Source organism: Delphinus delphis, chromosome 2 (genome assembly GCF_949987515.2).
Source record: "Delphinus delphis chromosome 2, mDelDel1.2, whole genome shotgun sequence".
NCBI lineage: Eukaryota > Metazoa > Chordata > Mammalia > Artiodactyla > Delphinidae > Delphinus > Delphinus delphis.
In genome coordinates this window covers 112,222,386-112,293,614 of record NC_082684.1, presented here as the reverse complement: position 1 = coordinate 112,293,614, position 71,229 = coordinate 112,222,386, and the positions used below count along the sequence as shown (strand labels likewise).

Sequence of the window (71,229 nt, the reverse complement as noted above, 5' to 3'; positions counted from 1 at the left end):
ATGACGTGGTTAGGCACACTGGGAGCCTTCTCCTTACCTGTTCTCGTTGGTGCCATCTGTTGAGTGGCTCGTTAGTTGGGGGTTGTGTACTGTACATGTGGACTACACCCCAGAGCTGCCCCAGAGCTGGACGGTCACCACGCTTTGGGAGTATGGGAGGATAAGGCCAGAGTGTCCCATCCCTCCCTCTCCCTTTGTGGTCCCTGTGTGTGTAGAGGAAAGGGGAGCTGTCTTTATAGGTGCGTGAACTAAGTCCCTAGGGCTTGTTTCCAAGTTCTGCTTCCCCTCAGTAGTAGAGGTCGTCATAAAGAATGGTAAGTTGAAGAGGAAGAATCTGTAGTGCGTGAATTAGAGAACTAACAGCAAGGGGAACACTCATTTACTGCAGGAATTCAAATGCCCCCTCCTCTGTGAAGCATGTCCCCTAGTGTCCTCCCGGGTGAACCTTCCTACAAGCAGAGTTCTTTGCTCCTTTCTTTCTGTTCTCTCTCTCTCTCTTTCAGCAGCAATCTGCTCATTCCTCTACATTAACCCTTACAGCGCTGTACCATATCTCCACCCTCCCTCCTCCACTCCCACCCCTGGGCTATGAGTCCCTCAAGACCATGGACAGAGTGTTCATGTGTCATGACACCCGGTGGGAAGGCCCTGATGTTTCTTAAAGGAATGGATATAGAGATGAATGAATGAGTGAGTGAATGAATGCATGGGCCTCAATTGCTGTGCAGATAGGGAGACAGAGATTCATAGAAGGAATTCTGAACCTGGGTTAAACCCTAGCTTGACCACTTACTAGCCATCTGATAAGCCATGGGCCTTGGCCGCCACATCTGTAAAATGGGGATAAATAATCCTGACCTTACGGCGCTGATGGAGGAGGGAGATTATTTAGTCAAAGGTCCCAAGGCAGTGGCTGACACATGCTAGACACTCAACAAATGGACAATTCTAAGACTACTTGACTCAGGGTGTTGCAGGGATACCAAGCCATTTGGAAAAAGGTGCCTCTTCTGGAGTGCAATGGGGGGGAATTGAGGTGGTGCCAACACTAAACTAGGGGTGCCGACTGGCATTCAAAACCCTCAGCTCTCTGTTCCATTACTATGAACACTCCTGCAGCTCTCTGGTAGAGGGAGGTGGAGAAACCTACCTATTCTGTTCAGGTACGGAAACCGAGGTCTGGGCAGCCCATCTGGTGAGTAGCCAGAGAGAAATGTTTTCAGGAAACAGGGAAGCACCAGAACATTCATTCATTCAACAGGCATTCCTTCATTATTGGGCACCTACTGCCTGTTAGGCCCTCCTACTTGCTGCAAAGACAGCCAAGGAGGTGAGCTGAGCCAGGTGGGAGCTGAGAACTCTCCACACACTAGTCCTTGTCCCTTGAGCCTGGGAGAGTGGCTGGAAAAGAAGGCAGTGAGTTGCCCTGCATTTATCAGCTGCCTTCTGTGGGTGAAGGACTCAAGGTGTCTCATCAGGTTCAATTCCAAGAGCATCTGAGCCAGGAGGTGTCTTTTCTCAGTTTACTGATGAGGAAACAGAGACAGGAGGTGAGGCAGCTGGACCCAGCCCACGCTGCAGACAGAATGCTGTAAAGGAGAGGTTAGACCTGTGTGGTCTGAGGTCCCCAAGTTTCCCAATGCTGCAGAGGGCTGGAGGCCACCTCTCGGCTGTAACCCAGTCTGGTATGAACACCTAATTTTGAGGCATGCTGTTGGAGCAAAGGTCCTAACTAGGATAGCTGGTGACATCTTGCAGAGGCCACAGGGAAGCACCAGGACATTTCCCAACCTGTATCTGTGGTCTTGCTCATCATTCATGCCTTTCTGTCCTCTGTTTCATTGGTTTTACTTCTCGTTTCCAGCCCGGCCTCTGCCAGAAGGTGATTCCACATTTTTCTAGTAGCCCATGGTTTGGCTGCCCCCATCTCATTCCCAGACACCAGGCCAAGCGACCCAGCATGTGCAGGTGGGAATGTGTAGTTCCAGCTTCCCTGCCAAGTTCAAAAGGCAGCAGCTGCATCCACAGGGCCCAAGGCTGTGCAGCCAGTGCCTGTCACTGTCACTGCACTAATGAGAGTTTCCACTGGGGTGACAGCTTGGGGTGTGGAGGGGCTAGCGGCTGCAGCTGGTGTGGGAACAGCACCTGTGGATCACTCACCACAGCTGGATCACTCACCAGCAAGGCTAATGCAGACCCCAGGGCATCAAGGGATACAGGTCAAAGTGAAGCTTAGGGGCTTCCTGAACCCCTTTGGAACCTGAGGACTTGGGTTCAAATCCCAGCTCAACCACTTCCTAGCTTTTTGATCTTGAACAAGTTAACCAGCTTCTTTGCCTCAGTTTTCTCATCTGCGAAGTGGGAATATTAATAGCATCCACATGAAAGGGGTGGCCGTGAGGTTTAAACGACTTAGTCCATGTAAAGCATTTAGTTAGAGCTCAATAAACATTATCTGTTCTTTTCTGGTTCTCTGCCACCCGCTCCGTGCCCCATCACCCTTCTGCCTGCCAGCCCTCACAGATACTATTCAAAATAGTTGTTTCCCATCACTGGTCTTGCCTGACTGTCCTAAGATGCCTCTCCTTCTCCGTGTGCCTCCCCACGTTTCTAGAATTGAATTTGAAATCTGTACTCACAGGGCCACACAGATCATGTTCTCCGGGTTAAGGGATGTACCCATGGAAAACAAGAGGGAGAAAAGGCAGCCACTTCTCTAGGCTTGGCTTCCACAAAAACACCAATGTGATGAGGCTCTGGTGTCTTGCCCAGTGGTCCAAAATGCCCAAGCAGCCCTCCTGCCTGGAGCGTGTGGGACCAGGGGTGATATGCGAAATATTCAACAATTCAGAGGGGCCCTGACCAATCAGAGTGGACTCTGGCCACAGTGCTGGATCACGGGGTACTGGGGGCTGGGGTCTGTAGCTCTTGACCAATTGGCAAGGAAGTAGTTTAACAATCGACATTGCTGCCCAGGTATGTTCTGGGTCTATAGCAGCTCCCCTGGTGGGAAGAGTCGATGAGGGGTCTGTGTGGAGTCTGGGTGGAAGGAAGGCAAGTCCTGTTCTCTCTCCATGAAGCAAGCAATATGGCAGCCAAGCCTTTCCTCCTGCATCAGGCACTCAACAGTCCTGAGTCCTGGACGTGACTGACACAGGAGCAGCAACAATAAAACCTGCTAACCTGAAATCAAGGAAGAAAACCCTTAGAAGCCATAAATGAAAGCATGGCCTCCAACCAGAGGCCTGAGCTGGGCTGCTGTGGAAGAGGTGCCGGGGTTCAGGAACTGGATCTGGGTCAGCACTTTCCAGCTGGGGCTGCACCTCAGCACCAGCTGGGGAGCTTCTGGAGATGCACAGGCCACACCCCAGACCAATCCCATCAGAATCCCGGGGTGTGGGGTCCAGGTACCAGTGTGTTTTAAACTCCCCCAGTGGCTCCAATGTGCAGCTGAGCTGGCCAAGGTCTTTGAAGTGGGGCTGGGGATGAGCCTCCCGTGTAGGGCAAGAGTCATGAAGGTCTCTGAGTAGGTGGAAGGAGACTGGAAAAACTCCTCCCACCAGCTCAGCTAAAGGGGTAAAATGCTGGTCATCTACCTGCAGGGGCCACAGGGGACAAAGTGTCACTGTGAGAATTCAGAGCTCGTCTGTGCCTCCTGAGAGGGCCAGGAAAGTGGTCACACTGTCGTCTGTTGCCAGTGCCCCAAGAAAAGACATTAACCATAACCGTGGAGGGTGGCCACTTCTGCCACCCAGGGCACAAGACACTGCTATGGAAAACAAGTCCCCACTGAACAGTCTAGAAGGGCAGGCAAACAATAAACAGGGGAGCAAATATGTCAGTGTTTCCCAATCCTGGCCGTGCACTAGAAGGAGTTTTTTTTTTTTTTTTTTTTTTTTTTGAACTTATGTCCCTCATTTGTTTCTGGAGATATTGATTAAACTTGTCCCCATTGTGGCCTGGATATGGGGGTCTTTTATGAATTTTCTCAGGGTTGAGAACTACAAAATAAGTGAGATAATTCAGATGGTTTATAAGGACCACCTAGCAGGATAATGTGTATGTAATAGAGAGTGATTGGCTGAGAAAGACTTGCGACAGACTCCCCCGGAGGTGACGTTCAGTTTGAGACTTGAAAGATGAGGTAGGTGTGTCCTGCAAGGAGCTGGAGAAGAAGCTTTCCAGGCAGAGGGGACAGAATGTGCAAAGGCTGGTGTGCAGTGAGCCAGAGGGGAGGGGAGCATTCAAGACTACATAAGCCATGGTAAGATGCTTCGAATTCTCTTCCAAGGGCGAAGGAAAGCCACTGATATGTTTAAGCAGGGCAATTACATGAGCAGAATCCTAAAACTCGTGGCTGCATGCATTTCATTGGCTCCCACTTACCCCCACCCGACTTTTCTCTCTGCCCCATCCTTTATTTGCATTTTCACAATTACTCTGGGAAGAAGGTAGGTAGCTGTCTTCTCCATTTTATAGCTGAGAAGGCACCAGTGTTGAATGACTCATCCGTGTCCCCTGGGTTCTTGAATGGCAGGCTTCTGGATCATCTGGTACCCGTCCCAGAGCTCTTGCCCAGAGATACTCCTGAGCACGAGAAGTCACAGTTGTTGTTACAGCGAGTCCCCGACATATGAAGCTCCAAGCTGCGAACTTTCAAAGATGCAAATGTGCATTCGCATGTCCAATTACGTTAGTTCACATGTCTGGCGTACATTGTCACGTGTGTGCATCCTCTGCAAGTAGTTGTACTTTTGTGTGTTGGGTTGGCCAATATGTTCATTCGTTTTTTTCCATCAGCTGGCTCTAATAGCACTTAGTTGTCTTTAACTTCATTCGAAACGATTTTGTTAGATTGTATGTGACAGCTGTCATATCAGCGTGCATTTAAAAAAAGACTTATCAAACTTGGTGAATTTTTGTGTAGCCATTTTAATATTGAAGATGGAAGGAAAAAAAGCAACATTTTTGGCATACTATTCTTTATTATTTCGAGAAAGGTAAAAACACAACCAAAACACACACACACACAAAAAAAGATTTGTGTAGTGTATGGAGAAGGTGCTGTGACTGATCGAACGGTCGTGTCAAAAGTGGCTTTCGAGGTTTCATGCTGGAGAGTTCTCCTTGCTGGATGATGCTCCACGGTTGGATAGACCAGCTGAAGTTGATAGTTATTGAGACACTAATTGAAAACAATCAATGTTATACCATGTGGGAGATAGCCAACATACTCAAAATATCCAAATCAAGTGTTGAAAAGCATTTGTACCAGCTTGGTTATGTTCATCGCTTTGATGTTTGGGTTCCACATAAATTAAGCGAAAAAAACCTTCTGGACCATATTTCCACATGCGATTCTCTACTTAAATGTAATGAAAACATTCCATTTTTAAAACAAATTGTGACGGGTGATGAAAAGTGGATACTGTACAACAATGTGGAATGGAAGAAATCGTGGGGCAAAGGAAATTAACCACCACCAACCACACCAAAGGCCGGTCTTCATCCAAAGAAGGTGATGTGTATATGGTGGAATTGGAAGGGAGTCCTCTATTATGAGCTCCTTCTGGAAAACCAAACAATTAATTCCAACAAGTACTTCTCCCAATTAGACCAACTGAAAGCAGCACTCGACGAAAAGAGTCCAGAATTAGTCAACAGAAAACACATAATGTTCCATCAGGATAACGCAAGACTGCATGTTTCTTTGATGACCAGACAAAAACTGTTACAGCTTGGCTGGGAAGTTCTGATTCATCCACCATATTCAACAGACATTGCACCTTCGGATTTCCATGTATTTCGGTCTTTACATAATTCTCTTAATGGAAAAAAATTTCAATTCCCTGGAAGACTGTAAAAGGCACCTGGAACCATTCTTTGCTCAAAAAGTTTTGGGAAGATGGAATTATGAAGTTGCCTGAAAAATAGCAGAAAGTAGTGGAATAAAAGGGTGAATAGGTTGTTCAATAAAGTTCTTGGAGAAAATGAAAAATATGTCTTTTATTTTTACTTAAAAACCGAAGGCACTTTTTGGCCAACCCGATACTTTACAGTACTGTATAGAGTACAGTAGTACGGGTACCGTTATTTCAAACTCAGGATGTCTGGAAGCAAGCGTAAAAGCAGTGGTACATAGCCGATTGTGTTCGTTGGGTACCTAGGCTAACTTTGTTGGACTTACAAAGTGGACTTATGAATGTGCTCTCAGAATGGAACTCATTCATACATAGGGGACTTACTATACACTGAGTTACATTCACTGCAACTCTGGCCGTGGGGATGGGAAAGTTCAATCCTGGCTTTCCTTGAGCAAAGCAGCTCACCCCAAAGTGGTCTTCTTTGCAACAGCCAACATCCCATCACAGACACTGTCCTGTAACTCTACCGTGACAGACTTGTTCTAGAAAATGAAGGCACTTTGAAATAAATCAAAGGAGTGTTTTGCGGCGCCAGCCTCACCTTGACTTACCTCAATGTTCCGCCCTGGAGTCTGCAGTCCTTGTTGGCTGGGCCTGCTCTGTAGGGTCCACGTGGGCCACGGGGCCATCTCCCCACTGCCTGGTTGTCAGCCAGGCAGTAATATTCTATTACTTCCCCAAGGACTGACTGCTGACAGCTAGTGCTAGATCAGTTTTAGGGAAACCTCTTTAATACTTGAACATGTTGTCATGGCTGGAGTATTTGGGGTTTTCTTGACACATGTCTTGGAACCCCTTGGGAATCCCATTTCCCACCCCAAGTTCTAGGGGGAGGTGGGATGGTTGAGGAAGTGGCAAGGAAGACGGAGAGAGGCCACAAAGGACCCTCAGTGTCCTTGCTGGGTGGCTCTGTTGGGCTTTGGCTACAGCCAACTGGGGTGATTCTAAACACATGGGATGACCTGGGGTTGGAGAGCTCAATGCACTGTATGTGGAAACTGGTCCCACCACCTGGACCACTAAGGATGGAAATGAAACTCCTACCCTCATCATGAAGCCCAAAGGTGACAAAAACATTGCTTCTAGACAGTAACCATGGAAACCTCTCATTGCTATGGATGGCCCACCACCAGAACAGCTCCTTGTTCTATGGCGTAGAGTGCCCCCCTCTCTCCTCCCCTCCTGCCACTTCACTACATTGCCCCAGGCCAGGGCTCCGGTCCCCAGGAAGAGCTATAACTTGGTTCTCCAAGGTTCACCCTGATTTTGGTGGGTGCCAAGGCAAAGAGCCCTGGAGAGGAGAAAACGAAAGGATGGAGATAAAGATGGGAAAAGATGATGACATCCGGCAGTGCTGGTGAGAGACAGGCAGGCTGGGGCAGACTGTCAGTGTCATTGGGGATGCTATTAAGGGCATTCATGAGGCAGCATGCATGTCTGGAGTCCCATCTGACTGGCATCATTCATTCCTGTTCCTGTTCCATTCATTCTGGAAGGGGAGCCTTAATTAGGCATGAAGAGATTTATCAAAAGCAGCCCCTTGGAGCTGGTAGTCTCTTTGCCATCTGGACGGATGGTTTCTACCTTGTGACAACAGCAGTGGGAATGATTTATGAGGTCCCACAGCTCCACCCCCTGGGCCTGGTAAAACCTGAATGGCTTTTGTTCTCTCCAAAAAAGAGCGAGATTTTGCCTGTGCTGATGGGCTCATGAGCGGGGCTTCACAGTAAGGTTTGCCCGACTCTGTGAAGTTGATGCCCAGACCCGTGGCAGCCAGGACCTTGCCTAGGGTCAGTTTTCAACTGCAAGGATGAACAGAAAAAGCCCTAGAGTGGGGACCAGAAGACCTGGATGCAAATTCTTTTGGTGAGCTATGTGGCTTCATGTGTTTTTTGCCTCAGTCTTATGACTTATACAATGGGGATAATGATTTCTGCATCTTCCTAACTCACATGATTCTTTGGAAGTTCCTGTTACACTATAAGACACAAAATGACTTTCTTAATTATACAACCCTTGATAGGCATTGAGGATTTAATCCAACAAACATTTATTGAGCAATTGCTGTGTGCTATGCACCACCCCTGGTGCTGTGATGGACATGGATGAATACAACACAGTCCCTGCCCTTGGCGAGCTTACAGTCTAAGAACGGTCATAAGACAAGTGCACAATAACTATAATACAAGGCAGAATATGGTAAGTGCCATGAGAAAGGTACAAATAAAGTGCTACGGTGGTTCAGCGGAGGGAGAGATCCCAGTGGTTGGTAGATCGGGAGGGGGCTTCATGAAAGATGTGGTTTCTGCATGGGCCTTGAAAGAACCAGGAGAGAGTGTTTCAGGGGATGAGAACAGCAGGACCAAAGGCACAGAGACAGGAAAACCGGGCACCCCTTCCAGGAATGACGGCTACTCTAGATGGACTGGTACAAGGTGTAAAGGAAGGATGGGGCTGTACTGGATGGTCTGTAATGTCAGGACGAAGACTTGCACATTATTTTAAAAGTTGTGAATGGTTGGAGATAAAAAAAAAAAAAACTCTATGAATGTCTAGGATGGACTGGAGAACATGAAAGTGTGCCCAGAGGAAATCTGGGAGAGGAGACTGCTGCTGAAATTGAGAGACCAGAAGACAAGGATAGTGCAAGAGCAGCAAGGGAATGCATGGAGAAGACATGAAGATGACTTTAGGGTCTCAGAATTGGGTGGTTGAGAGGATCATGGGTCTTCGAACAGTAAAAGGAGAGATTGTAGAGGAAGGGGAGGCAGAGATGATACACTTGGCTTCAGAGATGTTGAGTTTCTGGCGCTGCCGGAGCCGATGGGGTGAATGGCCAACGAGCCGTGTGCAATCGAGCCTGGAGCTCAGGGGAGGCGCTAGGCTGCAGGAAGTGTCGGATGCCTCCGAAGGAAGGCGGGAGGTTGCTGATGAGTGTGCAGGGATGTGACGAAAGGGGGCCGAGGAGAGGACACCAAGGTGGGGAAGATCTCAGTGTGGGGTAAGAAGGAGAGAGGGAAATCATGGTCGGATCTACCTCAGCTACTTTTTAGATGAAGGTAAGGGTGTCAATAAATAAATCATAAATACATAAATAAATAAATACATAAATAAACAACAAAGGGGCATCGGCAAAGGAGAAGAGTCACGAGAACGCGGCTTCCTGGGCACCAAGGGGACAGGGAACGTCCAGGAGGCGTCAGTGTAGGGCCAAGCAGTGCAAAAAGCTTGGTGATGAGAAAGGGCTTTTGACGTGGCAGCTGAGTCTCTGGTCCCAGGAGCATGGGGGCCACGAGGGGGTCGAGAGGAAAGGCGGTGCCAGCACCAGAAAGCCCCCCACCCCCAGGTCTGGTGGTGAAGGGACGAGCCACAGCAGCCAGGACGGGGGGAATGAGTGCCCGTTGGTGGAAAGAGAGGACAGAGGCAGCAGGGTGGCTGAGGACCGGTGAGAGGATGAATGTCGTTTCCCCAGAAGTGGGAGGAAGGAAGTGAAAGGGGAGGGGAGAGATCAAGAGATTTTGAGGAGAGACTGCATTTCAGATGATTCCACCTCTTCACCGAAGGAGGAGGCTGACGGTAGGGGTCATTTGGGGGTTTGAGGCAAATGGAGAAGATCTGAGGGGCTTCAGGGTGGGTGATGATGGGGTGACTGGGGATTGACTGATGGTCAAAAGGAGGTTGGCTGACGGAGCACCTGCTCCCGGAGGCCTGTGGCCACTGTTATTACAAGGCAGCAGATCAGGGTACCGGGTACAAGGTACAGGCCGGGACTCCGTGGGGCTGCCCCAGACTAGCTGGGCTGCATCAGAGGCTACAGTGGAACCTCGGGCAAATTGAGCTCTAAATAGGAGAAAAGGACAGGCTGCCTCCTGATCATGGTGCCCAGATGGAGAGGGCAAGGGGGGAAGGGAAGCCGAGGTCTCTGGAACTCACGCCATCACAGGGCCAAAGTGTTTTGGCAGTACAGGACCTGCGGGTTGGGAATGGTGATGTGCGGATTGCCCTGGGTCCCCAGCCCTCTCTGGAGAGAACCCGGAGGCAGGTTTTAAGAGTTCCTTCCCTTTCCACTCCATCAATTTCAGTTTAAGGACCCAAGACCGAGAAGAGACAGAAAGAAAACCGTGTTTTCCAAAGAGCTCTGGCCCCTTTACTCCCCTGCAGGTGGGCACTGGCAGGTATGTGGAGTGTAGGGCCAACTCCAAGACCTGACATCGAGTTCCTCTCTGCACTCACTACTGGAAACTTCTGGAACCCAAGGCCTTAGCTAACGCACTGAGGCCCCACTGGCAATTTTGCCTGTTCCCCAGGGCACTGCAAGCTTCAACAATGAAATGTCTTCCAAGGTCTCTGAGAGGCTCAAGAAGAAAGGCCCTGGAGAAGTGTCAAATGTGATACTAATTATTTCCACTTCTTGTGAGAAGTCCAAACCACTCTGTCCCCATAGAGTCTGTTAGGGCTGCTGCTTTTTTAAATATTAATTTTCTAATGCAAATCCCAAATCTCAGACTTCAAGCGTCAACAAGAAGAACAAGGGAAGAAACACAGAGACATCGTATCGTGATCTCGGTCTGGAGCTGGAGCGTCTGCATGCAGGGTTAATAGGTTCTGAGCATCCTTCCACTGTCTCCACTGGCTTCCCGTCAGGCATTAATTTAGAGCAAATGTCCTGCTTGAATTGCCATTGATTAATTATGTCATCTCATATGCTTGGGAGCGGATCTTGATCCCTGTTCTTAACCCCCTTCACCTTCAATATAATGTTTTTTGACTTATCTTTCAAATATATTTGAAAACACCGTTATTTATCAGGCAAGGGAATGAATCTATCAAATCAAGCTGGCTAATGCTTGTCTACATGTGACGTGTCATTCCAGCCCCTAAATTATCGGCATCAAGCCCAGGTTTCCCTGGGGAGAGTATGTCCAGTATTTGGATTCTACATTTGCCTTTGGGTTTTGCAAAAAAGTCTTAACTCTGAATCTTAATAGGGGGGAAAAGGATTTTGCCAAATTCTAAAATCACTGCCTCTGTGAAAAGAAGGAGGTGGGGATGGACATTGCAACCTCTCCCCACAGAGCTGAAAACCTCAGGGTTGGAGCTCAGTGCTGGCAAGTGTGACGATCAGGGTAAGAAAGTGACAAGAAAGTGACATTGACACAGCAGTCTGGCTGCAGAGACACCCCCCCACCCCCTCCGTAGTGCAGGATGCAGAAAGCAAACACAGTGGCTGTAGAGAAATGGAGCTCGATGCTTCACATTCTTCCACACTCTGGGGCCTCACACTCTGGGGCTCCCGAGGCACCCGGGAAGGCAATCACCTATATTTTAAAGGGATGACATTTATCTTTGCGGTGCCCTTTCAAGCTTTTGCGGCGGCTTCCCTGGAGGCAGAAGGGAAGAGCACAGTCCTTCCTGTGACATTCTAACAGAGCAGGAAGGAGGCTAACCCTGAGGATGAAAGCCCAGGGTCCCTTCCTCCTTGACAACTCAAGTGGCTTTAAAGAACAACCACCACACTTTGGACACTCTTTTGCCTTATTCGGGGCTGGAGGGCTGACTCTTAGTAGGAAGCTGCGATTTTTCGAAAACACGATTTGGAACACCCTAGCAATTTAGTGTCATCTGCCTGCTCGGTCCCAGGTTCTTGGGGGTTCTTGCAAAGCCAGAATAGGACCTGTCCACTGTCTTCTCGAGCCTTCTCTCCAGAGCTATGGAGGCTGGTCTGGGACAGGTGGGTCAACTGTGGTTCGTCCTGTGGGCAGTTCAACTCTAAGTTCATGGAACCGAGTCCTCAGCTCTGACGTGGCCTCTGCTCCTTTTGGTGACCTTGTGCTCCTTGGCTGGGCTGAATGTTCCAACCTCCCTCTTCCTGGGAACAGCACCATTTTAGACTTGGGTCAAGTTGTCCCCTCTGGTCTTGGCTCACCCAGAATCCACATTTCTCAGAGGCTCGGGGCAGCGGCCAACAAGTGGTTCTCCAAACATCCGTGAGCCCAAAGACCCCTCCAACTTGGGAGGCAGTGTGTCATCCAGTCATGGGACTGACATCTCTTCCCGTCAAGTCCTTCTGCCCCCAAAGATGCTCTGAGTCTCAATCTGATCCAGGTGGGTTCTCCACACCTTCTTCCTGTGGCTTATCTGCCTAATGCTAGATGAACACCACACAGTTATAAATACTCAGGTCAATATATATATGCAGGTATAGATATATATATTCTGGTCACTGTTTTACACTTGAACAAAGAAAACCACTAGCCTGCTTGTTCTAGAGTTTGTGCCACCCCGACTCCCATCTGCCTGTGGTGTAGCTGGCAGGAAATGTGAGCCACTGAGTCCCACGGGGTGCTCACCTTACGTGGCCCCGTCGCACTGGCCGACAGTCAGTTTCAAAGCCCCCTGCTCGTGCAGGTTCTTCAGGGCCTTGAACTCCAAGGGCATGGTATGGGGACCGGCCTGGGAAGTGTAGCCGTACTTGAGGCTGTCGTAATAGTGGTACTTGACGGGGTTCTGGTTCTGATCTAGCGGAAAGGGCCAGAAGCCATAGAGGTAGATCTGGTTGCAGAAACGCGTGGCCAGGGTGTACATCAAGAGGCCCGTGGTGGGTCTTTTGATGTGAACTTTGTTAGTCAGCCAGTATCTGGGGGGGAAAAAAAAAAAGAAAGTGAAACAAAGAAACAAAAAAGAAATCTGAGTTTGCGAATTATCCTTTCCAGGAAGGGGAAGATTTTGTCCTGGGCCACAGCCTGCCGCCTGCTGAGGACATGAGGTTCAGAGATGAAAGGGGCTTGCCCAGGTTCACCTGGGTAGAAAGGGCAGGACCTTGACTTGAGCTCAGGCTGGTTGAAACCTAAAGCAGGGGCTGCAAACTTTTTCTGTAAAGGGCCAGGTGGCAACAATGGCTGGCTTTGCGGCCATACTCCTGGCCTCTGCCACTGTAGCCCGAGAGCGCCACGGACAACACACACGGGTGTGGCTGCACCATAGTTTGCCGACCCTGATAAAGGGCCGCCTCTTGCATGGTGCCCACTGCCTATTGCCACACCTGACTTTGGCAGGGGTTGACCTCCTTACCTCCTAAGCATCATCAGATTTCTTTCCCATCCCTGCCCACAGGCCCCACACCCCGCCCCCTTCTGCCTCTGATGCAGGCTGCCCATCTCTGAGCATACGTGGCTTCCCTGGAGGGCAGAGGGAGCAGCAAACAGTGGCCTTCCCTGTGAGGCTGGGTTCTGCAAAGGATTCTGTCGGAAGTATGAGAGGAAACACGGGGAGGGGGCAGGGCGGGGAGAGCAGAGCTTTAGGCTAAGGGCTTCCTGTGTTGAGTGAGGTGCTGAGCTACCTTTGTACATAGAGGGCCTTGGTTTACCTTAATCGAGAAAGAAGTGAGGAAGAAACCATCTTCATTTCACAGGCTAAGCAACAGAGGTTGAGAGGTGGTTTCAGTGACAGTTCTGTCTACAACTACCGGTGTGCCTTTGAGCAAGTTGCTTCTCCCTGCTGGACCCACTTTTTCACATTTATGCAACGATGGGGCACAGACCAAGGGATTGCCAAGACAGCCTCCAAGTTCCGCCACAATCCAGAAGTGTCTTCAGAACTGGGAAAATAGACACTCTCTTTGCCATCATTTTTGTTTTCCATCATGGTTTTTCTCCTGCTTGGATTTAGAACCCACTGGGATGTGTGGTCCAACCTCTTTATTTCTAGTAAAACCTTCCACTTACCCAATGCTGAATCCTTTTAGATGTAATGCGTATGCCTTGGTGGAAAGCCGTACTTCCCTATCACAAAGTCCTTACTACTGTGTCTCCACCAGACAGTGTCCGTGGTTTTCTGTACTCAAACACACTCTGTGGGCCCCCATCCCACGAGCTCCCATTTGCCACTGTGAGAAACACCCACCCCCCATCGGAAGCACAGGCCAACGACGTTCCCCGTGGCGCCTAGGCACAGTGATGCCCAAGACTATAAAGTCACACGTGTCAGTGAAATTCATGCCAGAAGGTAAAACGACGCTGCACAGAACGCTTACATGTTGCTGAAAGTTACAACTGTTTTACATTATTAACAGTGCTTCTAGCTCAAAGTTTGGGGGCAGCTTCTCTAGAAGCCCAAGTACACCCTTTTGCAAGAGGTTCCTTCTGCAGCTCCAAAATAGGGACCCCCAAACATTTCAGAGACTCAAGCTTAAATCCTTTAGCTTTGGGGGGAGGCATTAGCCTTTGTATCAGACAAGGTTATAGATTCCTAATAACCCATATAATTTCAGTAAATCATATACTATTGGATATAATAAAACTTATTTCAAGGCTCCCTCCCACCCCATCCTGTCTGTCAGGCCAGGGTGGTCTGAATTTCCCCCCTAACATTGATGATGGAGTCTGTGGTCCCCAACGGCCGGAATCAGAGTGAACATGATTCTTCTGGGCTCTGCAGGCGGCCCCCTTTCACAACGGCTGTTGTTTCATAAGCCTGTCAGTTGAAGGCCCCTTTCTTTGTACCCTCTCCTTTTTCATCTTGTCTGAGCCAAGAAACTTCCCTGCAGCTGAATTTTCCAACCTGGAATCAGACAGAGAGGCAGAGGCAGAGGACCGAAGAATGGCTCTAGTAACTGCAAACACAATACAAAAAATAATAGGAAAAGAGTTGGCGGACATACCACAGAACTTCATCATTTCTGTCCTGCATGGTTGAGAAGTTTCATCCCAGCTGATATGTAGGAGGCATGGTGCTGGCTCAGGGGGCTGCTTGAAGCTGAGACTGGGGCTTATTAGATAGGGAGCCCTTCCTTAGACTACCTCAATACTCTATATGCTCAGTGGGGCTGAGCTGAGCTTGGGAGGACCCTGGGGGTTGAGGGCAGGAAGAGTGCACGGAGGAGAATTCAGAAGAGCAGCAGCTGACACCTCGGCTTAACTACATCTAATAATGGGGAGCTCACCCCCTCTTGAGCTACTCCATTGCACTTTCAGCTTTAACTTAATGGTTCTCAACCTAGGCTGCCCCTGCCTGGAGCTTTAAGAGGACCCATCCTGGGTCCCACATCCAGGTGCAGCCTGGACGCTGGGATTTTTAAAACCTCCCCCAGTAATTCAAATGTGCAGCCAAGGCTAAGAAGCCCTGCTCTACCTGGTAGGTGGTTCTGCCAGAAGAACTTGAGAACGAGACTTATTTAGAGAAAAGAGGGGAAAAAAGTAAGCATAAGGGATAGTCATCGAGTTTTAAAGAGAGTTGGGCCTGGAGAACTCATCTAGCTCAGCGGTCTGGCAGGGGATATAGCTGAGCGAGCTGGGAGTTGGGACATGTGTGTAAGGAAAACTGACACTGGCCTCTGTGTTGCCAAGGCAATAGGGAGTGGGGGGGACTGTGGCATCTAAAGGGGTAGCTGGTTTTATTGTTGTCTTGTATGGTCATGTCAAATTTTCTGATTTTTTCAAAGGTATCAGAAATCTGGATTTTAACACAAATTCTCCAAATTTTTAAATGTTGGCAACTACTTAAAAAAATTTTTTTTTAAATCCGGTGAGTCCCTATTGAGTGAGTTAACAGACCATATCTATGGGTAATCCACGGTTCTCCTGGATTGAACTTGTCCTCTTCTTTCAATTTACAGAGGAAAAAGTGAGACTCCAGGGTGACTTGCCTGAGAAGAGGCAAACCTCTCACACAGCTGGTCAGATAGAGCTTGGATAAAATGCAGCCTCCCCACTCCTGGTTCTTGGGCTTTTTTCACTCCATAGTGATTCTGGGGGGTGGGGGCGTTGCCGGGCTTGGGGATGAGCTGGCTGCAGCTGCTGTTGACACTATCCAGGGACACATGAGCCACGGGCTGTGTCCCCTTATGAGAGCATCTCAAAGACCGTTCACTCCCTGAGAAATTCAAGCCCTAACAACGGCCACATGACAGATTAGGGATTTGCGGTTTGTTTATTTTCTGATTGTAAGGGCTTAGCAGGGTAAGGCTTTCAGAAATAAATTTCTTTTCAAGCCATTGATGCTCTGCCCAGAGAGAGGCAGGGAAGAATTGAATCAGTGGGGAAACGTCCAAGCAGCTCATAGGTGGGTCTGAGTTTACCCAGACAAGTGCAGTGCCCTCCCCGTAGATGTGCCTCTCCCCTACATGTCCTCTTGGTGAACTCTCTTTTTTTTTTTTCCCCTCAAACTGAGCACGTGAATCACGTCTTCCTGGAAATGCTCCCTTTGTTCCACTCTCAGCTCAAACTGAATTAGTCATTCCCCCCTTATTATTATGAGTTTTGTTTCCATGGATGCTATCGTGCGTATCAAACCGAGCTGATCCTTCATTACTGTATGGGTTGGACTCCCACTTGAAACTGTACTGTGATCTCCCCAAGGGCAGAGGCCATGCCTTACACTCCTTTGTGGGGTCATCAGAGGCACCTGGCTCAGTGGTGCAGCCAAGGCACTATGGCAGAGACAGCATCACTCAACCAATCCTCCATGGGCTTGCCTATATCTCTCAGCATCCCTTGTAAATGAGCTGGGGTCCCATGACCAGTTCTGGCCCATAGACTACAATAGGAAATGGTCCCTGCTGGACCAACTGTTCCCCAAGAGCTTACTCCTGCCTTGGAGAACCTCAGTGCCTCCTGGAAAGATGATGTCAGCCTAAGATGAAAGAAGCCTAAATCCTAGAATCGCTGGTTGGAAGACAGCTCCAACCAACCTACATCGCACTTTGCGAGGATGAGAAATAAACTTCTGTTGTGCTAAATCACAAGGGTTTCAGGGATCGTTACCGTAACATAAACTAGAATTGATTATCCTGCTTCCATGGCGCTCGGCAACTTCGGACTTAAATGGAATTGAAAAATGGGAAGAAGTAGAAAAGGAGAGGGGGGAAGCTAGCAGTGCATGCAGCTTTGTGACTCTGGCCAGCTAAGACAGGAATAGAAACACCCAGCCTCTCAGATCTGCTGCCCAGAATTGCTCACTGGGAAAGGTGTTAACAGCAAAAGAGGCTCCGGAATGAATTGAGAGCTCAGTGGCAGGGAGGGACCCTCTCATTTCCGATTCTGCCTCTATGGGTAAACAAGAGCTCCTGAGTGAGGTCTGACAGGGACACGGGGACGCCGTTTAATGAGCAGCTTGTTCTAGAAGCTGACAGTTATGCGGGAACAAATCACTCTCCATTTCCTTTATCGCTCTTCAGTCGCCCTGGCCAATTTAGAGACTGTGTGCATGGCCGACTTGTAGATGATTTCTTTCCTTGAGATAACAGCTGGGTGTTAAAACACAAACTAATTAATTTTGCCTTCCTAAACGAGGTTAGCTGGGTGCATCCAGGATGCTGTATTGACAATGCACCTTTAATATCGCAGTCTGGAGGCTTTAATTAGAAGGCAAAGTAATCTCCAAAAAGGCAGTAATTATTTTTCAAATTTGTTACCCCAATTGCCAAGACAATTAAGTGGCATATTTTATGAGCATGGACGGCAATAAATGAAGATTGCCAAAATCATCACCAAAGCACACTTGTCCTTCTCCCTGGATTCCTGTGCTTGGTATGTGGCAAGCATGGTGGCTGCCACGGTTGGAAAAAGTGACCAAAGGGGCTTTCTCTAAGAAGCTGAAAGCACTTTGTGGGTTATAGCTCATATCATCCTTAAGGAACAGGAATGCCTCACAGGTGGTCATCGAGGGATACTTGGTGATGCTTTGCACAGGATCATCAGCAAAGCCAGAAACAGGGCTCTCAGACTCCTGTTCTCTCGTCATCTACATCACCAGCCCGGTCTCTGGTCCAGGGGCCTCAAAGCCCATTGCTGTCTTTCCTTGGGAGCACCTTAGAGCTCTGGTGTCTTGGGGGGCATCTCGGGATGTAGCTTCCCAGCTTTGTGGAACTGGAGATCGGGGGGCTTGTTTCAGAATTTGGGGCTGGTGTGCAGAGCTGGTTAAGCCCTGGGGATGCTTGAGGCTGATTCCTGGTCCCCAGGCCTCCATGCTTACCCAAGCCAGTGCTCTCATTCAAGTAAGCCAGGCTAGCCTCAAGTATTACCATGCCACCAAAAGCTCCCCCATGACTCCTGGGGTCCACAGGATAACATCCAGCAGCCTCAGCCCAACTTGTGAAGCCCTTGAGATTTGGGCCTGAAATCCCTCCCACCACCTGGCATGCACAGCCACACCGCCACCAGGAACTTCTGGTTTCTTCCAGGACACCACCACCTCCTACTGCTACTGGCTGGCAACTCCTTCTCAGCTTCCCTGAAGGAAGCCTTCTAGGACCTGCCTGGATGGTTTTGTGTACTGTATGCTGTTCTTTTCCTATCCTAGCGCTGATCATGCTATGCTGTAATGATTTGTTTACTTGTCTTCCTCCTCCCCTGCAATTTAAACTTCTATGAGCGAGTGGGTTGACTTTTTGCTTCCACGTAACCCCAGATCCGAGCATAGCTCACCCATAGAGTGGGTGCTTCACAGATCTCTGTTTAATGAAGCAGTGAGTAAAGATTAGCAAGTAGGGGTTAATGTCTCCCTTCGGGGGCACTGGCAGGAGAGGTGGAAGGAGCCTGGCCTTACCCTAAACCCTTCTAGGCAGCCACTGGGTTCTCACATGTGAAACGTGGGCTAACAGCATCCTAGACGGTATGTTGCCAAAAGAAAGAAGGAAAAACCATGATGCCGGTTACTTAAGGCGTTCCTCCTGCTACACGTGGGGGTGGCCCCAGGGAGTCTAGAGACCGCAGCTCCCGCACAGGTATCGCTTCTGTCGCTAGAGGCCCTGCAGGGACCCAGCAAGACCATTTCTTGGGGGTTTAAACCTTCTGGCTAGATTCTGGAATCTAAACGGAGGCCACTACAAATAGAAAAAAAAGTTATATTTAACCTCATTCATAATTAAAGGAAAATTCAATTTCATACAACGAGATGCCATTTTTCACCGGATTGGCAGAGATAATAGTTGTTGATAACACATCATGTTGGGGAGATTATGGGAAAACAGGTATTTTCAATAATCATAGGTGGGAGTGTAAATTGGTACATACCTCTGTGGTGGGCAATTTGGCAATCTCCATGAAAACTAACAATGCGTACAGCATATATCCATCTCTCTTTTTTAGCAATGGCACATCTAAAAAGCAAGACTACATATATACATATGTGTGTAGATGCCAGTCCAGGACAATTGCTGTAATACTGATCATACCAGCAGAAGACTGGAAAAGCTTGCGATGCCCACTGATGCCTTCTGCTAACGGAAATTGTGGTCCAGACACGGTGGAGTGTAAGGCAGCTGTGAAGGAGAATGAGGTGTTGCATGTCGATATGGAATAATTTCCGGAATTTGGCAAAGTGCAGTACTTAAAACATGCTCCCTTAGGTGTGAAAGGGGATATTTCTGGAAGGATACACATAGAAAAACCAGTTTAATAGGCTGCTTCTGTGGAGGAGGCTCACTTTTCACTTGAAATCCTTCCATACTATTTGGCTTTTTCTTTTGACTATGTCCATTGCTATTTAAAAAAAAAATCCATTAAAAATGACCAATGCCATCTGTGCTTTAACACCCCAGACCTTCCTCCCTTTCTGTAGGTAACACCACCATGCAATGCACTTCCACACTCCGTGTCCACTGCAGGAGACTGGGCCTCAACTCCTGTGACCAGCCCTGGAGACATGCTCTGTGGACTCTGATAGGCATGTCTGGGAGGGACCCCCTCCAGACTTAGCTGGTCTCTCCCCTGCCTCCCTGCACCCTGCTTCCTCTCTCACCCTGGACCTGCCCTCCGGCCTCAGGTTCTGCTCCCCTCTGACAGGCAGCAAGGCCTACTTTGCCGAGCCGCTGCTCCAGCCCTGGCAGTGGTGCCCGCTGGATCAGTGCCTTCCGAGGGCCTAGGCTCAGCACTCCTGATGCCTAATTAAGCATGAATTCACCGGCCTTCTGTGCCCTAGGCTTCTGGGCTGGGCGGCTGGCTACACAGGCCAGCCAGCGAGCTGCTTTCCTGCCCGAGGGCAGCCCTCTCTGTAGGTCCCAGCCTTCCCCATTGTGGTAACTGAATTAGAGCCATTCACTACCAGCTGCTGACCAGAGCCTCCCACTTCCTGCAGCCAAATTCAATTGCCTGGGTGTCCTTCCCCTCCATTGCTCACGCCCCTTGCCGACAGCCAGCCAGGGCACTGTGCCACCTTGAGGGCCGGCAGAGCCAGAAGCTCTTGGAAGCCAGGTTGGGTCAGGGGCAGTGAGTGTCGAAGGGCAGGCCTTCTGCTCAGTGTCTCTGCCTCACGCTGCCCACTTCCCTGTAATGTCCAGGACCGATAACTGCCACAGATGGCAGGAATCTTGAGAGTACATGGTGGGTAGAGATTCTCCTAGCACAGGTGTGTTGAATCAAAGGCTCTCTGTGCAGGGTGGGGGGGGGGGGCGGGGGGCGGGTACTATCTAGCCCAACTGTTAAAGGCTGAATTGCATCCCCTTGAAACTCATATGTTGAAGTCATAACTTCCAGTACTTCAGAATGTGACCTTTGGAGATAAGGGTCTTTACAGAGACAACCAAGTTAAAATGAGGCTACTAGAGTGAGTTCTAATCCAATATAACTGATGTCCTTAAATCTGGAGACAGACAGGGAGAATGATGAAGATGGCCATCTATGAGCCAAAGAGAGAGGCCTGGAAGAGATTGTTCCCTCAGAGGCCCCAGAAGGATTTCTAGCCTCCAGAACTGTAGGGCAATACATTTCTGTTCTTTAGGCCACCCAGCCTGTGGTACTTTGTTACAGCAGCCCTAGCAAACTAACACCCTAACTGTATAATACATATTTCCCTCTCCACAGCCCAGTAAGGGGCATCCCTTGCTGTCTGGACATCTCCAAGAATGCAGAATTCATCCGTTCCTAAGAGGCAACTATACTCATTTCAGATGATCTTTATTTGTTGGAATGTTCTTCCCAGTGTCCAGAGGAAACCAGACTTACTCTAGATCCTTTCCCGACCCTAGTTCATACCTGGAGACTCACAGCCTAAATCTGCGAGCCCTTTAAGGGCAGGAGCCTTGATTTATTGATTTTTGTGTTCCCCCAGCACAGGCCTGGAACCCTTGAGGTGCCTGTAAGTATTTGCTGAATAAGAAAGATTGCTCTCATACTCCTTGGAGACTTCTCTTCCCAAATCCTTTCAACTTTTGAATTTCTTTGCCACTGTGGCCCCTCTCCAGCCTGGTACCCAAAACGGAATGTGGCTCTCCAACAATCCATCGCTGATCTCCCTGACTCTCAAAGATGTTACCCATCCATCCATTGCTATGGATGTGTAATGCTAAGATCACATTATCCCTTTGAGCAATCACACATCTGCTGATGGTTGGTACTGTTTATCCCTCTTTACCTGTACAACTGTTTGGAACCCAAGTACAGAATCTTGCATTCATTCATATGAAATTTCTTCCTCTTAGATTGGCTCGTTGTTTCAGCCTGTCAAGAGAAATTTGGATTCAACTCTGAGGCCCCCAATATTGGGAATTCCCCAAAAGTCACATCACCTGTGAATTTGCTAAGCAGACAATTGATGCCTTCAAGTAAGTCACTGGTAAAAATGGGGACAGTTGGCAGGACAGGGTGCTGGTGGCCTGTTCTTAAAGATCTCCATGAAGTCAACATTAATCTAATCAATTAATGTCTTTGGGGCATCAATGGTCAACAGACAGTGGTCAGTCTGTGTGTCAAGGATATGGGAAGGCGGGTGGCAGTGGGAAAAGCAGAGACTCTGAAGCCTCTACGTGTGGATTCTAATCCCCCTCTTCCCATCTGAGTGATCTTGGACAATCCTCTTCACATTCCTGAGCCTGTTTCCTTATGAGTAAACTGGGGATGGAAATAGTATCTATCTTATAAGGCTGTTCTGAGGTGTCCTGACCTTCCCGCTTGTGCTGCTTGGTGGGGAAGCTGCCCTGTGCTTGCGATAACGGTGCTGTGCAGGTGGAGTCTTGACACGCTGCTATCCACTGCGGTCTACTAACACCACACCTTCAGTGCAGCAGCTCCCAGCCCTCTGAGCTCATAGCACCCCCAAATCCAGAACTGGGTGGGTGTGAATTTCTGCTGCATCTGGTGCATTGCATTAAAGCGAGACAATGTGGTTAAGTTCATGGTTGTGACTCTTACTGGCTGGGTGACCTCATACAAATCACCCAACTTGTCTGGTCATCAAGTTCCTCATTTGTAAGATGAAGACACTAGGGTGCTCAAAGTCAATTGCCACTTGACAGTCTGATCAACAAGCATAAGGATTCTAGTTTCCTCACACGTGTTATTTTCCACTGTTTTGATAATAGCCATTCTAGTGGGTGTGAAGTTGTAACGCATTGTTGTTTTGTCTTATATTTCCCTAGTGATTAGTGATGTTGAGCACCTTTTCATGTGCTTATTGGCCACTTGTATATCTACTTTGGAGAAATGTCTATTCAAGTCCTTTGGCCATTGTTGAATTGGGTTGTTTGATTTTTGTTGTTGTTGAGTTATAGGAGGTCTCTATATATTCTGGATATTAATCCCTTATTAGATAATATGATTTGCAAATATTTTCTCCTATTCTATGGGTAGCTTTTTAACTCTCTTGATATATTGTCTTTTTGGCACACGAAGAGTTTTAATTTTGATGAAGTCCATTTTAATCTATTTTGTTGTTTGTTGCTGTTGTTGTTACCTGTGTTTTTGGTGTCATACTTAAGAAACCATTGCCAAACCCAAGGTCATAAGGAGATTCCCTATGTTTTTCTATAAGAGTGAATTTCGTCTAAGTGAATTGTACACTTTAAAATGGTTTCAGTGGGCTATACTATCAAAAAACCAAAATAATGAGTGTTGGCCAGGATGTGGGTAAATTGAATAACAAGTGTTGGATGAATGTGGAGAAACTGGAACTCTTGTACACTGTTGGTAGATTGTAAAACGGTGCTGCCACTATGGAAAACAGTATGGAGGCTCCTTAAAAAATTAAAAATAGAGCTACGGTATGATCCAACAATTCCATTTCTGAGTGGATATCCAAAAGAATTGAAAGCAGGGTCTCAAAGAGCTATTCACAGACCCATGTTCATAGCAACACTATTCACAAGAGTCAAGAGGTAAAAGCAACACAGATGTCCATGGATGGATGAATGGATAAACAAATCATGGCATATACATACAATAGTATATTATTCAGCCTTCAAAAGGAAGGAGATTCTGACACATGCTGCGACATGGATGAAACTTGAGGACATTACATTAAGTGAAACAAGCCAGTCACAAATAAGCAAATACTATATTACTTTACTTATATGAGGCACCTAAAGTAGCCAAAATCATAGAAACAGAAGTAGAATGGTGGTTACCAGGGGTTGGATATATGAGGAAGAGGGGACTTGTGTTTAATCAGTACAGAGTTTTGGATTTGCATGAAGAAAAGGTTCTGGAGGTCTGTTTCACAACAATGTGAAAATACTTAACACTACTGAACTGCACAGTTGAAAATGGTTAAAATGGTAAATTTCATGTGGTGTATATTTTACCACAATAAAAAAGTGTTTATCCTGTCCCACCCCATAAATGGGGTGTTTGTTGGACAACAGATTTTTAATAAGGAAATAAGATTATTCTGCAAACTACAACCCATATTGGAACTTGGAGGTAAAGTTCAGGTGAATTTGACTTAGTCCATTGCTCTATAGACTCCTTTATTAAATGGAGCCTAAATACACTTCCCTCCCAGTGATTTCACCCTCTGGTCCTGCTTCTACCTCTTGAGTCTCCAGGACAAGTCTAATCCCTTGGTTGGGGGTTGGTGGCAGCTGCCATGATCACAGTAGTTATGACTGATTGTCTGTCTCCCCTGTGTTGGCACAGGACACACATTCTGTCGTAGGTATTGCTCCCCAGTATAAATAGAGAAAGCAGGGCACAGGAAACAAGCCACCTGGTCAAGGATGTTATACAACCAAGGGAGTAACGGAGCTGGGATGTGAACCCAGGTGTCCCTACCTCCAAAGCTCATGTTCCTGATGCTAGGCCAGATTGCCTCTTAGCCAGATTCCTCCTCAGCCTTCTTCCCTATGACCCCTTGTTGTTTTCTCAGATGCCTTTGTTCTGCATCCCTCACCAGCTCATTCTTCCTCTTGCAGTAAACACCAGGTAAGTTCCCACCTGGTGGGAACAGAGGCAAGCCCTTCCTCTCAATACAGACATTGCCCACCTTCTCAGTGATGCCCTACTGGACCCAAACCCTATAGGGCCCAGTGTCTGCACAGAGGGAGGGGGCCATTGTCAGAAATCCATCCCAAGGCCCCTGAAGCCCTCATTCCTGCTCCCTCCCCTTGCTAAAAGGAGAACCCTTTCCCATCCATCTCTCCTGCAGTATTTCCTCCCGGGAGTTCCTGCAAAGGAAGATGTTGCAATCTCAGGATTAACAGCCCGTTTGTTTAAAGGGCTTATTACTGGTGCTTAATGCTATTTTGACAGGTGAAAGTGAGTCAATTATAGCTGGAAATAGTTCTGGCTGCACAGTTTCTTCCAGGTGGTTGCCCATTCCCTAGCCAAGGGACTTTTTTTCTCTTTACCAAAGGGCACTTCGTCTCTTTCCCTCATATCCTCTGACCTCCAAACCACATAAAGGCTTTCCTCCTTCCAGGAAGGAACAATGTTAAAGGCATGGAGCCTAAATCCATGAGATGCGGGCTGCTGCAGCAGCCCCCCTCCATGAGGGGGTGAAGTGAGTGCCAAAGGGAGGCTTGACAGGTCCACCTCCAGGATAAAGAATGCAGCCCTAGCGAGCCTGGGTCCATACAGATATCACTCTTCTCCATCAGCCACGAATGTGGCTGCCTCTCATTGAATGTCTCTCTAGGTCTTTCTTGAGGGCAATGGGTTTCTGTATTGATACCCATCCTAATTAGACCAGTGCTGGTCACAGGCTTGGGTGCCTCAGGTCGGGGGTCACCTTTATGAAGACAGCAGCAGTTCTTTCTGGGTGGCTCAAAGAACTTCCTAGGGTCACACCAAGTTAGGCTAAGGCCCCAGTGAAGATCATTCCAATGTCCCCCAGAAATTGTCTTATGTCACCAGAGCAGGACTGTGAACTGCCAGGTGGTTGGATGGACCACTGGATGCAGGGCCAAGCTGGCAGTCAGGAGTGTCATGAGATGTATTTGTAACAGGTATCTCACAGTGAATATGCCCAAGAAAGAGCTCTCTTCCTCAACATGCCCAAACACACAGACTTCTTCCAGACTCTCCCATCACAGGGAATGGCGCCACTGTCCACACATCTGCTCCAGCTCTAACCCTGACAGTCATCCTGGATTTCTCTCTTTCTCTCACCCCTTGAGGTCCTTAAATAGAATCCATTAGCAAATCCTGCTGCCTCTACTCCAAACGTTCTAGCAAATCTGACCAAAGCGTTGCATATCTACTACCACTGTCCCAGTCGAAGCCACAGTGATTCCCAACCTGGACTCTTGCAACCGCTTCCCAACAGATATTCCTGCTTTCCTTTTTGCCCCCCTGTGGTTCCTCCTCCACCCAGTGGCTGTCCGAGGATCATTCTCCACACTGCTCTCTGGGTGGGGGCAACAGATTGCTCAGAACTGGCACGCCACATGCCACACGTTTGCCAGCCAGCCTACTCCTCCAGGAAGGGAGGCTCAGAAAGGCCAGGTGACTTGCAGAGGTCAGACAACGAGTGAGTGGTGGAGCTGGGCTGCAAATGCACCTGGGAAAGGAAAACCGCCTCTCGAGCACCCCCCGCACCCCGTGGCTGCTCACCCGCGGACGGCGTGCAGCAGGCGCAGAGAGGGGTATGCAGTACGCACGTTGACGCGGTGCTTCAGGATGAGCTCGTTGACCCACTCGACCCGCTCCTTGCCGCCCCTGGCCATGAAGGCGGGGATCCACAGGATGCTGCCGTTGAGGCTGTGCAGCCGCTGCAGCAGCTTCTCCCGCCACGTGGCGTTGACCAAGTCCTCGAAGGCCCGCTGGATGACAGAGGGGTTCATGGTCACCAGGTCTGTCTTGAGCCCCACGTCCCGGGCGTACTCCTGCACTGGGGCCAGGTTGCACCTGCCGGAGAAAAAGGCAGCGATGGTCCTTTTGGGGAAGCTGAGGCACTGCTGCTTATACTTCACTTTATCCATCCTTGATCTCTCCTTGCATCCTTCTCATCCCCAAACAAAGACGTAGGGCATCCTCCTGAATTCACCAGGCCCTCCTGTCATCCCTGTTCTTTCTTCTCCTGACACACATATTGGCTGGGCCCTTAGCACATACATAGAACCTTGCTGGGCCCCGGGGTTGTACAATGCCTGCCTGTAAGTCAGCCCTCAGCCCACAAGTTGACCATGCTATAGGCAGGTGTGACTTGGTCACATTAGGTGACAGAGTGAGGGCTCTGAAGACACATTCCTGGGTTCAGAATTCAGCTCCGATATTTTCTAGCTGTGTGATTCTAGGTAACCTGATCAACCTCTCTGTACTTTCTGAGAGCTTCCTCCTGGCTAAGGAAGAGCCACAACAGTTTTTTTTAGCTATGACGGAGATCACAACAGCATCCCCTCCCAGGGATTAAGCCAGTGCCTAGACACCCAGTACTTAGAACGTTGCTGGACCACAGTGAGAGCTCAGTACATGTTAACTGTTATCATCATCATCACGGGGAGGAGCATCGGGTGGGCTTCCTGAGGTGGTGACCATCACGGGAAGTCTGGAAGGATGGCAGAGCAGAAGCCCATCTGTGGATAAGGCACCTCAGGAGAGTGTTTCTCCAGCTTGCAAGAGCAGAAGAATCATCTCAGGCAGTGGTTAAAAATACAGAACCCTGGGCTTCCCTGGTCGTGCAGTGGTTGAGAGTCCGCCTGCCGATGCAGGGGGCACGGGTTCGTGCCCCGGTCCGGGAAGATCCCACATGCCGCGGAGCGGCTGGGCCCGTGAGCCATGGCCGCTGAGCCTGCGCGTCCGGAGCCTGTGCTCCGCAACGGGAGAGGCCACAACAGTGGGAGAGGTCCGCATACCGCAAAAAAACAAACAAACAACCAAAAAACCAGAATCCCCAGGTCCCTCACCTGGAGGTCCAGATTCAGCAGGTGAGCTGAGGAATTGATATTTAGTCTTATAACCAGGCAGTTTAGGAAACATCATGCTATGGCATTTCAGGCCCAATAAATGTATCACGGGGGCCTAGGGGTATGAAGCAGTGTGGGTATTTAGGGGAAGGCAGGCTCTGATGGGGGCATATTGTGTAGAGGAGATGGGGTGAGAGAGGCAAGCAAGGTGAGATAGCAAAGGGTCTGTATGTCAGGGATGCTGCCACCTGGCAGCCAGTGGGGGTCTGTACACAGTGGCGCCGTGTGACTTTTGTCCTGAAAGACCACACAAGTCGGCCCCATAGACAGGCAGATCTGTGAGAACCATAGAGTAAAGGTCAAAGTACAGCCACACATTGTTCTAAGTGGCTCTCGCCGTGGTGTTTCAGGTCCCTCTTTTCCAAGTGCGTGTGGACCGTTGCGGACGTGAGTCCTGGGAGAGGCAGAGCATGCTGTGGCCGTGCCTCTCAAAGTGCGGTCCACTCATCGGCACAAGGGTATTTGAAATGCAGAGTCTCGGGCCCCACCCCAGACCTGATGACTCTGCATCTTGATAAACTCAGGTGATTCATACGCTGGTCATGTTTGGAGACACTGGGCTAGAGCCTAACGGAAGGACTTCAGAGACCGCCAGCCCAACCGCCCAGGTTACAGATGATGAAACTGAGGCCCAGAAAGGGGAGTGACACACTCCAAGTCACGTGACAAATGGGCAGCAGAGCCGAGACTGGACTCCAGACATCATACCACTCATCTTGCTGTGCAAGTGTCAAAAAACCGAAACAAAGCAAAACAAAAAAACTGTTGGTTAGAACCTGCTGTGGCCTCTGGAAATCCTGGGGCCAGGCTGGGTGGAGCACTGAAAACTCAATACGGAAACCGGGTCAGGAAGGCCGCCTTCAACGCTGCCAGGCTCCCCAGGAGGTGATCAGACCCTGCCAGGGTCAGCTTTTGCCCTCTGACCATACCTTTAACGCCCTCCCGAACTACCCTCACCCCTTCTCTGGCTTCCAATCAGACAAACCTGCCACTTCCCTTCTCCTCTCCCTTCTCCCCTCCATCCCCAGTTTTTCGACTGGAGAGCTTTGAGAAACAGGACTGGACCACTGGGTACGCCAGGCACAGACAGAACCTGGGAAAGGACAACAAACTAAAACAAGCGTGGCTGCGGGGCTGCAGCAGCTCGTGCATCACAGTGGATGCAGGAGTCAGCACACCATCTAATCCCACGTCCTGAGGTCCAGGGAGCTCTGTGATAAGGCCGCTTCCCAAAGCCCGGGACAAGGCTCTCTTTGCATCAAGAGAGTCCCGATAGAAACGTGAGATGCGGTTCTGCCAGTGCTGGGGTGCTGTTTGGGATGAAACTCGAGGCTCTGTGTGCCCTACTTTTGACCAGGGGACAGCAAGTCCTTGTTTTTGAGTTGGGTTGGGGGTCAGGTATCAGGGCCATGAGTAATTGTGTCCAAATGTGTCCCCAGGCGACTGGAAAATGAGAAATGAGAATGAGACCTGGATGGTCAAGTACAAATACAAGTTTCTCTGTCGCCCTTCACTTCCCAGATTTTGTCTACAGGAGAATAAAGGAACTAGTAGAATACACCTTAAAAGAGTTTTCCAAACTTGGGCCAACAACTGGCCAGCCCAGGAGACTTTTTTAACCAAACTTTTGTGCTGGGCTCTATCCAGGGGTCAGCAAACTTTTTCTGCAAAGGGCCAGATAAATATTTTAGGCTTGTGGGCTATATGCTCTCTCTGCTGCAATTCTTCAACTCTGTACAACTAATTCAACTCTACATCGCAGTGAGAAAGCAGCCACTGAGGATATGAGAATGAATGGGCATGGCTGTGTTTCAGTAAAACTTTATTGACAAAAACAGGTTATGGGCCATAGTCTGCCTGCCTCTGTTCTACACCAACGGTTCTCAATCTTGGCTGTACAAGATCCTTTTTGACCCACATCCTAGAGAAATGGAAATAAAAACAAAAATGAACAAATGGGACCTAATGAAACTTAAAAGCTTTTGCACAGCAAAGGAAACCATAAACAAGATGAAAAGACAACCCTCAGAATGGGAGAAAATATTTGCAAACGAAGCAACTGACAAAGGATATATCTCCAAAATATACAAGCAGCTCATGAAGCTCAATACTGAAAGAAAGAAACAATCCAATCCAAAAATGGGCAGAAGAACTAAATAGACATTTCTCCAAAGAAGATATACAGACTGCCAACAAACACATGAGAGGATGCTCAACATTACTAATCATTAGAGAAATGCAAATCAAAACTACAATGAGGTATCACCTCACACCGGTCAGAATGGCCATCATCAAAAAATCTACAAACAATAAATGCTGGAGAGGGTGTGGAGAAAAGGGAACCCTCTTGCATTGTTGGTGGGAATGTAAACTGATACAGTCACTATGGAGAACAGTATGAAGGTTCCTTAAAAAGCTAAAAATAGAACTACCATACGGCCCAGCAATCCCACTACTGGGCATATACCCTGAGAAAACCATAATTCAAAAAGAGACATGTACCACAATGTTCATTGCAGCACTATTTACAATAGCCAGGACATGGAAGCAGCCCAAGTGTCCATCGACAGAGGAATGGATAAAGAAGATGTGGCACATATATACAATGGAATATTACTCCGCCATAAAAAGAAAGGAAATGGAGCTATTTGTAGTGAGGTGGATGGACTTAGAGACTGTCATACAGAGTGAAGTATGTCAGAAAGAGAAAAACAAATACCGTATGCTAAGACATATATATGGAATGTAAAAAATAAAAAATGGTTCTGAAGAATCTAGGGGCAGGACAGGAATAAAGACGCAGCCATAGAGAATGGACTTGAGGACATGAGGAGGGGGAAGGGTAAGCTGGGACGAAGTGAGAGAGTGGCATGGACATATATGTATACACTACCAAATGTAAAATAGATAGCTAGTGGGAAGCAGCCACATAGCACAGGGAAATCAGCTAGGTGCTTTGTGACCACCTAGAGGGGTGGGACAGTGAGGGTGGGAGGGAGGTGCAAGAGGGAGGAGATATGGGGATATATGTATATGTACAACTGATTCACTTTGTTTTAAAGCAGAAACTAACACACCATTGTAAAGCAATTATACTCCAATAAAGATGTTTAAAAAAAAAAATCTTGGCTGTACACCAGAAGCCCTCAGGCTCCCTGGGCTACATGCCCCCACCCCTCAGACGGACTTAATTGGTCTGGCGAGCAGTCTGGACATTGGAACTTTCCAAGGCTACCGAGCAATTCTAATGGACAGTCAAGGTTGAGAAAGGGGACTCACCCAACTAATCTTGTTTCAACCTTTTGGGACAACTGGCAAAGCTCAACTTAAATATGCCTGTCACTTTGTGTCCAGGGAACCTACTGCGGTTACCTGATGACAAAGCTGTGGGTGTCAATCTCCTGCCCGCAGCCGCTGTTCAGCAAGACCCCGGAGTTGCCCACGATGGCACAAGTCCCGAAGTGCTTGTTCTTCAGTGGAGAGGTTCTGGGGAGGAGCTCATAGAGGTTCTGGGACACGTTCATTGTGCTGTCTCGGTCGAAGATGTAATGAATAATATCTCCGGGCTTCAGGGTCCCCTTGAGGACAGAAATGTCCTTTTCAGCATCCAAGAACTTTAAGATTTGCTTCCTACGAAAACCAAACACACATGAGGAAAAAGTCTCCTGTTGCTACCTGCCCTTTGCCAACCCGGCTTTTCCTCTCCTTGGTCACCCTGCAGGGCTGACGCAGCCCAGCACACAGGGGCAGCTAGAGGTCAGATGCCCTCCGAGAATCTCTGGTTACACAGTTTTTAAAGTAAAATCTCCAGTTAGGATCCTCACCTTCCTAGGGGCAGGAATAAAACTTCCCTGGTAATTCTGAGAGGATTTCTATCCTTTTTCTGACCACATCTCATCCCGTCTATGTGTTTGACTGGAGAATCTCCAATCTCTGGTTCTGGGCAGAGACTGGCAACACGGCCCAGAGGCCGATCTGGTCCTCCTTCTAGGAGATAGGATACCTGCCCTGGGAAATGACTTCATCAGGACTAAATGTGAGCTCATCATGAAGGGCCCTGGAAGGAAGGGTGACCTGCCATCCTGGTTTGCCTAGGAAAGCATGGTTTTAGACTGAAAGCCTTGTACCCCAGGGACAAACTGTACCTGAGTCTTGGGCAAACCCAGAACATGGTCATCCTATCTCATACTCCCCTCTCTGAGTGGGATTCAGGGCCACCATCTGACAGGCAGTCCTGAATTAGGACCTGGAAACCGGAATGACAGGGGTCCCTCATTCCTCAGTGGCCAATTTTCTTCCCTGGAAGCCTTCTCTGTGCACAGGGGCCTTCCAGGGGGCGAGTGGGTGTGTGGACACTGTGAGGTGTGTCAACCACTCCCCGTTTGCGGGACTGCGAACGTGTCCTGCCGTCCGTGCACTGGTCCTTTCTGTGCTGTGTGCTCCCTGGCCCTCCTCACTGCTGGTTTGTTTGGAGTTTGTAAATACTCCAAATAGAACACAGAGCAGCGTTGCTTTGTGCTGTTTCAGAACAAAGGTGATCAAAAGACAGCTCTCTAGGCTTCAGCGTGACTTTTAGGGGGAAAGCTCCAGAAACATCTAGCAAAGCACATAGATGGGATGGGATGTGGTCAGAAAAGGGATAGGAATCCTCTCAGAATCACCAGGGGAGTTTTATTCCTGCCCCCAGGAAGGTGAGGATCCTAACTGGAGGTTTCCCTTTAAAAACTGTGTAAACTGCCCCAAAGATTTTTAGAAATGATTCAAGTCATCCAGAGAAGGAAATCTGGTGCCCAGATCACCTGGAATTAATTTCATTTCCTGCAGCTAGCGAGCCCCCATCTAGAACAGACACAATGATGCTGTTCTCTTCCACCAAGCCCCAGAGGAACAGGACTTTCACACGCTTTGCGAATGTGAGGTTTTGCAAGGTGGGTGCCCCATGGCACAGATGCTAACACTGATCCCTGAGAGCCTGTGTGATCTGAGATGGTCACAACCTGTGGTTTATCCCAGCAGGATGCACATTCAATTATTTGGGGAAGTATAAAGAATTCAGAGGCTCCAGGCTGACGCCTGAGAAATCCTGATTCTGAGTGTGGCCCGGGTCTCAGCACGCTTTCAAAGGCTCTGCAGGGGACTCTAAGGTGGGTCCAGGTTTGGGAGCCTCTGGCGTCACCAAGGGGCACCTAGAATGCTCGACAGGGCACAGCGCTCCTGTTCCACTGGTCTTGCCTTATCAATAGTCTGGATCTCGTGCTTTCATGCAGGGGAAACCACTCTTGATGCATAATTTGTATCTCTTGATGGAAAACAGAGATACAACAGAAAACATCGTTTTTATTTATAGTGCTTTACCCGGGATTACACAACTTTACAAACTAATATGGTCTGGACATTGTTGAAACCTTTGCAATTACTTACCCCCAGAGTATTTAAAAGCAAAGAGAGCCCCCAGAAAGCCCATAGATAAACTCCTCTGTGGATGAATTAATTTCCAACTAATTGTGAGAAATTACTACTGATTATTAAACATCATTCCAAATCACTCACAGAATCTTTATTATGAATAATTTTGGTGACTAATTGAAGGAAGATGAAGGAAATCCTTTTCCCCCCTGGGTGAAGGCACATTGTTCCTGCCGAGGTAGCTGTGTGTTTGCAGGATCCCCATGGCGGCCACCGTCTGGTCTTCTCCGAAAGGGGGAAATATCCTTTTCTCTACCCAGTGGTGGGAGAAAGAGTGAGTGGAGATTGAGGCGGGCTTGTGCTGGCAGGAGGATTTCACTCACAGGTGGTGTAGTGGGGTGAATAGTGGCCTCCCAAATATATGTTCACCTCCTAACCCTGGAACCTGTGAGGTGCTTTATTTGGAAACAGCATCTTTGCACATGTATTTAAATTAGGGCTCTCGAGATCATCCTGCTTACCCTGATGGGCCCTACATCCAATGACAAGTGTCCTTAGCAGAGATAGGAGAGGAGACACACAGACACAGAGCAAAAGGCCACGTGAAGACAAGGCGGAGACTGGAGTGACATGGCTACGCGGCAGGGAATGCCTGGAGCCCCAGAAGCTGGACGGGGCAAGGACAGATTCTCCCCTGGAGCCTTCAGAGGGAGCGCTCGGAATTCTGAGCCCCAGAACTCTAGGGGAATCCATTTCTCTTGTGAGAAGCTACTGAGTTGGTGGAAATTTGTTACAGCAGTCCGTTTCCTCGGACTGCCTCACAGGGCTGCTGACCGGGGGTGAGTAACGCAGGTGGCAGCTGTTGGGGTGTAAGGTGAAGGCCGAGGGCCCAGCCAGGGGCCCTCAGAAGAGGCCTTGAATGAGGGGAGGCAGAACGGTGGTGACAGGAGTCAGCTCCTTCAGATGCTTTCTCAGCTGCTAGGGCTCCAATCTCACACCTCTCTACTCCCCACACTTTCTCAGGCCCCAAATCCAAGCCTCAAGAACCTGGGGCTAGGGGCATTTTGACAGTGAGCCCACCTGAAGGGGGAAGCTCCCTGCTCTGTATGGTGGCTATGGTCAAGGCTGACCGCCGTGCCCCAGCCCCCTGTTCTCAGCTTCCTCTCCATGATGATGGGCTGGGAAGGTGGGGCTGTGATAGTCAAGGCTTTCCCGTCTGGTCCTGGTTACTGCACCGACCTCCTCACCTCCATTCCCTCCTCCTGATGGGTGCTCCAGCAACACAGCACAAACACCAGACTTCAGGCAGCAGCTTGGCATGCCTGGCAAACTCCTAATTATCCTTCAAAACCCATTGCTCCTGGCAAGCCTTTCCTGGCCAGCCCTCTTAGCCCCCTTACAAAACGGAGTACTCTCCTCAGTATGATCTATCTCCACCTATTTATATGAGGCAACACCACCTCATGTGTACATCACACTGCCCTGCTCTATCTTTGTTACATTTGTGCCTCCTGCCAGCATGTCTGATTCATGTCAACGCCCCCGGCTCCCAGCACAATGTCTGCAAGTGAATGGTTGGGTTATACTGACCACTCTTTGCTGCGTCTATCACAGCTCTGTCAAAGTCAAGAGGCCAAAGTGCTGACATTGGAATCCCTTCCTTACAGTTCCCCATTCCCGCCACCCAGCAATGTCTGCACTGCTCTGGAAACATCACTCTGCAAAGATCAGGACAAGGGCTGTTCTCTGGCTAAAACAGACCTCTCCCTTTGTGGTTAGGTGTCCCATCGGCTCCTGGGTCACCTGATGCCCAGTTGTAACTTTTCTTCATGTCATCAGGGAGTGGCTGCCTACTCAAGCCACACGGGCTGTGGGAGGAGACAGCTCTCCAAAGACCATCGCCGCTGAAAGGGGATGGATGCCAGGCAAGGACTGCTGCTTTGGGGTCCGCTGGGAGAAGCCATCTGTGATCCCCCCCGCCCCTGGCTCTCACTGCTGCTGACCCAAGAGCCTCACTCCCTCCAAACCCAGGACCTCAGCCAGTTGCTCCTGTCACTTCCCCGGCCTGAGTCGCCGCACACATGTGCTGGGCTGCCGGGCTTGCCTGGGGTTTTTATTTCCAATTGATCAGTGAGAGATGAAACCTGCCTCAGCGGGAGGTAAACATTTTATTTCTATCCCGACTTCTTTAGATGATGGAGAGCGGCAATTTGCCAGCTTGTGCCAAAGAAGGCCAAGTCTGTCTCTTGTCCTAGAGGTAATTACCACTACCTGATCCTCAGAGAGAGCGTTTGGTTGTGTCTCCACTTGGCCGAGGCTGGTTGGATGTTGCGCTTAAAGCCTTCATTACTTCTGTCAACAACCGCCGGGGACGAGGAGCCATTTATTACAACTTCAGCTCTGGAAGGGGGAAAAAGAAAGAGGAAGAGGGGAGACATGATCTGTTAGCAAGCCAATGACAAGTCTAACAGTTTTGTTTTTGCACAAGCTTGAATGTAAACTTCTTCGGAGGAGCAGAATTGCAGTTATTACCTGAGAAGGGAAGGAAGTCTATTTATCTTCTAGAATGCACCAACTCTCTCCCTCAGGTATTACCTACATATATTCTGGGAGACAGGAAGGGGGTGATGAACTCTCTTTCTCCCCACCCCCAACCCCCAATGTTTCCTCCCAGTGAAACCTAGCCGTCACTGTCCTAATAGTAATACTTCTTCAAGCCGCTTTTGTGAAACTCCGAAGAGCAGTTGAATTAAGAACCAAGTATCATAAGATGGTTTACAAACTTAATAAAGAGGAAACAAAAACTCACATTGGGGCAATGGGATGTAGCTTTATCTCATTATCCCTCGTTTGTAAGATGCCACTTCAAACGTCTGTGTAGTTCCAGAGTTATCCTAGCTCTGTTTCTCTCTCCCACTAGATTGTAAACAGGGGAGTTCCCTCACTCATTTCTATATTCCCCAATGGTCTAACATAGCAGCTGCTAAATAAATGTTTGTTGAATTTGAATTTGAATTTGACCTTGGGGGGGGGGTGCCTGGATGGATGAAGTTTCTGGCTGGCTCTGAATGCCCGGGGCCAATCATAATTCTGGGTGCATACCATCTTTCCACCTGACTCAGGCATTACAGGACCCGCTTGAATTCAGATGTTTGAAATCTATGCTAGTAGGTTTCTATGAAACTAGGTTACGATTACATCTCAAAAGGCAATGTAGGAGCCAGCCTGCCTCTGCCGGATGCACACAGATGCCTGTGGGTCACATCGCAAGTTCCTTTTGTCTGTGCTGACAGCAGATTCTCTCAGTTAGAATGATAAGTGGATTTCTGATGCCAAATTCTGGAGCTTTAAAGAATTCAAAGCAAACAACGATGTCCTCTGCATTTATCTTGGAACAGCCAAGTTAGAAAAGATGAAATCCTTTTAACAGGTCTAAACCCAACGCTCTATTTTGCTTTTTGTAGGTAGAAAGGAATTTATTTGGGGGTGCACTTTCTCCCCACATACCTCCATTCCCAATATTCCTGATTCCTCTGGCCGATATTACTTGTGTGGGATTCAAAAATATGTAACTTTTGCAGAGAACAGAAAATTCAAGGGTTTTGAGTAAGGTGGATGCATTCCCCCAGCCTGCAGGCTTAAAGGGAAGCTATGAAAGGAAACAAGACCTGACCCTTTGCAATTTTTGCTGTTTTCACGAACAGAAGCAGAGGGTGTAGTGAAAAGATTTCATAAGCTGTGTGACTATGGGCAAATCACTTTATCTCTCTGAGCCTGTTTCCCCATTTATAGAAAGAAGGTATAGAAGAGGAAGATATCTTCTGGATGGGGACTGGGTAGGGTCCAACCATAGCCAGTGGCAAGCCTGAGTTTGTTGGCTTGCAAGGCGTTTGCTCACACTCCTGTATCAAGCTGTCTTCTGGCCAAAGACCGTCATCCGAGGAAACACTCTTAGAATTTAGGGTGTGCCTTCAGTAATCAAGGTTAACATTTCTCAATTGACTTCCTAAATATTTTTAAGAGGTCTCAGCAAAGTTCCTGAATGCTCTATTTTCTATCTTTACCTCCTGGACAAGCCATCTACCACAATGAAATTGGGTGAAAGTCCTGATTCCTTTCAGAGTCTCTTTTATTCGGCAAAAATTCAAGTTATGAATAAGCTCATTGGTGGCTCAAGTGCCTCCAAGTGAGTGGGCTCTTTTGCAGAAAGAGACTCTTACTCATCTGAATTTTCTATCTCTGCAGCCTCTAGACCTTGGGCCATTTCACGGGCTCTCCTATCGACAACTCCCCCCGCCCCCCCCCAAAAGTGATTAGGGAAATGCAAAGCCAAAGTGAAGCGAAACAGATCTCTTTGCTATTTGCTAAGTAAGAAGGGCACCATCCAGCAAAGAGGAGAAGCAGATTAATAGCTGCCTTACAGCAAAAACAAATGAACACAAAATCTAATTTACAAACCTATTAGATTTGCTATGTAAGCTGTTCACAGCTGATCTGATTGTACCTCTGCCTCCAGAATTCCTGCAAGACAAAGGAAATACATTATTTATAAACCCAGCTCTTCTTTGCAAAGCCCTCTTCAGTTGCCAGGAGATCTCACAGCCCGCCTTGGAGGACTACAGAGGGACAATGAAATCTCACCTAGGCCTCTCCAGAAATGGGCAACCTCCTGGCCCAGCCACAAACCCAGGCATTTTCAAGGAAGTAGGCCTCCTAGATCCTCCCCGGCCTCTCACTTGGACATCGTTTCAATTCTCACCAAGGTTTCCACTTGAGGATTTCATTTGAGCTTTGAGACAAACTCCTTTGTCTCCTCTGGTTAAGCCCATAGGCTAGCACGCTTGAGCCTGACTAAGCACCTGCTGCAGCATGACTCAGTATTTCCTTTAGCCGGACTCATCCTTTGCCCCTGGTCTTCGCTGGCCGTCACTCACCTGTGGTAAGACGTTGTCCATCACATGATCTCCAAACTTGAGACATCAGAAGTCCAACAGAGGCAGCAAGACTGACTCAACCAGTGCCTCCAACCAAATGTGAGAATGATTTGCTTTTTGGGGGCAGGAAAAATAATATTTAATGGTGTCACTTTACCAGGGAGCAGGAGATGGGTGAGTAATGGGGTCCTTTGCGTCTTCCTCTGGAGGAAAAGGTTTTTGGAGTAAAAGCATTCTAAGGCCCTTTCCAGCCCCACCAGCTCTTCAGTTCTGTCAGATTCCATTCTGGATGGGGGCCATGAAGTTTCACCCTGCTTCGCTAATCACACTGGGCCAAGGGGAGAGATGAATCCATCTGCCCCTGGTACCCAGCCCACTTTGTGCTCTGTGTGTGTTTTTTTAAAAGTTGTACGTGAGACTAATTATTTTTATTAAGTTAAATAGTTTTTTCACCATTGATTTACAGGATATGTGGTTTGAGGAGATATTTCTTCACACTTTTCTCATTTTTTTTTTGGAGAGCTATAATTTTTTTGCGATTTTATTTTAATTTTTGAATTAACTTTTATTGGAGTATAGTTGCTTTACAATGTTGTGTTAGTTTCTACTGTACAGCAAAGTGAATCAGATATATGTATACATATGTCCCCTCTTTTTTGGATTTCCTTCTCATTTAGGTCACCACAGAGCACTGAGTAGAGCTCCCCGTGCTATACAGTAGGTTCTCATTAGTTATCTATTTTATACATAGTATCAACAGTGTATATATGTCAAGCCCAATCTCCCAATTCATCCCACCCCGCTTTGCCCCACTGGTGTCCATACGTTTGTTCTCTACGTCTGTATCTCTATTTCTGCTTTGCAAATAAGATCATCTATCATTTTTTAACATCTATCATTTTTTAAAAGTTCCATCTAGCCTTTCAGTCAAGGTGTTGGCACACTCCAAAGAAATAATTAAAATCACTGCAAAAGCTGTATATTTAAAGAATCCTGTGATTTAATAAGAACTCTTTGGGGGAAGTTAATGCCTAACTCCTCACTGGTTTTAAATCTGGATTTTTCTATCTGCTTTCTTTAGGATTCACATACTTGTAGATATAACATTGTGTGTGTGTGCGCACGCGTGTGTCTTTTCCTGATAGACTGAAATGTCCTTTCAACGTTATTTGGCAACAGGAAATATTCTGCCTCTTAGCTGGATGACCAGGCAACAGGACGTGTGCTATGACTCACCCAGTGCCTCATCTCAGGTCTCCCTTCAGGTCTCAAATTTCATTACACACAGTCTAATTCTTAATTACACAGAGTATCATTGGTTCTTCACATTTAAATCAATGCGTAATATCTCTTTTTTGTCTCTCTTCATTTACCCTTGGGATGGCGGCTTTCTCACACATCTAATCCAAGGGTCTGGGAATACCTGGCCATCTCTGGCCTGTAGCCATAATCTACTTAGGTCAGTGCCCAAGGGCTTTCCTGGGCCCGCTGCTGTCCACATGACACTGACCTTTCACATGTCCTGACCCTGACCCCAGTCCTCAAAATCAGCACTCCTTGGGGGAGGGAAGACTTGCTGGGCCAGATATTAAGTCAAGTAAGTAATTAAAAGTGTGGTCTTAGCTCAATACTAATGAAAGGTTATTGGAACAAAAAAGATTGTCTAGAAATGCTGCACATGAGAATTGATGTATGATTTTTAAAAATCATTATCAACGAGAAATTCAATAAATGGTTTGAAGTAGTTGATTAATAATCTGGAGGTGAGTTGGAGGGAAATCATGTAAGTGTTCCCTGACTTATAAATTTCAAGTGGATTTAACTAGTGTTTCTCAGACTTTAGTAATTCTCATATTCCTATCAGCAGTTTGCCATATTTTGTTTATCACCCATACTACTATCTATTAAGTTTTTAAATGGACTCATCTTTTAAAAACTTCTTAACCTACACAACACCATCCGTGAAAATATGGGTTTGATATCATGATTATATACTCATTTGAAAATAACACAAAACCATTACCACAAAAATATTTACCAGTGGAATTCCTAAAATCATCTTACTTATTACCAAGCATACTTATAGCACCTCTGGGGAAGACTGAATTAAACAGTTAAATATTTAAAGAAGGCAACCCATACAAAGTTGGTAAGAAAATGGAAGAGGATATTTATCAAATCTTGATGAGGTGTGAGGAATATATGTGAAGGACTTTTAAAATTCAGAAGTGGAAGAAGAAATCCTAAGAGAAAATATAATTTTAAAAAAACCTTCATAAAAATTTAAAATTCTGCTTATACAAACAGCAAACCTCAACAAACTCTGCTCAGCACCTTTCTTGAAATCTGAGAGGACTCCAGGTGAGGTGAGCACTGCATCTGTGCATCTATCTGGTTTAACGCAACCAGGGGTTTGGAGAGGACTCAATGCTGAGCAACAACTTCCTCCTGCTTTCTCTTCTCCTGCCTCCAGGCCAGGTCCTGGGGAGCATCCAGTCCTGCTGACGTGGGCACCACAAACCATGCACTTTTTCATACCAGTCCTTCCTCTAACTCTGGGTTTCCCCACCTCGGCACTATTGATATTTCAATGTGGGTGTTGGGGGTTGGGCAGCTACCTGTGCATTGTAGGGTGTTCTAGCTGCATCCCTGGCCTCTACCCACTTTATGCCAGGAGCAGCCCTCCTCACACCCCCAAACTGTGACAACTAAAAGTGCCTCCAGACATTGTCAAATGTCCCCTGGGGCAGGGAGGCAAAATGGCCTCCATTTGAGAACCTCTGCTTTGATGTTTGTTTTCTACCTAATGCCTCTGAGAAGATGATCCCCTCCATCAGCCAACCCATCCCATCACCTTCCTATGCTAAACCCCAAGCCCAACACCTGTGCTTCCCCTCAAAACCATCTTAGTTTTCAATTCTCAGCCACCTTTTCCTTCTCTTCCTAAAGCATTCTATTACAGCATTTGTCACCTTTTCATATTTAATTATTTCATGGAATCACAGATGGGAGACTTGAAAGAAATTTTGTCATTGACATAGTCTAAACTCGTCCTCTTATAGTTGAAGAAACCAAGGTCTAGAGATTGGTTTCTGGTTTCGTCTTCCTCAGCTGCTCGCCACACTAGAAGGGAAGCCCCTGGATTGTGCGCATTAACCATGTCTTTTACTTTCTTTATCTGATGCTTTGACATCTGGGACCTTGCTGACTGTGGAGGGACAGCTCCTCTCAGGGTTAGCAAATTCCTAGAGATAGTAAACAACTGGCCTGGGAGTGCACCTTTCAAATACAAATCAACTAATCTAGAGCCCATACCCCTGCCACCTCCCTTAGTGGGATCTTATTCTCTGGGCCACTGTCCACCTGCCATAATCACCTGGAGCTAGGTACCAGACATCTATGCATCTATCTGGTTTAATATAACGAGGGGTTACAGTTGTCCCAGACAGGTAGGACAGCTCCTATGCCCCAGAGTCTGCTGAAGTTATCCAAACTAGCCAATCTTAAGCCTGCTTACCCTGTTTCACCCTTCCTTCCTATGGAAACCACAATAAAGGCTTTTGTCCACAGTTCCCCCTCCCCTCCCTCCTAAGTGATCTGGTGCTACTTCATGTGGCCCTGCATGATGTGGTGTGCCACCCCTCTTGGAATGTGGGAGTATAAACACTACATTTTCAATGGTGGTCATCTCCTGATCTGTTGGCCTGACCATACCTAAATAATAATAAAACCTATATTAAAACAGGGGGACCCTGTTTTGTTCACCTTCCCAGCCTTGCATAGTACTTTGTCCAGCTGGGGCTCAGTGAATCAAATCTAACTTCAGTGCTAAATGGGACTTTTCTTCCAAAGTCTTCCCTGCAGTTTGCATGCTGTGTTCACACATATTACTTATACCTGTACAAGACACAGTTTCACCTCTCAGATACCCAGAGAATGGGGCAGACGGTCATTCAAAGAAACTCAGGTTGCAGATAATTTGGCTCAAAATGAATCACATGAATTGGCAAGGGATTTTTTTTTCTAATTGGGTTTTGCCTCCATTGTTATTAAAATAAGCTTACATCCCTTGTGACTGGGGAATGCTGATACCTGCTTGGTTGAGTGACAGAGGAAGATGATCAGGTGAGAAAAATTTGCTAAAGATAATTCATCAACTTCTGAAATCATAGAAACAAAGATGCTTAGGTCATCCAAATGAGTAAATATGTGGGAAAGCTCTTTTCACACTATAAAGAACTCTATAAAACAAGGTATAATATTAGTAATAATCCCTGTCCACTTGACCCTGCCCGTTATTCTCAGCCATAGTGAGGATGGAGTCTGATTACTCCAAAGCTCTACATTTTAAGATGTCAGTCTCCTTTCCACCATGAACATAATACTCTTTCCGAGCAGTAAACTAAGACAAAAAATAAAAATAGCCTGTTTAAAAAAATAATAACAGGGACTTCCCTGGCGGTCCAGTGGTTAAGACTTTGCCTTCCAACGCAGCGGGTGCGAGTCCAATCCCTGGTCAGGGAGCTAACAGAAGCAATATTGTAACAAATTCAATAAAGACTTTAAAAGTGGTCCACATCAAAAACATCTTAAAAAAATAATAACATGCATAGTTGGATTTGTTTTCAGTGAAAAGCAATTAGCAAACCTGAAAACTGCATTTCTGTTTAGCCTCTTCATCCAAGCCCAGTTGTTTTATAGGTAAGGTCATGTTTCAGTGTGCTGGGGTCTCATAGCTGTGTTAGAATCTCCCACATCCTTGGTTCCTCACTGAAGAGTCAGGCTCAGTAAATGAACTTTCAAGAGCTGAACGCTTTAATTAAGTGTGCGGACCCAACTTAAACAGTTGATTAGTCCTGAGAATAAAAGATTAAACTAAAACACAATTCATGAATTTGCAGATGATTCTTCCGTTACAGTTTTGGGAAGATACTGAACGTGTGCTTTCAACTTGTGCATATAAACCACTGGGGGTCCTGCCTGTTGATCCTCCAAGCACACATTATAAGGATGTGGCCCCACAAACACATGGTAGGGAGAAAAGAAGGAAAAGCATGATTTGCAGTCATTCACATGAGCAGAGCAAGGGATTCCAACAGGGTTCAAGGGTGTTTTTTTAAAGACTTTTTCTTTTTTGTGGTGAAATATACGTAACATAAAATTTCCATGTTATCCCTTTTTAAGTGTACGATTCAGTGGCATCCAATATATTCACAATATTGTGGAGCCATCACCAGCCTTTATCTCTAGAATTTTTTCATCACCCCCAACAGAAACTCTATACCCATTAAACAATAATTCCCCAATCCCTGCTCCCCCAACCCCCTAGTACTCTATTCTATCCTATTCTTCTATCTCTGTGAATGTGCCTACTCTAGATATTTTTTGTAAGTGGGATCATACAATATTTGTCCTTTTATGCCTGGCTTCTTTGACTTAATAAAGTATTTCAGGGTTCATCCATGGAGTAGCATGTCGGAAGCCTAGCTTTGGATGTGGCCATTCTCAGGAGCTAGAATATCACAGAGACGGGGGAAGGAAAGTCCCTTCCAAAGTGTTTGTGTCTGGATCATTGAGCACCTGTGATTAGGACAGGAGCAGAAGTCCCACCAGCTGACAAGCGCTTGGGGCTCAAGAGCTCAGGGGCTCTCCTGCCCAGAGCATACTTGGCTAGGAACTTCCTGAAATTTTTGCTGGCAAATTGAGCTTTGATGTCCATTTCCTCCTCCACTTGACGAGCTGGTCGTACTTGGCCAAGTGCTCAGATGGGCAAGGGGGCACCTGCCTTGGTTGGTCCAGTGCAGATCCAGTCACAAGGCTGGCAATGACAGTATCTTCAGTTTCCCTGGCACAGTGAGAAATATGGTGCCCCATCCTTTGGACTGGGCCAGTTTGAACTCCTGAAAAGACTCTGTCACAGGGTCTTTTTCATTCATTCTGAGCAGAAGGCAGTTGCACAGGGTCCTTGCCCATAGGCTTGGGAATACTTTTCAGGTTGGTCACTGTGCAACCATCCCCTACCACCTGGGCACCACCTCCACTAGTGGAAAACTTCCAAGCTTTACAGTCACACTGGCCTAAGGCATGTTCAGTGGATGCCACTAGGTAGTCCTTGATGAAGGACTTGTACTCATTCACCAACTCATCAGATTGATGTAATGGCTGGGGTCATCAGGAGACCCAAAGTTCAAGGTCATACTTTCCAAACTCTAAGGGTTAGATGCTGCTGCATCTGTGCCATTCACCAGGCTTTCCCATCACATTCCACAGCAACTCCAAGGCCCTGAATTCTTTAGGATATAAGTTGGCAAACTTTTCCTTAAAGGGCCAGACAGCAAATATTTTAGGCTTTGTGGGCCAAGAGGAAAAATTGAAGATCTTATGCAGATGAAGATACTTAAACAACAAAAGAGAAAACAAATTTCAACAAAGTTCTTATTGATGAAATTAAAAATATAATAATAATGATTGAGTACATTATTTTGGGTAACAGGTCTGTTAATAAGAAGAATGTAATTCTTTTTGGGGGATGAGACTTTAGTTAACTGAGGTTCAAAGTTAGTGTTCCTGTCATCATGGTAGAAAGGTGGCCTCATTCCTCTATAGAGCCTTCCCTTGCTTCTCTGAAACACTGTTACCTTCCCTCTGGTGAACTCACCGGATTGTGTCACCTGAATCTCTCTTTTGGACTTATACTCTATACACCCTAACAGTGTTCGAGAACTTGTCATATGGGGAAGCAAGTTAAGAGCACAAGCTCTGAGATAAGACTCCCAGTGTCTGCATTCCAGCTGAACTAATCATTAGCTGTGTGATCTTTGACTACTGCTAACCTATCTAGAAGCTTCCATTTGTTTCCTCATCTAAAAAAATGAGTAATAGTATCTACTTCACGGAGTTTTTATAAAGATTAAGTGAGCTAATGAGTGCAGAGATTAAAACAGTGCATGACATATCATAAAGCACTTGGTATTAATGTTATACTTATTTAGACTTTTTTGCAACCCTTTAAAACTGTAAAATCGTCTCAGCTGGAGAGCCACACGGTAACAGGTAGCTGCCCTGTGAGGTAGGGTAGGCTTTGACCTGTGAGGTAAGCTTTGACCTGTGAGCCTTTGCTAATTCCTTCTCTAGGATGTTAGGAGCAAAATGCCCCTCCACAAAGCATCTCTGCCCCATTTCTGATGACATCCTTCTGGTCGAGGCAGGCTTCTGCTGCCCTGAGCACGGCTTTCCTGAAGTCACAGCTCCAACAGTGAGGATCAAAAACTCCTGTACTGTCGGCTCGTTAGCAGCGTGAAAACTACCCTGGATCACAATGAAAGCTGGCACTGGCCAGTCACTTCCGCACTGCCAGCCAGGACTCAGTGTGACGGTACAGGGGGCCCCCTCTCAGCAGCTGCGGCTTTACAGGCAGCAAACGACACTTCTGGTATGATGTTCGCACCAAATTTAGGTTTATTCCCAGTGCCACCCGTGTCTGACAGCAGTTTGTTACCCTCCTCCGGGTCCACCCGCTCAGCTTCCAGCTCTTCAGGCCAGGTCTAACACCTTCACTGATGTGCTCGACAGTCTGAGACGCCTTTTCCTATTCAGCAAGTCTCATCATGGCACTGGAGCTCCTGGACCTCACAGACGCTGAAACGCTGCTGGGCATAGAGCTCCGAAGAGACCAGTGTAGGTTTCAGCCTTGACAATGGTGTTTCCATGACAGTTGAGACCTCTGGCTTCTGTGGGTGTTGTAGGTGCTAACAGGAGGGTTACAGCAGCAAGCTCATGGGCTTCTGTCTTCTTATGCCCACCTCACTGAATGCTCAGCTCCTTCTTCTGCCATCCTCTCTTCCTTCACGTTAAATATTAGCTTGGTTTGATGTATCCGCTGGCTGCAATTTCAGCAAACTTTTGTTTGGTAATCAGCTTCCATCAGTGTTCAAAAAGGTACCAGCTCACTCTTGGCTCTTCCCTCTGCTCGACCTCAGAAAATATTCGTGAGAACGGAGGGCTTTGATTCCAGCCAATTTCCCCAGTCTCTTATACTAGTCATCTGCACATCAGAAAAGTAAACAAGCCACTTGGATGCCAAGCATTTCCCATAACACTTATTCCTGATCTTTTCTCTTTCTCATCATGACCAACAACCAGGAGAGAGACCATATCATTTATCATCCAGACCAAACACTTTCGCAGTAAACCGAGGCACCAGCCAGAAACGATACATGAACTGGGATGACCAACTCATGTGGTACTGGTCCTCCTCCAATCTACACTCATTTTATAAAGGAGACAGACTTTATAATACAAAGACTTCTAAGAGAATGATGCGTTCCAAAACCAGACCACTCAAAACCCCAGAAACCAACGCAGTTAAAACTCAGAGACGATACATATCTCTGCAGTTGGTTGAACTGGAATTGGTGAAAGCTGTCAGTAGAGAAGACTTCTCCAGTAAGTAGTTCATGGCTATGGAGCCTTTTCTGAGTCCCTCCCGCCCCACTTCTGAAGACCCTTCTTTACAGTGAACCAGCGTCCCTTGACCTGCCTCGGTGTCCTGGTCACACCTGCAGCAAGGTTCTCCCTACACTCAGCTACCACTGCAGCTTCACCTAGCACGTGGCTTTGCCACCAGCCCCTAGACTGGGGCCAAGCCTAGGACAGGGTCCTGATCATCTCTGCATTACCATGAAGGGGTGGAGGTCACATATCTCCTGCACATCCAATGTGCTGCAAAGAGGACTGCTGAATGAATAGATGAGTCAAAAAAGCTGAAGCCATCCCTTCGCTGTAGAGAAGAGGATTCAGCCCCCGCCGGAAGCGTGTCTCGGGGAGGAAGAAGGGAAACCCCAGCCTCACTCCCACCTCCACTGCCCACCTACCCACACCTGCCAGGAGTGCTCCAGATATAGGGCTTTCGCAGTGGCTGTTCCCTCTCCCTGGAACATTTTTCCAACAGATACCCCATGGCTCACTCCTCCCTTTCCCCCTTTTTCAAATCTTGGCTCCTATCGGACCTTCTCAGAGTGGCCTTCCCTGACCATCCCATTTAACATAGCATCTGCTGTCCTACTCCCCCCACGGTGGCCCTTCCCACTCCCATCCCCTTTTGTCTTCTCATCACCGTATCATGTACCTTGTGTACGGTCTGCCTCTGCCACAGGAGTGTAAGTTCCCTGATGGAAGCACTGTGTCTATCTTGTTGACGGCTGCACCCCTAGTGCCTGGACATCATCAGAAGTCAGTGAATATTTACAAGTAGAAGGAGTCTGCCTCCTCCTGTCCTTTGTTACAAGAAGCCAGCTGTCCTCTTATCCAAACCCAGGACCTCCACCTGTGTTTGGAATTGCATCCCTTCCTGCCTTTGGCGATTCTTATTCCATCAACTACTTCTTCTCTCTTCCCCATATAGTTAAAGCTTCATTTCAGTTGCATAATAATTCTGGTCTTTATCTTGGACCTTGTATATGCCAGACTCTGTCCTACAAATTTTATATTACTTCATTTAAGCCTGACAGTAGCCCGAGAATGTAGAAATGATGATCCATTTCTACCTGAGAGGAAACAGAGGCACAGAGAAGGGGAAAATCCTGCCCGGGGCCACACAACTACTAAGAAGGGATGTCAGGATTTGAACCCAGCAGGCTGGCTCAGACCAGCGCCTTATGACTCTGCCATGTTGCTGGCTCATCCCCACTAGCATTTACATATATGTTTGCTTTTCTCATCTTCAATAAACGACCCAACTTTCCTTTCATACACCCCTCAGCTACTTCTCTGTCTCTTTCCAGCACTTTGCAAACTTCTACACTGTCTGCGATTCCTTGCTCCACCCTCTCCCCCCTACCACTCCATTCTGGTTCATGTCCCCAACACTCTATCAAAAGCACTCTTGTATGAACACCTTGTGATGGGCATGTCTGTCCCCATCTTATTTGAACTCTGTCAACGTTTGGTGGCACGTCCTCCTTCCTGGATAAGTAAAGTCGGGACTTCCTGGTTCTGGCCACAGGGTGGCCCTGGACAAACCTTCTCCCGCTGGAGGAAATAAGCTACTGGGAAGGGTCATGATAAACGATCCCAAGTGAAGAGAAGGGTTAGAGTCCTCAGGGCATCTTTAAGATTCCTTCTGGCTCTGAAAATCCATTATTTTAAACCACACTCCTCTCAACACTTTAAGGTTCCATTAATAACGACATAAAAACCCCCCTTGATTCTTTCTGTTCCCCTAACAGAGGGTGCCCCCCAATTAAAAAAATCTCAATTTTTCTCTATATTCACACCCAACAAGATTTTGTCCAGCATTACTTTCTATCAAAATATAGAAAATATTTTTCTTACGAAATATTAGTTTTATAAAATTTTCAGATAAAAAATATGGTTGAATATTTTTGTCAACATCTTCCTGCCCCCACCAAAATTTACTCCCCAAGAGCGATGGCTTCATTATTCCAGGTGACAATCCCAGTCCCAGACGTACATGTTAACAAAACACATCCTTAGGAAGGGGATGTGGATTCCAAGAGAACAGTGAAAAGTATTAATAACTTCATTTGCTTGAGCTCCACCCTGTGCCAGGCACTGTACCAGTGGCATGTTAATTTTCATATTTTGGTTTTAGAAATAGGACATGCAGGCTCAAAAAGTTTAAGTGATTTGCCCAGGGTCACCCCCAGCAAATAAACTGTCAGAGCAGGGATTCAGTTTGCATATAGTCCAACCACATGTGCCTGCAGAACACTGGCTCCTGCACCCTGCCCTTCACCTGCTGCATGTAAGAATTTAATACACAGTCAAAGAGATGCCAGAGACTTAAGAGGAAGCAAAGGTTACTCAACAAGTAGTTGCGAGACACTTGGTGAGCTAACTGGGAAAATATTCAAGTCAGATTCTCCACTGGCACCACACCAATAAGGACAAAATGTGATCTAGCCATTAAAAACTACGCTTAGGAAGAGTTTTATATGAAAATTCATTCAATCCTATTTTAGTCCATTTGGGCAGCTAGAACATAATACCGTAGTCTGGGGAGCTTATAAACAACACCAATTGATTGCTCACAGTTCTGGAGGCTGGAAGTCTGAGGTCAGGGTGCCAGCATGGCCAGATGAGGGCCCTCTTCTAGGTCACAGACGTCTTTTATCCTCACATGGCGGAAGGGGTGAGGGGTCTCTCTGAAGCCTCTTCTATAAGGGCACTAACCCCATTCATGAGGCCTCCACCCTCATGACCTAATCACCCCCAAAGTCCCCATCTCCAAATACCATCACATTGGGCATTAGGATTCCAACATGTGAATTTGCGGGGTGGAGGACACAAACATTCAAACCGTAGCGCTTCCACTGGCCCGTCACTTAGCGTCCACTATTGACAGTTGCTGCGGCCTCCTGCTGCAGACACAGTGTTAGCCTTGGCTGTCGTTTTCCGTTTTTTTATTGTATTAGAAATATACCACTGCAGAACCTTAACGGAGAGGTTGGCAGCCCTGAAAACTTCTCATTTCATTCATGTCACACGGTGTGGATAAATCCGTGCTCTTTAAAGAGAAGCAGAACGTCTGTCCGACGGGCCGTGCTCTGCTCTTGAACCCGCCTCGCTGGGACTTGAAAGCTCTCTGCCTTAAGCCGGCCTTTCTTCCCTCCCCTTTGTTCACTTCTTGACAGACCTGCATTCAGAGAGGCCGTGTTCCCTATTAACACAGCTGCAGCCTTTTCCTGAGAAAACCCCTGGAGGGCACCTGGGTTGGGGACGACTTTAAAGTCACTTTTCTTCTGGGTGTTTGATATGTCTTGTCCCCTTCCCTACTCTGCGGGACCTGGATAAATGCGGCTCCCCCCCGACAGCCGACACCACTCAGGGAATGTTGCCGTCACCTGGAAGGAGGACGGCGGGACCGTCAGTAAGGGTGCTGGAGTTCTGGTTCCCAACGTGCTCTAGCTTTGCAGCCCTTGGCCTCTCGAGGTCTTGAGGTCCTTCTCTGCAAAGCGGGGTCCTGTGGTGGGATTAAAGCAAGAAGCTCCGGGCAGACGTGAATGTCAGTTGCAGTGTTGTTATTGAAGGCGATGGCTGCTGCCTTCGGGGTCAGAAGAAACCACTGCTGCGTGTGGACTCTGCTGAGGCCCCTCAGATCAGCTGTCCTCAGGGAAGCTGCCTTCCAACAGCATGGTCCATTAGGGAGAAATCAGGAGCGGTGGATGGAAGAAAATGGAATGTGTTATCTGTGGCAGGACTGTGATTCTCACCGCTGCTGCTGCTCTGTCGGATGGCTCTGCGGCCGTCCAGTGGGGAGATCTGCCCGAGATTAAATTAGTGCACTTTCTTTTCTTCAGCAAAGAAGTGCTCAGCTAACTAGCACGAGAGGCACATCTGACAGTCATGTTGCCAAGACCTGGGTGTGGTCCATCCACCAGCCACGGGGCTGTGCCGGATGGAGCCCCAGTGGGACCCACAGGGTGTGGCCTGGTCCCTGAGTGGGTTGACGACACAACAGTTCTCCTGAACGAGACCCTGAAATGTCCCTTAGGTCCTAGATTCCCTCCTCCTTCATCAAGTGTCAACACTCCTCCAGGTTTTCCTTCAAACTCTTCCCTGCTGCTCCCTCCCAGGCCTTCCTCCTAGGCCCTTCCCCTAGATGTCAGGGTTGCTCAGAGCCCACCCTTAGCCCTTGAGAAGCCCCGGCTTCCACTGTTCATCTATATGCCCACAACTCCTGATGCACTTTCAGGTTCCAGAATCACAGAACAGCCTAGTCACCGCCACACAGTCCTCAGACCTGACCGGCACTCACACCCCCAACCTGCTCTCCCCCAGGTTTCCCTCAGGGAATGGTACCCACCCAGTCATGCAGAGTGCTGTGGACACTCTCCATCCTCTCTCACCAGGTTTCCCCAAGATCACCCAGCCTTCAGACTCTCCCACCTGAGGACAGCAGGTGCCTTCCCTCAGGTTCCCCGCCATGGTTTCTCTCTTACCTCCCTGTCCGCAGAGAGTCATCCTTTGCCAAACGCTCCCACGTGGGACCCGGATTTCCAAAATGCAAAGTGCAACATGGCGCTTCCTCCTTGGAAGGGGGCCTCACCGAGCCCCATTGCTTTCAAAATAAAGCAAAATGGGCCTCACCGAGCCCCATTGCTTTCAAAATAAAGTTCGGGTTCCTTAGCATAGCACAGAAGACTCTGAGTCAGTCCTCATCTTCACTTTCTCACACATCCACCTGCTAACTCCACCAAGCAATGGGCAGTTTCCAGAACGTGTGAGTCAGATCATAAGATTGTGCCTTTGAACGTTATCCTCTCTCTCCAGAACCCTTTATTCTGTTTTCCATTTTCTTAATTCAGAGTTTATGACTTGCCAGCCCCAGGTCGTATCTGGCCTGGGGAGCTTGCACAATGTTAAATCTTTTAGGATTAAGAGGCCAATGGTAAAAACTCAAGGGATTAGTCATTGTAAAATATCTTAAGTTTTGGCTTCTTTTGAACAATCAGAACCCTGAACCATAGTAACTGGTGGAGATGAGAAGCAGCTGTGCCTCACTTTGGGGGCGGGGTATAAACTATATTTTCCCACAGTCCACATCACTCCTTACTGTCTTACACTGTACTGTTTCACTTATTTATGTGACCTGCCTAGACCTTGAAGGCATTTGAGTTTGAGATCCCTAGACCCACTCCTACTCAGGTAGCAAAACTCAGCTCATGTCACCTTCTCCATGACCTTCCCTGACTCAGAAGCCCCACTTATGCCAGGTACAGCAACGCTACGGGACCTGAGGGTGTATAGGAAGTGGCAGGGAGTACTAGTTCCTTGCTCCCTTTCAATGACAACTGACAAGATGCTTATTGATAAAATCAACCAGAGCAGAAGAGGAACACCCAGAGGCACCGTCGTCCCCACCTCACACACAATATTCAGAAGACAAAAGTTCTGGAAAAGAAAATTTGGGAGCTCCATTCTCCCTATGATGTGGCACAAGGCTGCTTTCTTGGACTTGCTGATTGAATCACTAACTGATAGACTAGTAATGGAAAGCCAGCCCTGGCTCTGGAGGGATACTCAGCCCTAACGCCTCAGGTGTGAGCTGTGGTCTCCATCCCCACTCCCCAGCGCATGTTCTGTGGGAGTCCAAGGCTCTGGGGAGGAACTGGGGGGGGGGGGTTCTGCCCTTTGGGTCCCCCTTGTGAGCTGCTTTCTGATTGCCTTTGAGAAAAGCCCCGAGACAGTGCTCAGGGTGGAGGAAATGAACTCCAGCCCTGTTGCTTCAGGGCACGGAAAGTGACATCAGCCAACAAACATCACTGCAGCTGGTAGCAGGTGGGGGGTGGGATGCGGATGGGCATAGGGAAGATGCTGGCACCCAAGGCTGTGTCCAGGTTGATGCTAGAATCGGGTGTCTGAATGGGGACTTGAGACATCTGCTCAGACGGATAGTGGAGAAGCGACCGTGACCAGAGTTAACACTGACTAGGCACTTACCACGGGGCAGACACGGACCAAACCCTCACTGTGGATTTTCTCCTTTTGTCCCTATCGCAGCCCTAAGAGGTGGGCCTTTTTATGACTCCCATTTTGTTTAGGGATGTTAAGCATCATATCCAAGGGTTTACAGGGAAGAGGGAGCTGGGGCAGGATTTGAACCTGGCTCTGTCTGACGGATTATCTCCAAATCAGGAACTTGGTGCAAGAGGTTGGGGTGGAGTGGTGGTGAAAGTCTTAGCTCAGTCAGAACTGGGGCATGCTGTAACGGGAGCAAACCCAGAAGAGAAGCCAGAGAGCAGGGCCAGGCGGGCATCGTACCTGGGACTCTACACCTGACTCCAGACATGCCCGCAACTCCAGCTGCCACAGCTTAGAGGAGGAGGTGTGAAGCCATGTCAGGACAAGCGGAGTGTCCAAGTGACCCGGGGTTGTTCCATACCTCTTGATTCCCACTCCTCATTCTAGGAGACTTTGACCTTAACACTTTGAATATTTCCAGCAGCTTTGGACAGGAAGTTCAGGCTGTGCAGAAGGCTGGGAACCTGGTTCCTGTTCTAAAGAAGTACAAAGGAGAGGAACAAAGATGGGTTAACAGGAAGCCCCCCTCCTTTGATTCTCCTCTTGCCCTAAGCATCAGGCCAGACATCCAGGGTGGGCTGGGGCCTGAGGCGGCATCACAGCCACAGGCCTGCCTACCTCCAAGGTCTGGGCTGGTGGCTCTGGACGGTGCCCAGGGGACAGTGGCCCAAGTTGTCACTAAGGGCTCTGCATCTGGGGGCTGCTTCAGAGCCTCACCCTCTTTCCATTTCTCCTGCCATCACATTCCTGTAGAAAGTGCCAGGGGAGAAGGCTAGGGTGAAGGGGGACACCCCGGCCCCTCCTTGAGGTTTAGAATAATCAAGAGGCAAAGAGAATTCTCTACCTCCCGACTGACAGGTGGACAGGAAATTTAACCCTTCTTTTTTTTCTAGATAGTAGAACACCTGCACACGCTTTGCACGGGCACATTCAGAACAAGGTGATGCTGTGGGCGGGAGCAGGGAGAGGATACACAGAGCCTACCCATCCCCTGGCAGAGGGGATGGGAGAAAGGGATCTAGCCTCTTGTTTTCTTGATGGAAATGCCTCTGTCATCCAACACTGTCGTTAACATGGGCTTTGGTGAGATCCCTAACTCCACCCTCACTAGCGGAATATGGAAAACGGAGCTTCCTCACCTCTTAAAATGAGTAAACCATGAAGAGTAAAAGAGATAATGATTACGTATAAACAGCTTGACAGATGCTATTTTAAATTTTATTTTTATTGTTGTTCCTATTAAACTTTTCTGAGAAGAGAGAGTAGGTCATGGCTGAATTCTTCTTCCTTCTCTTCTTTTTGTTCTAATTAACGTGCATGATGGGCCCCGGGCTGGGCTCTGGGGTCACAATGGGGGATGGAGACAGTCTCCTGTCTGAAGGTGCTTAAAATTGAAATTTGCAGACAAGAAACACTCACACACATACACATACAGGAAACACTGCAGCAAAGGAACAGAATCATAACCGCCCATCCATACGCTGGGTGATGCTAAGAAGAAACGAGGAGGAGCAGTGATTAGAGACTGAGGGTATACTTGGGAGCAGGCAGGGAAGAGCTGTTTGGGAGGTGGCATTTTGTCAGAACCCCAGAATACGAGGAGGGCAGACTCGAAAGGGCTGTGGGAAGAGCATCAGGCAGAGGGGTCTGCACAAGCCATGGTCCCAAAGCAAGAGGAGCCTGATGGGTGAATGGATCCCAATCTTCCCTCATGTAAAATTCATGTTGTTTCTGGGCCCTCCTCGCCCCAGAAGATGGTCTCTGAATCTTCATCCCCACCTCTGTTTATTGGTCCCATTTTCTCCTCAAGATTGTGACTTTCTCATATAACCTCTCCCTCTTTCCTTCTCTCCCCTCATTGCTTCTTTACCTTATTTTTACAAATACACTTTTTTAATTTTAAAAATATTCTCCTTCTGCCTGGTCCTGCTCTCGACCTGCTTCTCTTTGCCTCTCAAACCTCTAGCAAGGCCAGACTGTAATCATGGCCCCCTTTTATCAGGGACCTCTCTGAAATCTCACATCACCTCACCACACCAAGGAAAGAGGTCTCTCAACTGTCACCCAGAGCCCGCTGATGCCCCAGCCAGTGGCCCTGGAGCATCCTCATCCCATGCGCCCTTCCGCCGGGGGCGCTTGCCCCACCTTGGTCACAGCTTTGGTCTCTCGGTTCTCCCCTCACTTCTTTGTCCTTCTCCATGCCCTTTGCTCCCTTGGTTCCTCCTTCCAACTCTCTAAATGAGGGCAAAGACCGAAGCTTAATCCTGGGGTCTCTGCTATGTTAAAGACGGCTACACTCATGGCTTCAACCGTCTCCCTCCAAATGGCTTCTGATCTCCATCTCAGCTCTGACCTCTCTCTGAAATATTATTCACTTACATATTGGTTACAGTTGCCCACCATCCAGGTGACTATGGACAAGTCCCTTCCCATCTTGGGGTGTCATCGCTGTACCTGGAAAATACAGGGGAATGGGCTGGCTGGCATCTTTTGTACCTACACTCCAATAATTGGTGATTCAATGATTTTTAAATGTCTTCGTTCCTACGCAGATGAACTCTATCCTGTTAAAATCATCATGTTTAAAGTCAAACTCACCATTGGACCTTAAGGCACAGCTTTCCCTCTGGATTCCAATACCCACAGTGGGCTTGGCCATCACTGACCATCCCAGAGTATTGTCATTTCTCCTCTGTAACCAAGACTCCCTAGCTCTCTCTTCCTTTCCATTTGTAGCCCCTACCCCCCAGCCCAGACCCTCCATGCTGCTCCTATAGATGACCTGGGTGGTCTCCCTAGCTTCTGCCCCTTCCAGCAACATACAGTCTACACATTCCTGTTCAAAACATTTCAAGGGTCTCAATTGTTCACAGCAGCTCCTCTTCAGCTTTGTGGAATCCTTTAAAATGTATGGATCCTCTGCCCAGAGAAATGCCTAAGATTTCAAGAGGTTCATGGATCTCCTAAAACCCATCACAGACTCTTTAGAGGTCTTTGGACCCCAGATTAGACCAAAGCAACCCCGCAAAGAATCAAGTGTGAGTTCCTCAGCTCCTGACAGCCTGGCTCTGCACCCCCTGTCCTATCGTATTTTCCTCCACCCTCAGGTCGTCCCGAAGCCCCCCACTCCAGCCAAGCCCCAAAGGTAGGAACAGCTCTTTGATGTGCACTTGAACCTTCTTTGTCTCAGGCCATTCTCCCCATCTGGATCATCAATTTCATTCTTCTTCCAGCTAAGTCTTGGACCATTCCTTCAAGTTCCCACCCTGATCCCACCTTGTCTAGAAAATGTTTCTCTTGCCACCGCCCTTTGTGGGGACTCCCTCTTTGGAGCTCCTACAGATCTGAATCATCATCACTAGGAGCACAATATTGTCAGTTTTTGCTTCTGTGACATGGCAGGGCTCACCACTGAGGACAGGGACGCTTACTAGGTTGAGATGCTTGCTGGTGATAATGAATCTTCCTGATAACTGAAGGAAGAAGGCTTCCGAAATCCTCCAATTGAGCTATGACTGATGCCAGCTTTTCTATATTTTATTACATACACTCACATGCTTTTCTAAAATGTGGTACATTGAGCATAATTTATCAGGAACACCCATCCTGCTGTAATAGAATGATTCTCCAAGTGGTACTGAGAGGCAGGGAATAAAGATGCTGCTGAGCCTGCCTTGCCAGTTCATCAAGAGGCTTCGTTGAGATGTGAAAGCATCCACTGCGATGCCTGGCATGTGGCAGACCCTCAGTGTGTAAGTTTGCCTTCCACCTCCCTTAGAGTGGCTTTTTCCCCTTTTAAATGTAGAGCAGGTGGTAGGTGAAAATAGCTCAGCACCTACTTATTGCCCTTCTCTAAGATTTCAGGGCAAAGAATTTAGAGGCATAGAAAAAGGATTAGCTATTTCCAGTGAGTCTGGACTCACTCAACAGGGAAGGTATCCAGTGGTGATGCTTTGCAGCTAGAGAAGACCTGTGGGGTTGTTGAACCTCATTTACAGATGGGGAAATTGTGGCCCTGAGAGCTTAGGGCCTGCCCTTGAGGTGGCAGATCTCCCAGCTCTCACTCACCCCAGACATGTTTCTCATCCTCACACAGGACGATGTGTGATGCACATTCCTGTTCACAACATTTCAAGGGTCTCAACTGTTCATATCAGCTCCTCTTCAGCTTTGTGGTATCCTTTGAGAATCCTTTAAAATGTATGGGGTCCTTCCCTGGTGGCTCAGTGGTTGGGAGTCTGCCTGCCAATGCAGGGGACAAGGGTTCGATCCCTGGTCTGGGAGGATCCCACATGCCGTGGAGTGGCTGGGCCCGTGCGCCATAACTGCTGAGCCTGTGCTCCAGAGCCCGCGAGCCACTACTGAAGCCCGTGCTGCCTAGAGCCTGTGCTCCGCAACGAGAAGCCACCGCAATGAGCAGCCCACTCACTGCAGCCAAGAGCGGCCCCCTCTCGCCACAACTAGAGAAAACCCACGTGCAGCAATGAAGACACAACACAGCCAAAAATAAATAAATAAATATTTTAAAATGTACGGAGCCTCTGGCCAGAGAAATGCCTAAACTTTCAAGAGTTTCTCCTCCATCAGACCACAAACTCCTCAAGCATTTTTTCTGTGCTGGGTTCATCTTCGCCTGTCACCAGCATCTCACACAGGGCTTGGGAGCCCTTGTGTGTGACGAATCAGATGCATTTTGCTCACACAGCTTTGTGATGACCACACCAGACTCGTGGTAACAGTCACGGAAACCAGGTACCAGGGAGCCTTCCTGCGGCTTTTCTCCAGGGGCACTGGGATGCCTTGTAAGGCGGCTGTTTCTGCACCTAATTGGGAACAGACTGACTTTTCCAGCAGACTTGGCCCCTGGCAGAGAGTGTGCTGGTTACACTAAAGCGCTGTACTTGAGATATAGTCATTGAGCATTTACTGGGCGACTTGCCCTGGGTATATGGAGATGAACAGGCTAGAAATGGATCTTTCCCTCATGGAGAATCCTCTTGTGGAAGATGAAAAAAAGAAGAACAGAAGTAAATATACCATCACCTGGTCCAGGCAGAACAACCCTCTCCAGTGGCTAATCTCCACCTATTTCCAAGACAGAAAATAAAAACAACGCTACACAATGGGAATCTGATGAAGACCCCAAACCCAAAAGTCAACACAGTTTGCTTTATTTTATCTCAATTGATCTCAACTCTCAAATATTCCAGCTTCAAAAGGTAAGATTAGGTACCATTAAGCCAGCCAGACCGGCATTGATTTAAAAACCCTCCTTGATGCTACAGGATGGAGGAGGTTGCAGACCCTTATTAATCTCTTTGTTATCAGCACGATCTCAGCCTGCCAGGAGCCAGTGCACCTGATTCCCAATTCTGGCCACATCCACATCCCTCCGGTCCTCTGGCTTCTGTGTACCAGGCCGTGGAGCTTGTATATAGCACCATGAATTACCCTGTTAAGAAACCTTTAACAGTGGGCTGGTCTTTTCTCCAAGGAATCAGGGAAAAGGAAAAGTGCGTTTCATCTATAACCAAGACGGAACTCAATGGATTTCAAATCAGACAATCATGTGGGAGCTGATATAAACCATCATATTTTCTCTCCTTTGGCCACGGAAAGGAATATATAAATGATTGCAGAATGTAGGTGGCAGGAGCTGTTCTGAGCTTCTCTCTGGAACTAACTCCCTCCTTCCTGCCCTCCCTCCTTTCCTTCCTTTATTCTCCAAACCAGCACTTACTCTCTGCCAGGCACTGTGCAAGGGGCTGAAAGTACAACGCAGCACAGATGTGAAATGGTTCTAGCCCTCCTAAAGCTACAATCTACCAGGCAGGAAAGGCACCATGCAAGAAATATGAACCGTGAGGAGGAAAATATAGAGGGCGCCGGGAGACTGTAAGACGGGAGTCTCACCTAGTGGTGTTTCTGGGAGTTGGTGGCAGGGCTCAATCATCCTTGCCTTTTGAGTCATCCACAAGGTTGTTTCATCGGAGAATTCTTTTTTTGAGCACTGGGCAATTTCCCAGATACAATGAGAAATCGTATCTGTAACTAGGTACTTTTTTGGAAGATTAACTCACTTACTCTCTATAGAAGTTTTACAAGGACTTGTGGCGGCTTTGCTGCCAAGGGGGCAGATAATGGTCACAGAGAGAAGTAAAGCAGCCACATCATCACAGCATCGACTTCAGTCATTTTTGGGGTCTACCTTTACGTGTTTTGCTAATCCCACTTTATTGACTTAATAGTTTTCTTTAAATCGACTCACTTAAAAACTTAAATGAATTATCATCAAAGGAACCTTTATATCATTACCATAAATAGAATACCAATATCCCTTGCCCTAAATAGAAAGTAATGGCAAAAATAAATACAATTAAATTCTTGGCTTCCAGCCTGCCCAGAGGCTGTCTTTATCTGAAGTAGCAGATTGGTTTTAAAAGGCTCCCCTCTACTTGCCTTCCATAGCCCCTAGAGGCCTCCCCCATCAATTCCTCTGCTTTTTATAACTGAGAATGGAGTTTGGAATTAGATTGCTGGCTGGGCAGGCCACCAAAACCACTCAGGAACCCCAAGAACCCTAGGGAACTGTAACCACGTGTGCCAACTGTGAAGTGGGGCCATCGGCTGTGCGAATGATCACTTCCAAGCCAAGCTCATGAGGGGACTTAATGACACAGTCAAGGAATACTTGGCTGACCAGCTTCTCTGGAAATTTCTATCACATGCTCCAGCCCTGGGTCAAAGTTATTCTGGTACAGACATTGCGGCCTCCTTAAGCTCATTTAATAAATCAATTCAACGCTTGGTTAAGATTTCTCCTTGCCTTGGGACTCCCCTGGTGGTCCAGTGGTTAAGATACTGTGCTCCCAATGCAGAGGGCATGGGTTCGATCTCTGGTGGGAGAACTAATATCCCATATGCTGCACAGCATGGCTAAAATAAACCCAAAAAACAAAAACCAAGTTTTAAGACCTTCTTGGCCAAGAAAGTTGCAAAGAAAGGGTTAACTCTGAAATCAAGATTTAAAAAAACAAGCCTCATGGATGAAATGGAAAATAAACTGCATTAAAAAAAAAAAAGATTTCTCCTTGCCTTACTTCATGCCTCAGGCCTCATTTGTGGGAGGGTGAAAGGGAGAGAAGAAGGTTAATCCACAGGCCTAAACCCCGGCACCCCGGAAACGGCCAGGTAGACCTTCATAAAATTCAGTTCTTTTTTCTGTGTTTATCAAGCAGTTACTTTACCTGAGTCTCAGTTTACTCATCCATAAAATGGGTTTTTCCAGGGTTTTATAATGAAATAATGTATGAAAACCCCTAGCGTGCACACAGGCATCCAGCTGTAATAAGAACCATTACTGATTTTTCTGACATTCTTTTGAGAGTCAAGGCCAACTCTGATGGGCAACAGGGATCCTCAGACAGGTTTCCCCTGGTTTGATGGGCCAAGGTCTTTGCCTTGGGCTGGGGCTCTGCAGAAGGCCATGAAACCAATTCTTCCCACCAGTGCAGGGAGTGTGTAAGCAAATTACCTGGGGTCTTGTTCTGATGCAGATTTCATCAGGTGTGGGTCTGGGGTGAGGCCTGAGATTTTGCATTTCTACCAAAACTCCAGGTGAAGCCCATGTGGCTGGTCCGAGGACCGCACTTTGATTGACAAGGCCCAGTGGTTCTCCAAGTGTGGTCCTCGAAAGGGCCAGAGATATCAGCATCACCTGGAACTTGTTAAGTGATGCCAGTTTTCAGGCTCCACCCCAGACCTGCTGAATCAGAAACTCTGGGGTGGGGCCGGCACTGTTTGTAACAGTCCCCAGTTTGGGGACTGCCTGACCCTGGAAACCACAGCACTTGCTCACTCCAGTTGTCTTCTGGGAGTTGCCTGGCACGAGCCTAAATGGGGAGAGTCAGCTGTATCTCAGCAGGTTCCAGACCAGCAGGAACTCCCTTCTCTGTTCCCTTGAACCAAAAACACTAACCATGGCTACTCTGATGCAGGTGGTAAGAAAAGCGCAGCTAGGAATCCAGATCTGGGAGGGAGGGGTGGTCTGGGCACCCTTGACCTCCCACCTCTCTCTCCCCTGCTTCCCTCCCCCACCACTCCCTGACTTCCATGCAGTTTAGACTTTGACAGAGACCTTATGGGCCCCTCCACTGAAGTTAGACAGGAAGGCAGGCCAACGAGTAGTTACAGAGAGTCCACGAAAAGTATGTTTGCACTTTCCAAGGTCCTAAATCCCAGGTGTTGGGAATTTGGGCCCCCTCCAGCAAGTGTAGCCAGATACGCTCACAACAAAGAAATGGTTTGTGTATCTCTAATTCCAGTCTACGTCCCTTTCTCTTTTTCTCCCTCTACTGCCTCCCAACCATGATTTTTGTACTATATCATTTTCTGAATTAAATAGTACTCACATTGACGTTGCTTTGTTAATACCACAACTATGCTCTTCAAATAAATCAATGTGTCTTGAGCACCTGCCAGGCACTCTTCTGGCCGCTTTCGTTTGTGTGTGTGTGTGTGTGTGTGTGTGCGTGTGTGTGTTTAGTTGTGGTAAAATACACCTAACATAAAATTTACCATTTTCACCATTTTCAACTGTACGGTTCAGTAGTGTCATGTACATTCACATTGCTGTGCAACCAGTCTCCAGAGTTCTCATCCTGCAGACAAAACTGAAGCTCTGTGTGCCAACTGAACAGCAACTCCCCTCCCGCAGCTCCTGGCAACTACCCCTCTACTTCCTGTCTCCATGAATTTGACTATTCTAGTCATCTCATATAAGTGGACTCATACAATATCTGTTCTCTGTGTCTGGTTTATTTCACTTAGTATAATGTCCTCAAGGCTCATCCATGTTGTAGCATGTATCAGAATTTCTTTCCCTTTTAAGGCTGAGTAACATTCCGTTGTATATACCTACCACATTTTGCTTATCCATTCATCCGTTGATGGACATTTTTTGGCTATTGCAAATAATACTGCTATAAACACGGGTATAAAAATATCTGTTCAAATCCCTTCTTTTGATTCTTTGGGGTATATACCCAGAAGTGGAATTGCTGGGTCATATGGTAATTCTATTTTTAATTTTTTGAGGAACCACCCTGTTGTTTTTCACAGCAGCTGCACCATTTTACATTCCCACGATTTATAATTTATTCCTCAGAACACTGTGAGTTGGATACTAGTAACTCCATTATACAGATTAGGAAACTGAGGCTCAGAGAGGTGAAGCCACCTGCCTGAGGTCACGCAGGTAATAAGTGTTTCATCAGCGATTAGAGCCTCAGTCTTTCCATAGCAGCTCCCAGGGGCTCCAAAGGTGTGGCCTAGTGTCCAGAGGCATGAGCAGTGAGTCTGGCTCATAGGGAAGACTTGACAGTCCTTACTGACCGGAGAAAAGGAAAGCCCCAGGCTGGCAGCTGGGAGAGGTTTACAAAGAAGCCCTAAGGGAGTCATCCTAATGACGCTGGAGGGTAGAGCTTTGGCGGCGGTACCCTCTGGGGAAGGGGCTGCAGAGCCTTAGCTGGCTCCACCCCCAATGCTGGATGGTCCTGGTCTTCTGGAGCTATTTGTGGAGGAGCAGTTGCTCTCGTGCTGCAGTCTAAGAGGCTCTCTACCCGGGCCAGGACCTGTACACCACTGTGGGTTTCTCTCTTACCCTTCTCTTTGCCTCTCCTGGGAACTAAACCTATGGACTGGGGTATAGTTTGGACATCAGTCAGAGTCCGCTTAGAGCTAAATCCCAAACTTAGGAACCTCAGAGGTGCAGTAGGAGGGGCTTTGCTGCTTACAGGAGAGGAGCAAACGAAAGTCGCCTGATCAATTTACCAGCTCATTTTCTCCGGGTATCTTAGCCTCCCCACTGCATTATTTAAGCCACGCTGGCTTTTACTAAGCAAGAAGGTGTGAATTAATCCTGTGTAGCGCTCCTCTGAGCATGGCCAATATTCTTGTTCTTGAAACTGGAGATGGGAAGCCTAGCAGCAAGGACAGAGCTCAAGGGTGTGTGTGCCCCTCCCCCCCTCAGTCTTGCTGAGACGTTGCACCCAAGGGCGCGGTCGCCATAGTGCTTGGGAGGCTCACCTGACATGCCACGAGTCCTTTCTGAAGTCCTAATGTTGCCAGCTTCCCTTTGCAAACTGTCTTTGTGGTACAGAAAATGGCCCAAGGCAGGAGACGGGAGGCAGGGGGGACAGGGGCAGGCGGCCCGGTGATTCGGGGACACAGAGTCACTATGAACAGCGTAGGGGATGGAGTCGGGCAATCTTGGCTAGCACCTAATTTCCTTGTTACTGGCTGTGTGTCCTTAGCAAGTCTTGGCACCCCTTTGGGCCCCTACTTCCTCATCTGCAGATGAGCAAACGTGGCGGCTGTGAGGCTTAAGAGATTGCCCCGTGCAGCTCTCGGCACAATGTCAGCTCCCAGGAAACGGGCTCCCTGGGTCTGTACAATCTCCCTGCAGAAGCCTGTCCCCTCCCAGCCTACTTTCTTCCCTCTTTGCCAGGTTCCGGGAAGCGGACTGCACTAGCCCTTCTCTCTTTCCCCAGAAGAAAATTCCTCCAGGTCTTAATCATCTGTGCTGTTTTTCTCTCCCATCAGTGTGTATGTACGTGTGTGTGTCTACTCTAATGAGTTGGTCAAACGAATGTGCTCCAGAACCACTCTGATGAGACCTGGTGGGGACGAAAAGGGGGCTGGACGGGAGGGAAAGGGGGAAGGTGGAGTGGGGGGCACCATTCCAAAACAAGATGCTGCGGATCTGGTGACCCTAAATCGCATTGATCTTCTGGGCTGCCATATGGCTGCCGTTACGGCCTCACCTCTAGTTTCCTATCTCCTGAGCTCTCTTCCAGCGTTGCTGCTTTCCGGGTTTCTCTCTCCCACAGACCTCTCTCTTTCCAAGCTTCACCCTTTGGAAACACGAGCATGCATATTTTCCCCACTGGATGTCATTTCGTACGTCCGTTTGGGAGAGTTCTACTGATTCCCTGGAACCTGGGTTCCCATCCCAGCTCTGCAACTGACCAGCTATGTGACCTCGGCCAAGTTACTTAACTGTTCTGTGCCTCGGGTTCCTCATTATAAAATGGAGATAATAACAATATGGACCTCATAGGATTGTGGGGAAGATTACAGGTGTGAACAGAGCTAAAGTGCCTAGGCTATAATAGGGCACACAGCAGACCCGCCCCCAAAAACATGACTGTTGTCACTCTCTGCTGGCGTCAGCCTCCACGGAGGAAAGATGTATGAGGCATGAGCCCCTGTTTCTAGAAGCGATGCCCTCTGTTTACTCTTCAAGGTAAACTGAGACCCCAGACTACAGATTTCAGTGATCGGTAACATTTCGAAAGAATTGGGGTTGGGGACTCAGTTTAGGAAAAAGATCACAACTACTATCTACCATCACCCTCTTTCAGGAGAGAAAGGACATCAATACCCAAAAGAAAAAAAAAAAAGAACAGCATCTCAAAGGATAGTTCTTGGGAAATGACAGTTGGCATATTTGAAACTAACATAATTGTCATGGCTACACTGTGTTTTTTATTTTTATTTTTTCTTTTCTTTTTTCCTTCTGGATGAGCACCCATCAGCACTGGGAAATGCTGATCTCAGGGTCATTTCAACCTCCAGCCATCAACTAAGAGAAGGAGGAGAAATTGTAGCCCGGAGCCTTAAAAGGGGACGAGGAAGCAGAGCTGAGCGTCTCCGTGTTTCTCCAACAATAAGAGCAAAGTGCTGAGGAAACTCTGTGACAGAGCCAGGAGCTTCCTTCTCACAGAGCAATTTCAGAACTCAAACACACACCCACACAGCAAGGCAGGACGCTGGGTTTCCAAGAGCAGCGAATCAGGATTCCAAGTGCTAGAAGTGTCCGGAGGAGCTGCTCCCTGCCGTGTGTAACACAGACACCCCTTGAGCAGTTCCCTTTGCCACTGCGAAGTCTGTGACAGCTGAAGCTAAGAAAATGCTGTGACAAACAGGTCCTGTCAGGACACTGGGCGGCTTCCTAGCCAAGTGACCAACTGCAGGAGACTGGGGAGAATTTAAATCCAGCCCAGCTGCCCCCCAGGAGAGTGACTAATCCCAACACTTAAGGACAAGCGCCAGACCAGCAGTCACTCATTCACAGGGGACGGTTTCCCTGTGCGCAGATGACACCCAAGCGTCTCACCTTGGGGCTTCTCCTGCAGAGGTGGACCTGTCCCTGTTCCCTGGCAGGAGGCGGCCACCTGACCACCCCCCTGGTGGCATTCATGTTCCTGCCTCTGCCTTACTCCTTTCACTGTATCTTTCCACCTGCCTCTTGAATTTGTTTTTGCTCGAGGCAGCTGAGAGGTGCGAGGCTCCTGAAACCCACTGAGGGTCCTTGCAGCTGCTATGAGTCTTGGCTAATCCGTCACGATTCCCTGGTTTGACCAGTGTTTGAAAATCATAACACCACTTAAAAGTGCTTAATAGAGAAAATCTTGGAGATGACACACATCAACCTGACCTCTTACTTCTTACTCCCTCAACGTTTCAAACACACAACACAGCCTTTCTGTTCAGCATCCTTTCTGGGGACCAGCCTTTGGAAGGAAACAGTTGGCCCCAACTTAAGTCTGCTCTTAACGCCAGTGTGGAAGCCATTAAGGTGATAAAGATGGACAGAGCAGGCACTTCCTCTCCAGGCAGAAGGAGGACGGGGGAGGCGCTGGCACTGTTGGCAGTGGCAGGGCTAGAAAGGGCTCTCTGGAGAAAAGGAGCTGGACAGAGGCTTGGAGGTGGGGCTCTACCTCTTTGCTTTTTATCTGCACTGACAGTGGGAAACTTATCACTGGGCCCTCCTCTTTCACAAATTAGAAAGGTGCTTTCATTCCCATTGGCCTGTTCTACAACATTCTGAGACAACGAAAACTGTGCCCTTAACTGGGCTGTGGCCTCCATGCTGGATACACATGTTGGGAAAAGCAAGGGGCTTTCTGAGCAAGTGGAGGGTGTTTAATTGTTATTAGAATCGTGTAGACCTTTGGGGTCAGAAAGGCTGAATGCTTACTTTTGCCATGTGCTAGGCCCAAGTTTGTTCATCCTAAAAATACTTTATGGGCTCTATTTACTAAACCATATACTTATCACCAGGGGCTGGGGATAAGGGAAAAAATAAAACAAAATTGTTGAGTTCATCTCCATAGGATACTGTCACTATGGGATGCTAAGTGTACACACGGGAGAGGCAGCTACCCCAGACTGTCCAAGGAAGATCTGGGGTCCTGGAATTCTTTGCAAAGGAGGTGATACTAGCCTTCGCCTTAAAGGAGGAGGGAGGGGAAGTAAGGATGGGTGGGGTGTGGGGTTAAGAATAGTGTGTGCAAGGAGGTTGTTCTAGAAAGCAGTAAGAACATGTGCAAAGGCACAGAGGCATGAAGTCATGGTACCTTCCAGGGAACTGTGAGCAATACAGAATGTCTGGAGGCCAGGAAGGCTGAAGAGAGAGGCTGGGGCCAGATTAGGTATCACCTTGTACGCCATGCTAAAAGCAATGGGAGCCTTTAGAGAATTCCACTATCTCTGAGATCATTTGCCATCTACAACAGCCCCAATTTGTAAAACCTAAGCAATTTTAAAATCTAGCAACCCCGCTTTACAAGGGGAAAGAGGCCCTGAGTGGTGAATTGGTTTCTAAGATGGATATCTATTTGCAATTTAAATGTGATGCTAGGAACAGTTGGCAACAAGGGCTTGGAGCAAGTCAGTTAAACACCAGACTTTCTTTCTGTCCTATTTTATCCTCCAATCATGTTTATACTTGAGTGAAGTACATGAGGACTGGGGCGAAGAGTGGGCTTTAAAAAAATGTTGCACGGCCTTGTGCGAATATGTGTGTTTCTTAGAGTGCCTGGACTGCAACTGCCCAAGGTCATTTCCTTTCTCATCCACCTGGACTCATCCACTAAAAGGTGCACCTCACCTCATCCTCAGCTGATGGCAGTAGTTACCAGCCCACGGATCTGTGGGTCAGAGCTAGTCCTTCCTTGTCTATTACCTTCCCAGACAGTGTCTGATGTCTGGGGGGCACCAGGACCCTGACCATGGTGTACTGGACGGCATCAGTTCTGACCAGTCAGATGTCCATTCTCACAGGTCAGTGCCTGAGAGGGACCAGTTGTTAAGCATCTTTAACTATCACCTAGTCCAGGTTCCTGGATGCCCAATCTTGTGGTGTGTAGAAGTGAGGAAGGCGTATTCTACTGACATCAGAATCAGGGCTGCAATGGAATGGGAGTTTTCCCTCCTTCAGAAGCGTTAGCCCAAGGCCCCACCTATAAGTCTGGGATGCTCAGGCCCATGGCCAGTGAGCTTGTCTGGCAAACCAGGGTATAGCATCACACTGAACTTTGACTGGACCAGAGGGGCATTTTGGGGAGACGAGCCCCGAGTCCTTCTCCAATCCTCATTACTCAACTTCCCTCCTTCTAAACCGCTGAGGGCAGGGGAGCAGGTAACTACTAAGTCAGACCAGGCTCTTAGGAAAACTGGGCCTTTGAAAGGATGCGGGGGGATGAGTTAGGAAGGCTAGTTCTGAGACCTATTATGTAATGTTACTGCACGGGGCAAAGAATTCGTAGGACAGGGCAGTATACCACGGCAGTCAAGACAGGGGCTTTGGCTTCTCTTAGAATTAGGGTCATTTGCTTTATCACAAGCAAGTTATACAACCTCTCTGAGCCTCAGTTTCCTCACTGATGAACTAAAGATAGCCACCCTACCTAGCTTCAAGAGGTTTGGTGAGGACTGAGTGAGCTAGTGCTTTAAAGCAGTAAGCACGGTGTCTGGCAGTATTTGTGCTCAACAAATAGTAGCTTTTGGCGCCACTAGTAGGTGACCATTGGGTTGCCAGGAGGATGACGTGTGTTAGCGTCTATAAAGCACTTGGAATAGCTCTTGGTTCATAGCAAGCACTCAATAAATAAATGAATGTTAATGACCACCATCATCTTCACCTTCACCATTGCCATGATTTCTGTTATTACTAGCTACATCCTCTTTAACAAGAGTTCTGTAACTGTTTTACGATTAGAGACCTCATTTGGGGACTAGGGCATTGGGTTATAAGTGAGGAGACCTGTGCAGGCTTGCCCTGTCCCTAACCAGCCAGGGTGTGATCTTGGATAAGAGATGCTACTTCTCAGGGTCAAATTTATCCTAATTGTAAAAAGAGAGGAAGTTTCTTAGGGGGAGCCCTGCCCTCCTTTCTCACCCTAAGGCTCTGTGAGTGTCAGCCTTCCCTAAGGATGCCGTGTATGCCCAACACTGGGCCAGACCCCAGAAAGATATTTATTCAGTAGATGTTTACTGAATGCCTTCTGTGTGTCAGGTTCTGAAGGCATCACGGTGGGCAAGACAGCCATGCCCATAACTCTCTCTTGAAGGTTACACTCAAGACTAAAGCCCAGGGGATAATCAGAAAAAGAGTTTTAGCTTACGACTTGGTCCAACGGACTCTAAATTTGGGGTGCTGCATGAGTTGATGGGGGCTGTTTTACCAAAGCTCCACCCAATCTCTGATTTAGAATTTGAATTCACTCTTTGAATGCTTTGAAGAACATTTTACATTTTTTTTTTTCTCATTCAGCCCTAGGGAGACATTTCCCCAAGCAAGCAATTTAGAAACAGAACTTTGAAAATCATCACTTAGGAAGAGACGTGTCTCTAGGGAAATAGGCCCTGGAAGAAAACCCCTGCCCTTCATAACCCGTTATATGATTCCTTGGGCAGGACAGAACTTCTGAGATCACCACAGCAAAAGCCTTATTTTACAATAAAAGGAATCAAGAGTTTAGCAAAAATATATCTCAGTTTTGTTCCTCTAGACGATACACATGAAGTTGTCTTTCCTCTTTTACTTCTCATGTGTTAATCCTTGGAAAATTTACTTCAAGAAGAGATTTTTCCTTCTTTCCTTCCTTCCTTCTTTCCTTCCTTCCTTCCGTCCTTCCTTCTTTCCTTCCTAAAAGATCACAGGGTGCCACCACTGCCTTCCAGAAATAGCCATCCTTTCACAGAATTGTCTTCTCCCAGGGAGTGGTACTGGCAGGTAACTTGTAATCTTCCCTAGCACAGGTCAATATCAAGTAGGGGAAGGGTGGGCAGGGCTGGTGCAATAGCACCGTGGTCTCGAGGATGATCCCAGGTCTCCCGGAAAGGCAAAGCATAGGGTGAGGAAGATGAGTCCTGCTCCTGGCGCCGCCTCACTGGCCACTGTACTAGGGCACTGAGCCCCCGCTGGCTGCTCAAAGTTGGGGTGCTTCCAAGGATTAAATAAGTGACTGAGCTTGAAACTTGGCTTGAAAAACAGATATAGGGGGCTGCGGGGATTCAGGTCCTCTGTTTCATATCCTTCCTCCCCCAGTTATGGCAAATCCCAGATGAGTTAACAGTGTGTGGGGAAGACTGGGGGGTGGGACTGGAGGAGGGGCTGCGGGAGAGGGGTCTCAGGCCTGGGTCAGGACTGGTCAAGTCAGGGGTCAGCCTGCGGACAGGGGCACCAGAAAGGGGGATAATGTCACACCAGATGACACAAAATTGTTAGACAATTTTCCCCAGCGTGGGCCCAAGCAGGACCCCCCCCCCCCAACAATGAAACACAGCCATAGCACAAGAGCCCTGGGATTTAAATATATATGTAAATGCCCTTCTTAGCTCAGGCCTTGCAGCTTATTTCTGGATACCGTTAGAACAACCTAATGTGGGGAGGTTGGCAGGGAAGTGTAGCATTATGTGCAAAGTGATTTGTTGATTGCATTTGAAAACTTAAAAGTCACTGGCCTATAGAAGACATTCGGTAAAAGTTCAGTGAATGGACAAGGAGGGATGCCTGAATGGGTGCAGCTCTTACGTTTTCATAGCAGAACAATGGGCAGCTGCTGGTCCTTCCCTCACATGTCAAGGTCAGCAAGGGGTCTGGGCCAGGCAGAGCCCACATCTGGGAGAAGAGTGTGGGAGCCGAGAGGAAGACCCTCCCCACCGCGTCCTCCATCACCTCAAGACTTGTCTTGCCTGATTTCCTTTCCGATCCACGTTTTTGAGGCGAACAGCTACAGAACGTAGCGTTTCTCTATCTCCGCGTGGGAGCATGTCGTGTATTAACTGAACACTATTTGTGAAAGTTTTCTGAGCTCTTGGGGAAACCGAGAATGAGGAGGAGGGAGAGGCAGAGAAACGTTTGGTACTTGAAGAGCGCTGGAGTTCACAGAAGGAATTCTGCGGTGGCCAAGATGGGAAGGGGCAAGGAGAAAAGGAAAGAGCAGGTAGTGGCGCCTGCCCCAGGTTTGAGTCCTTAGGGCCTTGGCATCCTGGACCAGGACTGGCCTTTCCCTTTTGAGGGATCTGTCAGCTTAGCGAGCCCTCAACTAGCGCTGATAGTGAATGAAATAACAGATGGGACAAAGGAGGGGCGCACGCGGTGCGGGACTAGCCCCACGGAGGAAGGGACTTTCTGCCCACTCTGCGACCTCACTTTCTCTCTGCCCAGGGCCAGGAGGCTCTCCAAAGGGCCCCTCAGAACCCTGGCTGCACACTCCCCCTCCTGCCTATAGCGGGTTGGTGGCTCTTTGTAGCGGCGTGGCGGAGAGGGGCCGGCCCAGGGGCGGGGCGCGACTCTCAGCCTCCAGGACCCACAGCAGGTGCGTCCCGCGCCGCAAGCGCGCACTCTTGGAAGTCCGGCGGCAGGGCAGGGGCTCGCGGTCCCCCCGCTCCCCCCGGAGAGATCGGGAGAAAAGCGAGGGCTAGACCGCGTGCTAGGCATCCTCCTCCCCAGCCCCCGAAGACGAGAGGGCGGTGGTACAGACTTTCCCGAAAGGTCTCCATCGCGGCGCTGCGAGCGCACAGGAACCCGGGGGCACAGGGGGAGCCGCGGGATTAGCTGAGCGCCCAAAGCCAGGTGAGGGTGGGGAAGGGATCTCAGCTAACCCCCGCGCGCTCCGCCTCTAGCGGTGTCAGCCCACACCCCTGTGCTGGGCTCCCGGGCCGGCGGGAGGCGCGTGTGCGTGTCTGTAGGTACTGGGGACACTCGCCTTCCCGGGAGCCCGTGAAGAACCCCGCCCTCCGCCCCGGCCCGGGAATCCCCTCCCCCAGCACAGAGATCCCCGCGCGCCCCCTGCCCACTTTGCTCAGGCGACAAAGCGGCCGAGCAGGAGACAAAGAAACTCCTGCCTCCTCCACTCTCGGCCCCTCCGCCCGCCCCAGACACTCCCGGGCGCCCTCCCTCGACCCCGGCGACAACGCGCGCGGACATGCAGAGGCAAGGAGGCAGGGTGGGCGAGTCCGCTCCCCGACGCGGTCCAGCTGGAGGCTGGCAGTGCTCCCTGCCCGGGGACTCCCAGTGGCAGCCGCGCCCCCACCCTCCGCTCCCCAAACAGTTCCGGGCTCCCTGCACAGCCACCCCCGGCCAAAATCGTCCCCCGGCTCTCCAGCGGAGCGACAGGGGGGCGCGGCGCACACAAAGCGGGCGTGAGGGAGGATGCGGAGTACCGGGGTGGTAAGAGATCCCGCCAGGGCTCGGCACGGGCCCAGGCGCAGCTATTTACCCGATTTCTTCTTCGATCTCCGAGATGTCTGCGAAGATGAGGAAGACCACGAGCAGCGTGAGCGCAGCCAGCATCCAGCTCCGGAACTGCAGCTGCATGGTGGGTTCGCGCCCACCGGGACCCACGCGGGCCGGCGCAAGGAGCTGGGGCTGGAGGGCGCAGCGGCAGGCGCGGGAGCCTCCGCGCGCGGCGCCCAGCGGGGCAGACACCCTGCGCTCCGGGCGAGTCCGGGCCGGCGGCGGCGGCGGTGGCGACAGCGGCAGACAAGGGTTGCTCAGGCGCGGCGAGCCGGCTCGCTCCCTCTCAGCTCCCGTCCGCCCCTCCTCTCTACTCCCCTCCCCTCCCTTCCCCCGCCCCGCGCGGGGCTCCGCGCGCAGTTTGACAGCTTCGCTCAGCTCCTCTGCCCTCCTCCTCCCACCCCAGTCAACTCCAGTGTCCAGCCTCCCGCCTTTGCTTCTCCCGCCTGGCTTCTTTCAGCTCCCGAGGGCGCTGGGATGTGGCCGGAGCCTGCCACTCCCCGCTTAAGGAGGCTGGGCTCGGGGCACCGGGTGCGTCCGCGTACAGAGCTGAGCCCAGGGAAGAACGCGCACCGCCCGGCGTACCCCGCCGGCTGGCAAACGCCCTCCCTCGCTCGCTCTTTGTCCAGCGCCCTCGGTTTCTCACAAAGTTTTACCGACACAAAGACTAACACCTGGGGACAGCCCCCGCGCGCGACGAGGAGGCCGTTTCAGCCAGGC

At 48.5% G+C, this 71,229-nt stretch overlaps 1 protein-coding gene and 1 non-coding gene across 3 annotated transcripts; both read right to left on the bottom strand.

Annotated features, from left to right (window-relative positions):
- Positions 1-12,275: 12,275 nt before the first annotated feature.
- On the bottom strand, positions 12,276-70,590 carry ST8SIA2 (ST8 alpha-N-acetyl-neuraminide alpha-2,8-sialyltransferase 2). Of its 2 annotated transcripts, XM_060003637.1 has the most exons (6): positions 70,493-70,590; positions 36,901-36,963; positions 34,714-34,842; positions 30,409-30,666; positions 25,685-25,978; positions 12,276-12,561 (listed from the first exon to the last, which is right to left on the bottom strand). In XM_060003637.1, exons 1-6 carry the CDS (start codon positions 70,588-70,590, stop codon positions 12,276-12,278), a joined length of 1,128 nt encoding a protein of 375 aa, XP_059859620.1. The 2 variants fall into 2 exon arrangements, with proteins under 2 accessions (XP_059859620.1, XP_059859621.1); XM_060003638.1 differs by lacking the exon at positions 36,901-36,963.
- LOC132421482 (small nucleolar RNA U109) lies at positions 48,801-48,944 on the bottom strand. The gene has a single exon (XR_009518726.1). It is a non-coding gene; the product is annotated as a small nucleolar RNA U109 (small nucleolar RNA).
- Positions 70,591-71,229: the final 639 nt, after the last annotated feature.

What these genes read in the sequence shown, in the direction of transcription:
- ST8SIA2 (XM_060003637.1), bottom strand. Translation starts at nt 70,590, where the DNA reads ATGCAGCTGCAGTTCCGGAGCTGGATGCTGGCTGCGCTCACGCTGCTC. An exon ending in GAGATCGAAGAAGAAATCGG is followed by an intron (nt 36,964 to 70,492) that starts GTAAATAGCTGC and finishes TTTGTCTTGCAG; the next exon opens with GAATTCTGGAGGCAGAGGTA. An exon ending in ACGCTCTCTCTGAGGATCAG is followed by an intron (nt 30,667 to 34,713) that starts GTAGTGGTAATT and finishes TGGTTTTCGTAG; the next exon opens with GAAGCAAATCTTAAAGTTCT.